The 72,089-nt window shown below is 42.1% G+C and overlaps 2 protein-coding genes across 10 annotated transcripts in view; both read left to right on the forward strand.

Annotated features, from left to right (window-relative positions):
* The first annotated feature begins 4,483 nt into the window (after positions 1-4,483).
* On the forward strand, positions 4,484-50,914 carry LOC110525633 (fibroblast growth factor receptor 1-A). Of its 9 annotated transcripts, none has more exons than XM_036979742.1 (18): positions 4,484-4,581; positions 21,025-21,205; positions 35,834-36,082; positions 36,215-36,304; positions 36,955-37,127; positions 39,005-39,128; positions 40,180-40,370; positions 42,735-42,885; positions 45,609-45,805; positions 46,225-46,370; positions 46,501-46,622; positions 47,212-47,322; positions 48,223-48,449; positions 48,525-48,647; positions 48,771-48,841; positions 48,950-49,087; positions 49,608-49,713; positions 49,937-50,914. In XM_036979742.1, the coding sequence occupies exons 2-18, from the start codon at positions 21,052-21,054 to the stop codon at positions 50,111-50,113; spliced, it is 2,550 nt and encodes an 849-aa protein (XP_036835637.1). In that variant the 5' UTR covers positions 4,484-4,581; positions 21,025-21,051; the 3' UTR covers positions 50,114-50,914. The 9 variants fall into 9 exon arrangements, with proteins under 9 accessions (XP_036835637.1, XP_036835635.1, XP_036835641.1 ...); XM_036979740.1 differs by lacking the exon at positions 4,484-4,581 and adding an exon at positions 4,588-5,278; XM_036979746.1 differs by lacking the exon at positions 4,484-4,581 and adding an exon at positions 4,588-5,278 and having other exon boundaries at positions 48,223-48,413.
* Positions 50,915-64,488: 13,574 nt separating this feature from the next.
* LOC110525634 (leucine-rich repeat LGI family member 3) overlaps positions 64,489-72,089 on the forward strand; it is an 11,413-nt gene continuing 3,812 nt past the window's right edge. Inside the window, exons 1-3 of the mRNA XM_021605937.2 lie at positions 64,489-65,005; positions 66,450-66,521; positions 68,976-69,047. Of these exons, the coding sequence (XP_021461612.1) occupies positions 64,797-65,005; positions 66,450-66,521; positions 68,976-69,047 (353 nt within the window). The 5' untranslated portion in view covers positions 64,489-64,796. The remainder of the gene's footprint in view (positions 65,006-66,449; positions 66,522-68,975; positions 69,048-72,089) is intronic.

Raw genomic sequence — 72,089 nt, forward strand, 5'->3', positions numbered from 1 at the left:
GTTGCTCCTTGCATTTCATACTAATACAAGCATAACCATACTGTGTAAAACATACAAAATAAACTGTGTTTTTGTGTATTAATATAAAGATGCTAAAGTATTAATGATATATTTACTATTACTATAGAATAATACATCTGGCCTTTCCCTTCCAACTCTGCTGTTAATTTTACTCCCTGTGTGGGAGACAACCAAACTGGGATGCATGTGTCAATGCAAATGAGATTAGGAGAACTTCATTTATTAGGCATGTGATGCAAATCAAATGAGGCAGCGCAGGGGTGACATGGCATCAAAGACAAAGACCATTTGAAGTCCCTATATATAAAAGATGTGATTGATCGGAGTCAGAGAGCAGTGGCTTTTATGCTTTGTAGTGAGTAAGTTACCAGATGCGCTCACACTGCTGCTATTTAAAATAGTGTTGATGTCCTCATATGGTTCTCTATCCAGTTACTGTAAAGTGGTTTTAGATGTGACACACAGTTTTAGCTTGCTATTGCCATCAAACATGGGTTTGAAATGTATGTGAGTGGAATGTCTCAGGTAGAGAAATAAGAAAAAGCATATAGTTAGTCTTCACCACAAAATCTTAGGTCTGTTATGTAGTATCATGTAGTATCATTATTACTGTTGCATTGATACATCTTTAGGGCGTTTATTTACATTCTTCAAACTGGCATCAGTGTTTTCTACTGAGCCTGCATTCTTTTTTATTTTTTCCTATCTTCTAGTTTATTTTCTTACTTTATATATATATATATATATATATATATATATATATATATATATATATATATATATATATATATATATATATATATATATATATATATATATATACAGTGCCTTGCGAAAGTATTCGGCCCCCTTGAACTTTGCGACCTTTTGCCACATTTCAGGCTTCAAACATAAAGATATAAAACTGTATTTTTTTGTGAAGAATCAACAACAAGTGGGACACAATCATGAAGTGGAACGACATTTATTGGATATTTCAAACTTTTTTAACAAATCAAAAACTGAAAAATTGGGCGTGCAAAATTATTCAGCCCCTTTACTTTCAGTGCAGCAAACTCTCTCCAGAAGTTCAGTGAGGATCTCTGAATGATCCAATGTTGACCTAAATGACTAATGATGATAAATACAATCCACCTGTGTGTAATCAAGTCTCCGTATAAATGCACCTGCACTGTGATAGTCTCAGAGGTCCGTTAAAAGCGCAGAGAGCATCATGAAGAACAAGGAACACACCAGGCAGGTCCGAGATACTGTTGTGAAGAAGTTTAAAGCCGGATTTGGATACAAAAAGATTTCCCAGGCTTTAAACATCCCAAGGAGCACTGTGCAAGTGATAATATTGAAATGGAAGAGGTATCAGACCACTGCAAATCTACCAAGACCTGGCCGTACCTCTAAACTTTCAGCTCATACAAGGAGAAGACTGATCAGAGATGCAGCCAAGAGGCCCATGATCACTCTGGATGAACTGCAGAGATCTACAGCTGAGGTGGGAGACTCTGTCCATAGGACAACAATCAGTCGTATATTGCACAAATCTGGCCTTTATGGAAGAGTGGCAAGAAGAAAGCCATTTCTTAAAGATATCCATAAAAAGTGTTGTTTAAAGTTTGCCACAAGCCACCTGGGAGACACACCAAACATGTGGAAGAAGGTGCTCTGGTCAGATGAAACCAAAATTGAACTTTTTGGCAACAATGCAAAACGTTATGTTTGGCGTAAAAGCAACACCCTGAACACACCATCCCCACTGTCAAACATGGTGGTGGCAGCATCATGGTTTGGGCCTGCTTTTCTTCAGCAGGGACAGGGAAGATTGTTAAAATTGATGGGAAGATGGATGGAGCCAAATACAGGACCATTCTGGAAGAAAACCTGATGGAGTCTGCAAAAGACCTGAGACTGGGACGGAGATTTGTCTTCCAACAAGACAATGATCCAAAACATAAAGCAAAATCTACAATGGAATGGTTCAAAAATAAACATATCCAGGTGTTAGAATGGCCAAGTCAAAGTCCAGACCTGAATCCAATCGAGAATCTGTGGAAAGAACTGAAAACTGCTGTTCACAAATGCTCTCCATCCAACCTCACTGAGCTCGAGCTGTTTTGCAAGGAGGAATGGGAAAAAATGTCAGTCTCTCGATGTGCAAAACTGATAGAGACATACCCCAAGCGACTTACAGCTGTAATCGCAGCAAAAGGTGGCGCTACAAAGTATTTACTTAAGGGGGCTGAATAATTTTGCACGCCCAATTTTTCAGTTTTTGATTTGTTAAAAAAGTTTGAAAAATCCAATAAATGTCGTTCCACTTCATGATTGTGTCCCACTTGTTGTTGATTCTTCACAAAAAAAATACAGCTTTATATCTTTATGTTTGAAGCCTGAAATGTGGCAAAAGGTCGCAAAGTTCAAGGGGGCCGAATACTTTCGCAAGGCACTGTATATCTTTCAATTCAAATTTAATTTCAATTTCAATTCAATTCAAGGGCTTTATTGGCATGGAAAACATATGTTAACATTGCCAAAGAAAGTAAAGTAGATAATAAACAAAAGTGAAATAAACAATAAAAATTAACAGCAAACATTACACTCACAAAAGTTCCAAAATAATAAAGATATTTTAAATGTCATATTATGTGCAAATAGTTAAAGTACAAAAAATAAAATAAATAAACATAAATATGGGTTGTATTTACAATGGTGTTTGTTCCCTTTTCTTGTGGCAACAGGTCACAAATCTTGCTGATCTGATGGCACACTGTGGTATTTCACCCAATAGATATGGGCGTTTATCAAAATTGGGTTTGTTTTCGAATTCTTTGCAGATCTGTGTAATCTGAGGGAAATATGTGTCTCTAATATGGTCATACATTTGAAGTGCAGCTCAGTTTCCACCTCATTTTGTGGGCAGTGTGCACATAGCCTCACTCACTCACTCACTCACTCACACTCTCTCTCTCTCTCACTCTCTCTCTCACTCACACAACTGGCTGTGATTGGGAGTCCCATATGGCGCACAATTGGCACAGAATCGTCCGGGTTAGGGTTTACCGTCATTATAAATAAGAATTTGTTCTTAACTGACTTGCCTAGTTAAATAAAGGTTACATAAAATAATTACTAGGAAAATTGTGTTTCCATAGCTAGGGCTGACAGTGAGGACTTGTGAAGAGAAGAATCAAAAAAGTTGCTTTGTGAAAAGGTGTTAACCGTCGAAGGTCTATACCCATGTTCACAGTTTGCTTATTGTTATGAAAATTATACATGAAAAGCCCCAGCGGCCTTGCCTTTGCCCCAAGTCGTTGCAGGTCCACTGAGGCCATGGCCCGGTGTTCTAGGAGCCGGGCCGTGGAGGTGGAAACACAAAAGTCTTAAGCTTTTTGTTAAAACACTGGGGTAAATCCTCAGTGAAAATGCACCATGAGTATTCTCCTCATTAGTCTCTGTTGGTCTGGTTCACACCTCATTGCCACCTCCATGCATTGCTATAGTTGGTCAATGGGGGCCCCCTTTAGTAGGTCAATGGGGGCCTTTCAGATCTGCATTATTGCTCTCAAAAATAATAAGACTGGGTAATGGTCAACTAGGTAGATACATTCTTTCTGGCGTTTTCTGTAACAAGATTCAGTAACTACTACCTGTTATAAACAGCCATACTTGTGGCCCAGCCTGAAATTAGGTATTTGTCTTTCAGTAGCAGAATCTGTAGCATCTCTATCCATCCTGGACTCAGGGGTAGACGTAACATAGTAAATGTAAATCTGGAACACTCCAATTAGTATGACATGTTACGTTTCGTATGGTATGTATTCATTTGTGGATTTCCATCGTCCATTTCGTATAATATGTTATGAATTACAATTCATATGATATGTTACAAATGGCAATTCGTACAATATGTTATGAATTGCAATTTGTTAGCTAGGTGGCTCAGTGGGTAAAGCTAATGTCAGCTATATGGCTAACGTTAACTAGGCTAGGGGTTAAGGTTTGGATTTAGGTTAAAGGGTTAAAATTAGGGGAAGGGTTAGCTAGCATGCTAAGGAGTTGCAAAGTAGCTAAAAAGTAGTAAGTAGTTGTAAAGTTGCTAATTAGCTAAAATTCTAACGTTGTCCGTGATGAGATTCAAACACGCAACCTTCGGGTTGCTAGACGTTCGCGTTATACGCCTACCCATCCAATATTATACTAATTTGAGTGTCCTGGATTTACATTTATTATGTCAGGTCTAATTGCCACCATATTGTGTTCTATACAGTTAAGCCTTAATGCCCAGCAGCTATTGTGATAAATAGAATGGTGTGGTTGTGTGTGTGTGTGTGTATGTGTGCGTCTTTTATAATAAGTCTGTTCCGGGATCAATGCTGAGCATTCAAAGGAACATTAGCATACATGCAGTAATACAAATTAGGATAATTTCCTGTTAAAAAAAATAAAATAGAAATGTGTTGAGTGTGTGAGGGCAAAGAGCGCGCGTTTAGAACTACAATCCCACAATGCAAAGAGCGCGCTGAAAAACGTGGGTACAGAGGTGTTGTGGATGGCAGGGGAAGCCAGGTTTGTTCTAACCCGAGTGATGCGAATAGGCATTTGCTGCGATGGTCGGGGGGAAGGTTTCCACGAATCTGGAATCTCGTTGTCTGTATGCAGTAATTTGGCCGGGGGTGGTCGAGGGCAGCCTGAGTTGAGGGAAGTTAGATAGACATGAACGCACAATTAAAACAATTTAATATCGAGTCTTTCAGCCAGTAAAACCTCAGCAAAGGAACTTTTGGAGTCGGTTTGACTTTTTCTTCGTGAGCTAATGGATTTATGAAAACGACGAACGGATCTTCTATCGCTTCTAAAATCTCTTAGAATTGAAGTGGGAATATTGCACACCTTTTCGTGCCGAAAGGTACAACTAGACTTAATCACATTTTATAGTAGCTAATGTAGTCATATCCTACATGTTTTCTTTCTACGTTTTTACCTTGTACATTTGAAGGTCTGGGATTGGGGCAGACTTCTCCCTTGAAGCTTTCTTTTGATGCTTTGCGCATTGTTTTCTTTTCTTTTGGGCAAGTTGGGTAAACGTGGGAAAAGTATAATATATTGTAAAAGTTTCCTCGTTTAATACCGCGTATTTACGGGTTAAAATAAACTACGTTGGATATTTAAGCTTTTGTAAAAGAAAAAATTAACATCAAATCTCGGAGTACAACATTTTTCTACGCTGGCAGTTTCGTCGCCTCTCGAGGGTTTTGTCAAAAAGGTAGGTTTTTTTTAAATGTGTAAATTGGAATAATTTGTATTTACATGTTCGGCACAGCGCGTGCTGTTAGAATTATTTTTAGTGAGGGAGACCTATCTAGCTAGCATTATTTAGATCAGTATCAGGTATCCATCCACATTGTGACAGATGACTCTCAGAACATTTTTGTTTGTTTAACTTCTTTTTTTTAAATAGCCTGTAACACTAGTCCCCTCCTATATGGAGTCTGGACATATGTTTCTGGTTTGGAAACAAACCATGCACCAATGATGTGACTGAGTTTTTCATTTGACACATTTTAGAAAATTGCCTGTGTATTCGGTTGAGAATTTTACGTTTGGTGATGGTTTTGTAATTTTAATTTGTCATGTGCTTAATTAGTTTGGGAGAGCATTTGGAGTAGTGGGGGGGCAATAACCATCTGGAAGCTCAGTCACCTCTTCAAACACTTGGAACATTGGGAGAGAAGATTAAAGTTGAGTATTTATTTGTTGTAATTTATTTTGTTGCTTTTCTGGTTGATCTCTTCAATTAGCCCTAACATAGGCCTACATTAGGATTTAAGTTCCCCTTCCTCAGTATGACATGAAAAATGTTACACCTTTGGTTAGAGGGTTTTATCAGTTTGCATTTTCAATGAAGAAATATTATGGCGTGGTGTCTATGCAGTGTATTTTTCTATTTTTGTAATGTTTATTTTGAAAATGTGTTTCATTCCCTTTTTGTTAAGATATATTGCCTTTACCTCCGTCACCTGTGTTCCTGGCTAATTAAAATATTCAAGTCAGTGCTTGTTTTGACATAACACGTTTGCACAAGATTTTGCTTGAGTCTGTCTTCAAAATAGCCCATAATTTGAAATTAACTTCCGAAGAAAACAAAAAGTGTTCTTTGCATGATTTATTTACCTCAGATTGGAATTAAGTGCCCTTCTGCTTTAAAATATCTATACTTTTTAGGGTTTAGTATCACCCCCCCCCCCCCCCTCTCTATAGCCTATAGTAAGTACTCTTATCTTTAATCACCAACATTTCCAGTGGTAGTCAGTAGGGCCTACCCATCCTAACATTCCCAAACTTTTCAAGACGGAGGGATCCTGATTTATACCAGCCAAATCCCTATGCCTTCTCCTTCAGATTCAGTCTTTTTAGATCGTTTTTTAGGAAAGATGCTTTAGTACTCGAGAGTTATGTGAAACAAACAAGCAAACAGGCTCCTACATTGACTTCCAAGAATGCACATGTCGAATGTTCACAAGTGTTTACAACGTGAAACAAATAAGATCAAGAGCATATTGATTGGAAGATGCTTTTTTGCTGTGAAATAATACTACTTAGAAGTATCAGTTACAGGGATTTTATTTCAGGCTGTCTGTTTCCCCAAGTAGTAAGCATACTTACTGGGAGAATAGTACATACTGTACAATGCAAACAGGTAACTGTTCTGCTTGCAGATTCATTCTTGCTTGTGGCTCTTTGTGAAAACAACTGAGATCTATCTATGTGGTGTGAGGAAAGTAGATTGCCTCATCACTTTTTATAGTGCACACCTCTGAAACTACACTGAGCAGAAATATAAATGCTTAATGTGGAGTGTTGGTCCCATGTTTCATGAACTGAAATAAAAGATCCCAGAAATATTCCATACTCACAAAAATATTATTTCTCTCATTTTGTGCACAGATTAGTTTAGCCCTGTTATTGAGCTTTTTATTTTATTTTGCTATGATAATCCATCCACCTGACAGGTGTGGCATAGCAAACGGCATGATCATTACATGGGTGCACCTCGTGATGGGGACAATAAAGGCCACTAAAATATGCAGTTTTGTCACATACAATAACGCCAGAGATGTATCAAGATTTGAAGGAGTGTGCGATTGGTTACTGCAGGAATGTCCACCAGAGCTGTTGCCAGAGAATTGAATGTTAACTTCTCTACCATAAGCCGCCTCCAACGTCAATTTAGAGAATTTGGCAGTAGGTCCAAACGGCCTCACAACCGCAAACCACATGTATGGCGTTGTGTGGGTGATCATTTTGCTGATGTCAATGCTGTGAACAGAATACCCCATGGTGTTATGGTATGGGCAGACATAAGCTACGAACAACCAACACAATTGCATTTTATCAACGGCAATTTGAATGCACAGAGATACCGTGACAAGATCCTGAGGCCCATTGTTGTACCATTAATCTGCCACCATCACCTCGTGTCTCAGCATGATAATGCACGGCCCCATGTCGCAAGATTCTGTACACAATTCCTGGAAGCTAAACCTGTCCCAGTTCTTGCATGGCCTGCAAACTCACCAGACATGCCACCAATTGACCGTGTTTGGGATGCTTTGGATCAACGTGTACGACAGCGTGTTCCAGTTCCCGCTAATATCCAGCAACTTTGCACAGCCATTGAAGAGGGGTGGGACAACATTCCACAGACCAAAATCAACAGCCTGTTCAACTCTATGCAAAGGAGATGTCGCACTGCATGAGGCAAATGGTAGTCACACCAGATACTGACTGTTTTTCTGATCCTTGCCCATACTTTATTTTTTTAAAGGTTATGTGACCAACAGATATGTGTTTCTGTATTCCCAGTCATGTGAAATCCATAAATTATGGCCTAATTTATTTATTTAAATTGACTGATTACTTTATATGAACTGTAACTCAGTAAAATATTTTAAATTGTTGCGTTTTAGTTTTGTTCAGTATAAATTAAATCATGTGTCCACCCCAAAAGCCTGCTTTGCCAATTCAGTGTTGCTAATGCTGACTTTGTATGGAAGCAGGTTTAGAATGGATAGTGTCAATGAGCCTACAAAGTTACTATCAAGTTGGTTTTAAATGAGAGGGAGAAGATGGATGGTTGAGCTAAGCGGCATTCCCTTAGGGAGTTCACCAGGAAAAAAAAGTTGTTCTGTTGAGCTGTAGGAAAGGAAGTGAGGAATTGTCCTGCCCTGTAATTTACTAGGCTTCTGGGTTGGCACAGAGTTATTGTAGCTTACTGTTTCACTGGAAAGTTGTTTCAGTGATTTAATAATAGTTTGTGGTGAAATGTGGCATTGAATAACTTAGCCTACATTGGAGAATCTTACCTGTAATTTATATGAAAAATAGACTGAAGTTATACATCTTTTGAAATGGAGATCACCTTGTTACAATACTTGATGCACATGCATAGTAACTAAACATATTTAGAAACTTGGAATAATTCAGTCCTTTTTTATTTTTATTCATTTTTACTTTACCAGGGAAGACACATTGAGACGTAGGTCTCTTTTTCAAATGTGCCCTGCACAATACAATACATACACACATATGCAGGGCACATTTTGAAAAATAGGCCTACGTCTCAATGTGTCTTCCCTGGTAAAGTAAAAATGAATGAGTGAGTAGGTGTGTCCAAACTTTTGACTGGTACTAGACATGCATGCATAGATACATGCATACAGTTGAAGTCGGAAGTTTACATACACCTTAGCCAAATACATTTAAACTCAGTTTTTCACAATTCCTGAAATTTAATCCTAGTAAAAATTCCCTGTCTTAGGTCAGTTAGGATCACCAATTTATTTTAAGAATGTGAAATGTCAGAATAATAGTAGAGTGATTTATTTAAGCTTTTATTTCTTTCATCACATTCCCAGTGGGTCAGAAGTTTACATACTCAATTAGTATTTGGTAACATTGTCTGTTTTTATTTATTTTATTTATCCTTTATTCTACCAGTTAAGTTGACTGAGAACACGTTCTCATTTGCAGCAACGACCTGGGGGAATAGTTACAGGGGAGAGGAGGGGGATGAATGAGCCAATTGTAAACTGGGGATTATTAGGTGACCGTGATGGTTTGAGGGCCAGATTGGGAATTTAGCCAGGACACCGGGGTTAACACCCCTACTCTTACGATAAGTGCCATGGGATCTTTAATGACCTCAGCGAGTCAGGACACCCGTTTAACGTCCCATCTGAAAGAGGGCACCCAACACAGGGCAGTGTCCCCAATCACTGCCATGGGGCATTGGGTCATTTTTTTTAGACCAGAGGAAAGAGTGCCTCCTACTGGCCCTCCAACACCACTTCCAGCAGCATCTGGTCTCCCATCCAGGGACTGACCAGGACCAACCCTTCTTAGCTTCAGAAGCAAGCCAGCAGTGGTATGCAGGGTGGTATGCTGCTGGCAAACCTTTCTGTAACCTTTCTGGCGCAGGTGTTCCGCTAGCGATCCACCTCAACATCCTGTGAAATTGCAGAGCGTGAAATTCAAATGATAGAAATATTTAACATTCATGAAAATACAAGTGTCATACGTCAAAATAAACTTCTTGTTAATCCATCCGCTGTGTCATATTTCAAAAAGGCTTTACGGTGAAAGCACACCATGCGATTATCTGAGGACAGCGCCCCTCATACAAAAGCATGGGAAAAAAATTCAACCAAGGCAGGTGCGCCATGAAAGTCAGAAATAGTGATATAATAAATGTCTTACCTTTGAAGCTCTTCTTCTGTTGACACTCCAAAAGGTCCCAGCTACATCACAAAAGGTCCTTTTGTTCAATGAAGTACATTATATCCCCAAAAACTCAGTTTAGGTGGTGCGCTTCATTCAATACTCCACCGGTTTCCCTCCTTCAAAATGCATACAAAATGAATCCCAAACTTTACCAATAAACTTGTTTATAATCAAACCTCCGGTACCCTAATAGGTAAATAAACGATAAAATTTAAGACGGAGAATCGTTATTGTCTTTACCGGAGATAAAAAACAAAGAACATGCTCTCATCCACGCACATGGAAACACTACAGCCAAAATGGCAGCCACTTAGAAACACTACAAATTCTAACAAATTTTTTTCAAAAACAAGCCTGAATCTCTTTCTAAAGACTGACATATAGTGGAAGCCCTAGGAACTGCAATCTGGGAGGTTTTCGCCTCAGAAATAACATGACAGCCATTGGAAACAGTGGTAGGCTGAACATTTTTTGGGGATGGTTTGTCCTCGGATTTTCGCCTGCCATATCTGTTCTGTTATACTCATTTTATTTTTTTTAGAAACGTTAGTGTTTTCTATCCAAATCTACCAATTATATGCATATCCTAGCTTCTGTGCCTGCGTAACAGGCAGTTTACTTTGGGCACGCTTTTCATCCAGATTTCAAAATACTGCCCCCTAGCCCGAAGAGATTAAATTGTTTAACTTGGGTCAAACATTTTGGGTAGCCTTCCACAAGTTTCCCACAATAAGTTGGGTGAATTTTGGCCCATTCCTGCTGACAGAGCGGGTGTAACTGAGTCAGGTTTGTAGGCCTTGCCCGCACACACCTTTTCAGTTCTGCCCACAAATTTTCTGATTGAGGTCAGGGCTTTGTGATGGCCAATGCCTCGACTTTGTTGTCCTTAAGCCATTTTGCCACAACTTTGGAAGTTTGCTTGGGGTCATTGTCCATTTGGAAGACCCATTTGCAACCAAGCTTTAGCTTCCTGACTAATGTCTTGAGATGTTGCTTCAATATATCCACATAATTTTCCATCCTCATGATGCCATCTATTTTGTGAAGTGCACCAGTCCCTCCTGCAGCAAAGCACCCTCACAACATGATGCTGCCACCCCTGTGCTTCATGGTTGGGATGGTGTTCTTCGGCTTGCAAGCCTCCCCCTTTTTCCTCCAAACATAACGATGGTCATTATGGCCAAACAGTTCTATTTTTGTTTCATCAGACCAGAGGACATTTCTCCAAAATGTATGATCTTTGTCCCCATGTGCAGTTGCAAACCGTAGTCTGGCTTTGTTATGGAGGTTTTGGAGCAGTGGCTTCTTCCTTGCTGAGCGGCCTTTCAGGGTATGTCAATATAGGACTCGTTTTACTCTGTATATAGATCATTTTGTACCTGTTTCCTCCAGCATCTTCACAAGGTCCTTTGCTGTTGTTCTGGGATTGATCTGCACCTAAGTACGTTCATCTCTACGAGACAGAACGCGTCTCCTTCCTGAGCGGTATGACGGCTGCGTGGTCCCATGGTGTTTATACTTGCATACTGTTGTTTGTACAGATGAACGTGTCACCTTCAGGCATTTGGAAACTGCTCCCAAGATGAATCAGACTTGTGGAGGTCCACCATTTTTTTCCCTGAGGTCTTGGCTGATTTCTTTTGATTTTCCCTGAGGTCTTGGCTGATTTCTTTTGATTTTCCCATGGTGTCAAGCAAAGAGGCACTGAGTTTGAAGGTAGGCCTTGAAATACATCCACAGGTACACTTCCAATTCAGTCAAATGATGTCAATTACCCTGTCAGAAGCCTCTAAAGCCATGACATCATTTTCTGGAATTTTCCAAGCTGTTTAAAGGCACAGTCAACTTAGTGTATGTAAACTTCTGACCCACTGGAATTGTGATACAATGAAAAATCTGTCTGTAAGCAATTGTCGGGAAAATTACTTGTCATGCACAAAGTAGATGTCCTATCCGACTTGCCAAAACTATAGTTTGTTAACAAGACATTTGTGGAGTGGTTGAAAAATGAGTTTTAATGACTCCAGCCTAAGTGTGTGTGTGTGTGTGTGTGTGTGTGTGTGTGTGAACCATCAAAAGTCTGGATGCCTACTCACTCATTCCAGGGTTTTTCTTTATTTTTACTTTTTCCTATAATAATAGTGAAGACATCAAAACTATGAAATAACACATATGGAGTCATGTCGTAACCAAAAGTGTTAAACAAATCAAAATATGTTTTATATTTGAGATTCTTCAAAGCCACCCTTTGCCTTGATGACAGCTTTGCACACTTGGCGTTCTTTCAACCAGCTTCATGAGGTAGTCACCTGGAATGCATTTCAATTAACAGGTGTGCCTTGTTAATTTGTGGAAACTGGTTATCGTGCGGACCACAACGGGAAAGGAATATTCAGAGTTACCTCTGCTGCAGAGGATAAGTTCATTAGAGTTAACTACACATCAGATTGCAGCCCAAATGAATGCTTCATAGAGTAACAGACAGCTCAACATCAACTGTTCAGAGGAGACTGCATGAATCAGGTATTCATGGTCAAATTGCTGCAAAGAAACCACTACTACAGGCCACCAATAAGAAAAATATGCTTGCTTGGGCCAAGAAACACGAGCAGTGGATATTAGGCCGGTGGAAATCTGTCCTTTGGTCTGAGTGCAAATTTGAGATTTTTGGTTCCAACCACCGTGTCTTTGTGAGACGCAGAGTAGGTGAACAGGTGATCGCCGCATGTATGGATCCCCTCGTAAAGCACGGAGGAGTGGTGTGGGCGTGCTTTGCTGGTGACACTGTCAGTGATTTATTTAGGATTCAAGGCACACTTAACCAGCATGGCTACCACAGCATTCTGAAGCGATATGCCATCCCATCCGGTTTGCCCTTTCTCCCACTATCATTTGTTTTTCAACAGGACAATGACTCAACACACCTCCAGGCTGTGTAAGGGATATTTGACCAAGAAGGAGAGTGATGGACTGCTGCATCAGATGACCTGGCCTCCACAATCACCCGACCTCACCCCAATTGAGATGGTTTGGGATGAGGTGAACTGCAGGGGGAAGGAAAAGCAGCCAACAAGTGCTCAGCATATGTGGGAATTCCTTTAAGACTGCATTCCATGTGAAGCTGGTTGAGAGAATGGCAAGTGTGTAAATCGGTCATCAAGGCAAAGGGTGCAGATTTACCTAGTTAGATGGAATTTTTAAACAAATAGGGATTAATGTATAGATCTGTGGGTCTTTTAGCGAAGTCCAGCCAACCTTTTGATGCAGTGACGTGTATCAAAACTGTCACCTGTGACGAAACGAATGGCATTAAGGTAGCTTGGGTCCAGTGGTTTGAGTAGTAGCAGTTGCACTTTGATAAATAATATCACCATAATAAAGAACAGATGAAAAGATTGACTGAATTATCTGCTTCCCTATTGCTTAGAGAAAGGCACAATCTGTTTCTGTAGAAATAGCCGACTTTAAATCTTAGCTTCTTAAAATCATAAACATATGAGCTGGTTTTTAACGTCAAATCCATATCAATCCAAGTACCTAAGTATTTATATGCTGGAACATGTTCAATTGGAGAACCATCTAATAAGTGAACATGTAGTTCATCTGAAACATTCTTACGAGAGTTTAAATAGCTATAAAATCTTTCTTGTAGTTCTAACACAGCCAGATCAACAGTCGGCAATGGCATACTTAATGGTGAAAAGCAGACTAAACACATCTGACTGCTGCCGACTTGTGAAAGCAGCTTAACTGGATGGAATGGGCAAACGGAGTAAGGCCCCTACATTGAACTCCCATGGAGACAAGCTTGGTGTGTCTGCTCCGTAGACTGGCTCTGGGAGGGGAGAAATGAGTGGGGTTGGACTACAGAATCTAACAGAGCTAAGGAATTGTATGCATGGATGGATACAGTAATTATGGGGCCATGCTTGGGCTTATACCCTGTCTCTCTACATGTTTAAATTCAACTTTATATTATAAAAAATATGCCATTTAGCAGACGCTTTTATCCAAAGCGACTTAGTGAAGGCAGATCTCGTCGCATTCTGATTGCTAAATTTCTCTGTCTCTCTCAAAACTCACAACTCTTATGTGACCTGCATTACACATTGATCCAGCAGCTCATCTCTGTCTCAAATGTGACTCCGTGTGGATTCAGTGTGATTGTAAGTTCAGTAGAGGCTATGTGACACGATAAGCAGGGACCCCACACCTATTGTTTGAGAGAAAATGTTTTTGTTTACTTGGATAAGTGTCTACTTACACTAAAAGTAATTGTATTCTAGCAGCCTTACGGACTCAATTCAAAAACACATTTAACAATGCTAGTGTCAACTGCCAGAGACCACATCTCTTGTGACTGTGTATTTATTTCCAAACCCTGTTGCACAACATCTATGAGATGAGGGTATTTTACGAGTCAAGCGGTGCTGCAGATGCATAATGCTTATGTCAATATCCGTAGTTGTCGGAGATGGTGAGAATAAATTAACTGAACGTCTTGTTTGTTTTGTGTGCTTTTCTCAAAAGGTACCTGAGGAGTCTAGTGGACCACAAGATTAACAGTGTTTATTAATGTCAATAATTCCTTTTTGGGAATAGTTTTTTCTGATTATATAATATTCAGAAAACATTCATTTAACTATTTGTGTGTTTTGTGCGGTATGTTTTTAGCATAGGCCTACAGTAAAAATGCAGGTTGCACTTGACAAACTTGGAAATGGGCGTTGCGTGATATTTCACACTGACGACATCATTGGTTCCCTCATCATGGAGAGTTGTGTAGTGATGAGCGCTCAGGGAACGTGGTTGGCCGTGTGCTGTGCGGACTTCCTTCTGTTTGGCAGCTGAAGTGGATTCTTGGAGCCTGACCAGGCACTGACTCACTGCTTACGGGTCTGTGCCGGAACACTAGGCCATTCTTGGAAAGTGAAATTGAATTTATTTTGACGACAGTACAAGGAACATGTTTAAGTGGAGAACACTCATGAAGACCATTCAGATTTGCCCATCATTATTGCCTGTTAGACAGCCAATCTGTTAACTCATATGGATGACCTGCCCTGGACGTTTCCCATAGATTTTTTTTGTTTGGATCTATAGATTTTGGATTACTCCTACATGCTTTTACATCAGTGAACTATGTAGACTATGTTCATACATGCATCCAATCTCATGTATATTGCTGATTTAATTCCAAAGATGCTAATGCTTGTTACTTTAGACAAAATGTATGTAGACCTCATTGTTTTCGAATAGGCGTGTTCTCAGAATCCAGCACCCTACAACAACTTGACAGGGATGAGAACAAATTGTGGTTGGAGATTGCGTTGGGGTTGGGGCCAATCCAACTGTTGGGTGATAGATCTGCGAGTGTAAAATTATTATTTTAAAAAAAATATATATTATTATGGCTTGGCTGCCTCTCTACATGGGTGTCACGTAACAGCCCTGAGTTTTTGGGTCCTTAACAAATGCCTCGGGGGATTATGGGTTGAGGGGCAAGTGTTAATCTCTTTGGCCAGATGCTGCAGGGTGTAGGGGTGAGCAGATATGCATGTGAGGGTCACCCACAGCAGTGTGCCCACTTACAACATACGTCCCCAGCTTCAATTGGCCATCAACAGCCATGGGGGAGCAAGTCTGTCACATGACCTCTGCCTGCCCAGTTATCTCTTGTATCCTCTCTTTATTCTTATTAATGGTTTCCTCCTTGTTGTATCTTTGTTGCCATGATGACTTTGTAGCACCCACATTGTTGCCTTTTTTTAGAACAAGCTTATTTAAAGTTACTGCTTGTAAAGAAATGTGTTTTAGCTACTCTTTGCATATAAATACTTAAACAACTTTCTTTAGAACTAGGGAATACAATTTCACTTGTTTATTCAGGTATTCCAAAACAATCTGATGCATGCTTTGTATTATCTTAACACACAGGGACTATCTGCACATGCAAAAAATGCAAACACCAACCTTAATTCAAAAACCTACTTTTTTATCAAACAACAATGGAAAATCTCTTGTACTTGTTACACTGAACAAAAATATAAACGCAACATGTAAAGTGTTTGTCCCATGTTTCGGGGGCTGAAGTGAAAGATCCCAGAAGATGTTCATATACACAAAGCTTATTTCTCTCAAATTTTGTGCACAAATTTGTTTACATTCCAATAAGTGAGTGTTTCTCATTTGCCAAGATAATCCATCCACCTGACAGGTGGGGCATATCAAGAAGCTGATTTAAACAGCATGATAATTGCTAGTGATGCACCGAGATTAAATTTTTGTCTGATTCTGATATTTTCCTCGCTCAACAAAACTATACCGATATTTAAAATGTTAGTGACCTTGTTAAAAATTATAGTACAGTTAAATAGTTAGACCGCTGCGTCCATGTGTGTGCGTTAAGACGCTGCATTTCAATGCAAGAGGTGTCACTACAGTCCCTGGTTCGAATCCAGGCTGTATCACACCCTATGGGACTCCCATGATTGGGAGTCCCATAGGGCGGCGCACAATTGGCCCAGCGTCGACCGGGGTAGGCCGTCATTGTAAATAAGAATTTGTTCTTAACTGACTTGCCTAGTTAAATAAAGGTTACACACACCACACTGACAAAAGTTATTTTGTTGGCATTTACGTATGTCCCCATTACCAGAAATGGTATGCTGGTAAAGTTGTCTCGCGCACCTGCAGTGCTGGTCATAAAAAAATGCTAGCTAGCTCATGGACGCAAACAATGTTCTTCCCCCAAACATAGCAAAACGACATCTGTTTCAGTAGCTATAGTTAGCTAGCTAACTTTATAGCTAGGTGTCATCTAAAATAACCCTTTGATTTAATGGTGGTCGGCCTCATCTATGTGAAGCTAGCCACAATAGTAGACTTTGCAGTTAGCCTTAAAAATAAAAGTGTCATTGACAGTGATGCAAATGAATACAAATACTAGAATTATGCCATAATTGAATAGATCATGCTAAACGAGGTTGGAATGTTATATAAAATGAGGACAATTTTGTTAGTTTGACAATCTGAAATCACACTGGATGTATTATTCTTTAGAATTGCATTGATGGCATACTTATTTCACTGTACAGCGTTACCTATGGATTGTGGATCAATGACATGGGGTATCGGTCTACTCAGTGACACCCAGAGAACATTAGTGTCGTAGCTCTTATTGCGGGACTCTGAAACAACTGTGAACTGAGCCACATTTATTGTCAATCAATGTGTATTGAACACTTTTCCCAAGGGAAAACAATACTGCGTGGATGTTTTGGAGTCTAACTCTGAGGAGGACGTTGGGAAAAAATATCTTGGGTTACCCCATTTTAATTGATCCCCAATCGTGAAAGCTGTACAGTGCAATATGAATGTCAATACACACAATAGGCTGACTGGGGAGGTGATTTCACACAGTCACAATCCTGCGATAAGAGCTACAACGCTAATATTTGCATAAACTCTTCAGTTGTGTTCTGTGGGTGTCACCGAGTAGACCAGTGGTTACCAACCTTTTCTGAGTCAAGAACTTTTGCAGTCAAAAAGCAAGCTGAGATCTACTGCTCAGATTTTTTTTTTTTTTTTACATTAACCTCACACAAACAGTTTTGTAGATATGAGGTTTGGGCAGTAGGCCTAATACATTATCACCGCATATTAGATATATGATTGGCCTGCCAATATTGTTAATCAGACCATATTATTATATTTCAAAACTCGAGCTTTGATAACAAATTAGATCAGTTGGTTTAGCACTTGTGAGGCACTGTGGAGCATGAATTTAAATAATATCCGTTTTAATTATACTGGACTGATAGTACCTGCATCTGATGGTCAACGAGGTCAAATCACGACATCAGTGATCTTCAGGTCGAAAAGTCGGAGCGCTAGAAAGATGCCCAAGTTTCCGAGTTGGATGACCGTTAAACAATTTTTTTCCCTACCGCCTCTCACGGTCCCTGCTCTCTCCTTCCTTTCCTCCGATGAGACTGACCAGAGAGAGGTGACACCGTCTTCCACCTGATGGCGCAACTCAAGTCGCACCGCATCTGCATCATGCACAAATTCATGTTGTTCCTATGACCAGAGAAAGTTAAATATTCCTTAATATTAAAATTGACACAAGCTAATAATAATTAAACGTAGGGCTTTCGATACTTGGCTACTCATTCATTGCAGCTGCAGCCCGAGCGGAAGTACAGAGAAGCGTGTTTTGTAATAGTGTTGAATATAAACAGTGACAGTGCTGATTATAAACTTAAACATGAACTCACTCATATAAACAACAGCTCTTTGCTGTATTCGTTGAGTCTTTCTATGGTCATGGTTTTAAAAGTTATTAAATCTTACGTAGACTAGTAGCCTATTAAACTTGGCTTTGGCCAGGATCATGTAAGCTCTGTAGCCACAGTGATTTGAGCTATCCGATTGGGCAGCGCAGTAGTTGCACTCGATTTAGTCACAGATTTGCCAGTCTGCCGGGTAGGCGGAGTTTCTCTCATGGGAACACTTTGCTTACCTGGTGCACAGAACTTTTGAATCAAGTGCACCTACCGGCAACCGCCCAACATTTTTTTTAAAAGGAATGCAAGCCTTTATCGTTCATTGGCTTTTCTACAGAAATATTTGGTGATTGACTAGGAATGCCTTGAAGATCGACCAGTCGATCTTGATCAACTGGTTGGCGATCACTGGAGTAGACTGATACCCCATTTCATTGCTTCACATTCCAACCTTGTTTAACATTATCTAGTCTAAATATGGCATGATTCCACCAATTTGTAACCTTCTACATCACTTTCAAAGAGGTACTTTTATGTTGAAGGAAAACCGCAAATTCCACTCTTGTGCCTAATCCTTATTGTGGCTAGCTTCGGTCCGGTCGAGCCTCTCTGGCCAGATGAAGCTAGCTGGCTGCTTACAAAGTTAGTTTTGGTCAACAGGGTTAAGTAGCTGGCTAGCTATTTATTTTCATGAACTGAAGTTCAATTTCAATAGGCGAACAAGTGGCTACCTAGCGAATACTTACTCACAAGGATTCCTAAATCGTTGCTAAGAATAATGAAAATGACTGCAGTTTCTACTGGTCATTGTTTTCAGGCTGGTTGTATTAGTGCTAGCTTGGCACAAAGCTAAAGCTAGCTACCCCAGAAGTTGCGGTCGAACAAATAATTATTTATTACCAACGCGGTATTGTAAACATCGTTCGTGGCCGATTGTCTGCTGACTTTTTCGTACAGCTTTGACAGTACTACTGATAGTAGTGGTGGCACTTGGCTTGCACGTGCAAATTCAGAACACACATTATATAATAGAACTGTGTTATTTGACGTGTCAAATTTAAAAGCTTATTTAACGCGTTTCTTTTTTTTTGACACGCAAAGACCCAAAAGGCGTTCCATAGTATGCAGTGATGATATCACTGTGACTCTGGTAGGGCAACATCTGAAAAATAGCGCACTTGATAGTGTGTACCGGTGCTCGACCAATCGTGAAAGCCAACATCACCCCCGACAGAGAACGGTTGATTGTCAAGGGCAAGGAATTCCATTATCTTGGCGTTAATGGATTTCGCCTTTGAGTTGCCTCTCTGAAATGTTCTTAATCTTTCAAATGACTGCTCGACTTGTGGACGACTCGATGCACACAGCAGACATTGTGGGCTAGGTTAGGAATGCTGTGTTGCACGTGTAGGGCAAAATTTTACTTGGTCATTACGTCACGTTTTAAATAGGTATGCACGTCAGCTTTGACATCTGGTTTGCACTAGACATCAGGCTGATACAATGTTGGAATTTTTAGCTGTTATTGTCTGATTCCGATATGTTCATCAATATTTTGTGCATCCCTAATCATTACACAGGTGCCCCTTGTGCTGTGAACAATAAAAGGCCACTCTAAAATGTGCAGTTTTGTCACAACCCAATGCCAAATGTGTCTCAAGTTTGGAGGAGGAGTGCAATTGGCATCCTGACAACAGGGATGTCCAACAGAGCTGTTGCCAGAGAATGTAATGTTAATTTCTCTGCCATAAGCCGCCTCCGTTTTAGAGCATTTGGTAGTACGTTCAACTGGCGTCACAACCGCAGACCAAGTGTATGTTGTTGTATGGGTGAGCGGTTAGCTAATGTCAACGTTGTGAACGGAGTGCCCCATGGTGGCATTGGGGTTATGATATAGGCAGGCATAAGCTACAGACAACGAACACAATTGTGTTTTATCTATGGCAATTTGAATGCACAGAAATACGTGACGATCCTGAGGCCCATTGTGAGACCTTAAAATAAAATGGCCATCTGTGATCAACAGATGCATATCTGTATTCCCAGTCATGTGAAATCCATAGATTAGAGCCTAATTCATTTCAATTGACTGATTTCCTTATATGAACCGAAACTCAGAAAAATATTAGAAATTGTTGCATGTTGTGTATTTATATTTTCGTTCAGTATAATTCTCTGGTGCAGCGTTAGTCTTTCAAGGTGTTTGTTTTACATGAACAACACGTTAATTTTGCATTAAATGCAATAGTCATTGTGAGAGAAACCAAGCTGTGTTTCAGTTTTTAGCAAAGCTCAACATCTACTTTTCCTCAGCATGCTAAAGGCATCTGCATACAGGTTCAGTTTGCTCCTATCAGAACTCAACTAGGTGACGTGAACGTCTGTTTTTGCATACTCCCTTAAAATACCTTTGCTTGAAAAATTAGAAAAAATTGGCAATATTACGGTTTGTCCCTCTTGAGATGCTGTACTCAACATACAGTAACTATTCATCAATAGTCAGAATCAATCTAAGGTAAATCAAGAAATCTGTCATTAATTTTGATGTTTTTGCCGAGGAGGTCTTAGTCACGCAATTTGACATCTAAGACGTTTTGGTGCAGTATTTCTCAAGTGAAATAATTTGCATGAAAACTAGTTGTCAAGCACTTAATTTAAGAATTCCTACTGTTGCCCAATCACCAATGAAGGGGTGTAGACTACAGCTACCGAACTTTGGCTTGCATTAAGAAAAATGTTGTTCAAACAGCTGGGAAAATAACCACCAAAACAAAAGTGTCACCATTTCATCTTCATATGTTTCGACTGGGAAGCATGCGGTAAGCCCAGCTCTCAGTTTAGGTCTCATGGGTTTTCATGCAAGGCTCTCAAATCATAATTTTGCATTTTGTGTTTCACATGTCACGTGAGCACAGTTTCACCTTGTTGTTTGTTCCTCCAGTTTGGCACAGTGAATGGCTCAGTGCTGATGCCCCAGAGGTCCGGATGGAGTTCCAGTCACAGAGTAATCAACAGCTGTAGTGCACCCCACAGGATGTTGGCGGTGCAGAGTATGCTGGTGGTTCTGGCCTTTCTTGCCCACATTTTACCCTCCCAGGCCCGGCCTTCCATCCCAGATGAAGGTAAGACTCCCCTCCCTGGTCCTTTAAAAAAATATGTATATTTGATTTTAAATATGTCACCAGTCCATCACCTAAATTGTATGTCTACTTGTCACATTTCTCCTGATCAAGTTTTTGTGGTCAAAATGAACCACAATATATTTGACTGGCTCTTATCCCAGACCCAGACAGAAATGGGTCGTATGTTGTCCTTTTTTATTATTAATGTACTTCAGTAGATAGATTTAGAGAAGATGTAGTTACCAACATAAACAATGGTCTAAATTTGTCATTTTATTTTACATGCACTCCATCTTACCTGTAATGCTTTTATTCCTCTGGTCTCTATAGTTGTACTATAATCTAGAGACTTTTCCAGTGTTTTAAGTTTCTTTGTAGTCTCAGTGCAGCCCCCACCCAATTCCCTGCAGATCTCACAGTTCAAGGAAGCCTAACTGGATCTAGTTTGACATGGCTCTCGGTTTCTACTATGTTATATTGTTTTAGCACTGAAATAGCTATGTTTATAGGTTGCCTACAAAAGGCAACCCAATAGTTGCACAAGCTCGGCTGAAAAAAAGGAAAAGGGTCACTGAAACAGAATCCTGAAAAATTTGTATTTTGGATCAATTCCAATAGTGTAATGGCTGCCTGGATTTGTGGGTGTATAGTTCTGGATGCTTACACTCAGCAGTCGGAAGTAGAGTGCTGCAAAAGGAATATAATAAAGCCCAGCATTATAATTAAAGTAATTATGAACGAGGGTATCTTGGGCTGTAAGCCTTCTAAATAAACTAGGCAAGGCTGTGTTTATCCCAATACAGAGGGAGGGGAGGGAGTAAATGCCTCCCATATGTAGCCTCAGGCCCAGGCAGCTTCACTACCTAGCTAGCAGTCCCTGCTCCTCTCCTTCTCTTTTGTAATGAAAATGTTTGTTGTTTTTTGCCAGATGGAATAGAGTAAACTACCAGGAAACTATAAATTAGCTGTTAAAAAGAAAAAACATGAATCCACTTGGAGCCCTTCCTAAACCATAGAGAGTGACCGTGTATATTCTTACAGCTAGAATGAGAAAGACTGGGGGATATATTGCTGGTTGAGTGGGGAGCTTGATGCATTCTCTCCACCCACTTTTCAATCACCAAATGGCCAGGTATTATTTAGGGCCCCCTCTGCTTTTCTTCCAGCCCCCCTCTCCACACTACTTGGGAGTGCATCACTTTCCTCATGCTTCCCCGCTGGGTGACTGATTGCTTCAGCTGTTCACAAACAATCACTTGCTAATTATTTGGTCACATTCTTTTTGTCATGGGTGGAAAACAAAATGGCTTATTGCGTGGAAATTGTCATGTTTTTATGCATGTCACTTAGTTCCTTTAAAAATTTTTTTTTTGCTTATTCTTGAGTATTTGTTTGTGGCTTGTTTCTCTTTGAGGAGGATTGGGTTGAAAAGGCCCTCCTCAAAAGGAGAAGTCTCTAAAGAGTCATCGAATGGTGGGGCCGCATGGGAAAACTGTTAACAAGTGGATTCCTTGAACTGTGAGATCTGCTTCCTGTACTGAGGCCTGTGGCGCTGTCAGTCAAAGCAGAAAAGACACTGACACTTCAGTAGAGGACTCAAAACCCAGAGCTGCCATGGCCACTCTAATTCAGACTCTCTTCAGACATAGAGGGGTTTAGAGGCACAATACAGAGAGAGGGGGTTAGATGGAAATGTTGGTCATTTGCTAAAAGTTTTTCAAAGGTTATCCCTTCTATGTAAACTTTTGGGTTTGTTAATAGACCCTGTGTTCTATCACTTCATGCAATTCCTGCCTGTTGTCACGATCAACCCTTCACTCACTCGGTCGGTCGTATCAGTGGGGGGAGACTGGCCACCAAGAGTGGTCTTTCTGCTTACGCCATCTCCCTGCTTTCACTGAGATCTCTGTGCTGCACCTAACCATCACTCCGGCGAGAGCAGGAAATCCCAACAGTCATTCACGCGGCATATTGCTTCCTATCTGGAAGCCAGCGCAGGTTCTATAGACTGGAGCCAATGTGTTCCGTTTTTGGAGGCAGTCCTGTGCTTAGACTCGAGCACTTTTTTTTTTTTTTTTTTTCAAACCCTGTGTTGCATGCTTACTTCTCGGACAAAATCCCTTTCATGATTTTGTGTAATTAAGTTGATTTTCAGGGTTGTCAATCAATTTTTCCAAATGGTTGGAAGAAAGCATGCCAGCAAGACTATTCCAGCTGGGTTGCTTTCTGAAAATATGGTCCCTAATTCATCTTAATCCAACCATGGAAGCAGAAGGATTAACTGAGCCACAACTTCCTCATGGAAAGCTTACTACTTTGGTTTGACTGACTGTCTATTCACCTGTATTTTTAGTTACACACAGATATCCCTTAATGAATGTCTACAGTCATTCCATCACTATTTACAATGTTAATTTAGGTCCCACTGTGACACAGGGTATACATTTAGATGACTCTTGATTTTGAAATACATAAACTAGTAAGTGGCCTCAATTAGACATTGACTCAATGCTTCCCACTTGATTCTCCCATTTTGGAAGAAATAAAAAATAAGGGTATGCAAAGTATGTCTGCTCCTCAATAGTGAGGCCAATGCTGCAACTTGTTGCTGTTTGTGATCCCAATTGTAATCATAAGACTAGATTGACTTTGCTCGACAACCGCGACAAGTCAATGGGATATTTAAGAGCCGTCTGCTGCTAGATTGATAGCTGGAATGTTTACATAGCCTTATCAGCTTGATAGACTTTAGGAGGGAAAAAACCTAAGCAATATAATGGCCCCACACAGAGTGTGGTGGACCTCTTTATGTTTTAGCCTGTCTCAATTAAATAGTTGTGGCCCATCCCTAAATGCTGCTGCTTCTTCCCGTTCCCCCTTCCCTTTGGTTTGAGGAGAAAGTTGATCTTACCCTCTGGCCCCTTTTTACTGCGGGGATTAAGGACATGTCAGACATGTGATCCAGGAAATACCTTTACTAGGCTCAACTGGGGTCACCATGGCAACTGGCACTAGATCCTGCTGCTGCAGGCCCACACTTGCTCTCTCTCCTTCTCTCTTGTGTACACGCTCTTGCTCTCTCTCATACTCCCTCTCCCCCTTATTGTTTAGAGCCTTTGTTGAGATGGAGAGAGCGCTTACCCTCAGGACAGCATTAGCAATTCTGATCACGGTAAGGTATACAGTATGGGTGTGGTCCCTGGTTGGAGGAAGAGCCTAGTATATGCTACATTGTACAGTGCATTCGGAAAGTATTCAGACCCCTTTTTCCACATTTTGTTACGTTACAGCCTTATTTTAAAATGTATTTAAATAACATTTTTCCCTCATCAATCTATACAAAATACCCCATGACAAAGTGAAAACAGGTTTTTAGGAATGTTTGTACATTTATTACAAATAAAAACAGATACCTTATTTACATAAGTATTCAGACCCTTTGCTATTATACCTCAGCTACATCTTGTTTCCATTGATCATCCTTGTTTCTACAATGTGATTGGAGTACACCTGTGATACATTCAATTGATTGGACATGATTTGGAAAGGCACACCTGTCTATATAAGGTCCCACAGTTGACAGTGCATTTCAGAGCAAAAACCAAGCCATTAGGTTGAAGGAATTGTCCGTAGACCTCCGAGAAAGGATTGTATCTAGGCACAGATCTTGGGAGGGGTAACAAAATATTTCGTCAGCATTGAAGATCCCCAAGAACACAGTGGCCTCCATCATTCTTAAATGGAAGACGTTTAGATCCACCACCTGGCCGAACTGAGCAATCGGGGGAGAAGGGTCTTGATCAGGAAATGACCAAGAACCTGATGGTCACTCTGACAGAGCTCCAGAGTTCCTCTGTGGAGATGGGAGAACCTTCCAGAAGGACAACAATCTCTGCAGCACTCCACCAATCAGGCCTTTGTGGTAGTGGCCAGACGGAACCACTCCTCAGTAAAAGGCACATGACAGCCCGCTTGCAGTTTGCCAAAAGGCACATAAAGGACTCAGACCATGAGAAACAAGATTCTCTGGTCTGATGAAAGCAAGATCTTTGGCCTGAATGCCAAGCATCTGGAGGAAACCTAGCACCATCCCTACGGTGAAGCAGTGGCAGCATGCTGTGGGGATGTTTTTAAGTGGCAGGGACTGGGAGACTAGTCAGGATCGAGGGAAAGATGAACTGTACAGAGATCCTTGATGAAAACCTGCTTCAGAGTGCTCAGGACCTCTGACTGAGGGCGAAGGTTCACCTTCCAACAGGACAATGACCCTAAGCACACAGCCAAGGCCATGCAGGAGTGGCTTCGGGACAAGTCTCAATGTCCTTGAGTGGGCCAGCCAGAGCCTGGACTTGAACTCGATTGAACATCTCTGGAGAGACTTAAAAATAGTTATGCTGCAACGCTCCCCTTCCAACCAGACAGGGCTTGAGAGGATGTGCAGAGAAGAATGGGAGAAACTCCCCAAATACCGGATTGCCAAGCTTGTAGCGTCATACCCAAGAAGACTCAAGGCTGTAATAGCTTTCAAAGGTGCTTCAAAGTACTGAGTTCCTCTGTTCTGGACCTGGGGACTGGGAAGATACCAATTGCTTGAACAAACAGTTCAGTACCTTTTAACCCATCAACACCTTGCACAAAGACCATGCAGTCAATCTCTCAACTTTGAGCAATGAGATATTGACATCCATACCACTGACATTTTGCTCTCCGTGTATATCTACAGTGCCTTCAGAAAGTATTCATACCCCTTGACTTATTCCACATTTTGTTGTTACAGCCTGAATTCAAAATGGATTAGTAATTGTTTTCCCCTCACCCATCTACACACAATACCCCATATTACTGAAGTGAAAACATGTTTTTAGAAATGTTTGCTTATTTATTGAAAGTGAAATACTGAAATATCTCATTTACACCCGAGTCAATAGATGTTAGAATAATCGTTTGGCAGCTTTTACAGCGGTGAGTCTTTCTGGGTATGTTTCTAAAAGCTTTGCTCACCTGACTTGTACAATATTTGCCCATTTATTCCTTTCTAAATTCTTCAAGCTCTGTCAAATTGGTTGTTGATCACTGCTGGACAACCATTTTCAGGTCTTGCCATAGATTTAAGTTAACTGCACCTCGGCCACTCAGGAATATTCCCTATCTATTTGGTAAGCAACTCCAGTGTAGATTTGGCCTTGTGTTTTAGATTATTGTCCTGCTGAAAGGTGAATTCATCTCTGTGTCTGTTGGAAATCAGACAACCAGGTTTTCCTCAAAGGTTCTGCCTGTACTTAGCTCCATTCTGTTTCTTTTTTATCCTGAAACTCCCCAGTCCTTAACAATTACAAGCATACCCATAACATGATTCAGCCACCATTACGCTTGAAAATATGGATAGTGGTACTTAGTAATGTGTTCTATTAGATTTGCCCCAAATATAACATTTCGTATTCAGGACAATAAGTTTATTGCTTTGCCACATTTTTTGCAGTATTACTTGAGTGCCTTGTTGCATACAGGATGCATGCTTAGATAATGTCTGTTCTGTATAGGCTTCCTTCTTTTCAATTAGGTTAGTATTGTGGATTAACTTCAATGTTTATCCATTCTCAGTCTTCTCCTATCACAGCCATTACATTCTTTAACTGTTTTAAAAGTCACCATTGGCCTTATTGTGAAATTTCTGAGGAGTTTCCTTCCTCTCCGGCAACTGAGTTAGGGAGGACGCCTGTATCTTGGTAGTTTTTTTTTTCTTTTTTTTTTTCTTACCAATAGGTTCTTTGGGAGGCATTGGAAAACCTTGGTCTTGTGGCTAAATCTTTGTTTGAAATTCACTGCTCAACTGAGGGACCTTACAATTATCTGTATGTGTGGGGTACAGAGCTGAGGTAGTCATTGAAAAATCATGTTACACATTACTGCACCCAGTATGTGTTCAACTTGTGTGACTTGTTAAGCACATTTTCACTGCTAAACTTATTTAGGCTTGCCATAACTAGGGCCCTATGAAATCTGTGTTATTTTTTCCTTTTTTATTTTTCTGAATTCTGTTTTATGATTTACGGACATTTTAACAGAAAGCGTGTCTAAAAATGTGAATGAATAAAACTAATTTGTAATGATGCTACACAACATTGCACAATTTTTTTATCAAGGCAAGTGCGTCAATAGAGTTCTAAGTGTTTCATTATAAATGGAGTAAGTAATGCAAGTCTAGTCAACATTGCAGCAAGCAATAGGCAAAACCTAGAGCTATACTTATGTAAAAAAAATGTTGGATTCATTGGTTTTTCTAAAATAAAGTGCTTCATATACAGTGGGGCAAAAAAAGTTTAGTCAAATCAAATCAAATTTTATTTGTCACATACACATGGTTAGCAGATGTTAATGCGAGTGTAGCGAAATGCTTGTGCTTCTAGTTCCGACAATGCAGTAATAACCAACAAGTAATCTAACTAACAATTCCAAAACTACTGTCTTGTACACAGTGTAAGGGGATAAAGAATATGTACATAAGGATATATAAATGAGTGATGGTACAGAGCAGCATAGGCAAGATACAGTAGATGGTATCGAGTACAGTATATACATATGAGATGAGTATGTAAACAAAGTGGCATAGTTAGAGTGGCTAGTGATACATGTATTACATAAGGATACAGTCGATGATATAGAGTACAGTATATACGTATGCATATGAGATGAATAATGTAGGGTAAGTAACATTATATAAGGTAGCATTGTTTAAAGTGGCTAGTGATATATTTACATAATTTCCCATCAATTCCCATTATTAAAGTGGCTGGAGTTGAGTCAGTGTCAGTGTGTTGGCAGCCGCCAATTGTGCATGTTCTCCCACTTAAAAAGATGAGAGGCCTGCAATTTTCATCATAGGTACACTTCAACTATGACAGACAAAATTAGAAAAAAAATCCAGAAAATCACATTGTAGGATTTTTAATGAATTTATTTGCAAATTATGGTGGAAAATAAGTATTTGGTCACCTACAAACAAGCAAGATTTCTGGCTCTCACAGACCTGTAACTTCTTCTTTAAGAGGCTCCTCTGTCCTCCACTCGTTACCTGTATTAATGGCACCTGTTTGAACTTGTTATCAATATAAAAGACACCTGTCCACAACCTCAAACAGTCACACTCCAAACTCCACTATGGCCAAGACCAAAGAGCTGTCAAAGGACACCTGAAACAAAATTGTAGACCTGCACCAGGCTGGGAAGACTGAATCTGCAATAGGTAAGCAGCTTGGTTTGAAGAAATCAACTGTGGGAGCAATTATTAGGAAATGGAAGACATACAAGACCACTGATAATCTCCCTCGATCTGGGACTCCACGCAAGATCTCACCCCATGGGGTCAAAATGATCACAAGAACGGTGAGCAAAAATCCCAGAACCACACGGGGGGGGGGGGGGGCTAGTGAATGACCTGCAGAGAGCTGGGACCAAAGTAACAAAGCCTACCATCAGTAACACACTACGCCGCCAGGGACTCAAATCCTGCAGTGCCAGACGTGTCCCCGTGCTTAAGCCAGTACATGTCCAGGCCCGTCTGAAGTTTGCTAGAGAGCATTTGGATGATCCAGAAGAAGATTGGGAGAATGTCATATGGTCAGATGAAACCAAAATATAACTTTTTGGTAAACTCAACTTGCTGTGTTTGGAGGACAAAGAATGCTGAGTTGCATCCAAAGAACAGCATAGCTACTGTGAAGCATGGGGGTGGAAACATCGTGCTTTGGGGCTGTTTTTCTGCAAAGGGACCAGGACGACTGATCCGTGTAAACGAAAGAATGAATGGGGCCATGTATCGTGAGATTTTGAGTGAAAACCTCCTTCCATCAGCAAGGGCATTGAAGATGAAACGTGGCTGGGTCTTTCAGCATGACAATGATCCCAAACACACCGCCCGGGCAACGGTGGCTTTGTAAGAAGCATTTCAAGGTCCTGGAGTGGCCTAGCCAGTCTCCAGATCTCAACCCCATAGAAAATCTTTGGAGGGAGTTGAAAGTCCGTGTTGCCCAGCAACAGCCCCAAAACATCACTGCTCTAGATGAGATCTGCATGGAGGAATGGGCCAAAATACCCGCAACAGTGTGTGAAAAACTTGTGAAGACTTACAGAAAACGTTTGAACTCTGTCATTGCCAACAAAGGGTATATAACAAAGTATTTAGATAAACTTTTGTTATTGACCAAATACTTATTTTCCACCATAATTTGCAAATAAATGTTCTCATTTTGTCAGTCATAGTTGAAGTGTACCTATGATGAAAATTACAGGCCTCATCTTTTTAAGTGGGTGAACTTGCACAATTGGTGGCTGACTAAATACTTTGTTGCCCAACTAAGTGTTTTGTTATAAATGGAAAAAATAGTCATGAATCTAGGCAATAATGCAACAATAGGCTACCTACGGAGCTATCTAATGAGCTCCTATGTCCGTCCATCTATCACAGACATCTCCATTGAATCACATGATTGTCAGCCTCTTTGTGTTGAACTCGGTGAGTGCCTCTCGCTTGTCTGTGAGTAGAGTCTTGTATTTGCTGAAACTCCTCTCACAGTCGACTGAGCTGACTGGGAAGTAGATGTAGGGCACTGCCACTTCTGCAACTCTTGGGAATCTCACACTCAGGCCCCTCCAGTAATCGGCAAGCTCCAGAGCAGGTGAGGGCTCACTGGACACACAGTGCTGATTAGGCAATCCATTATTCACTGTGCTTTGTTGATGGGCTTGCCATGGGTTTCAGTTGTGTGTAGGCTTCAATCTGCTTTTCTATGGCTGGGGCCTGCCTAGGATTGAACACCCTAGCCAACCTGTAGACCTCTCTGGCTGGATGTGTGTACCAGTGCTTTGAGAACTCTGAAGGCCAAGTGGAATGCATCATGGAGATGGTCAAGCACCTCCCTCCTCTCTCCAATCCCTGTCTTTCTCAATAGCGCATCTGTCTTGGCACCATACCCACATGTTTTTGCCGTTCCATTCACTAGGTAAGAGCCCAGATCCTCCATGACATTGTATGCAGACACTGCTGTGGGACGGTGGGTTCCTTCCAGGATTGACAGAGCTGTCATCAGTTTGAAGCAGCCCTCCGAGATAAAGGTTAGCTTGACAGTGAGGGCCTGCACCTTCTCTGATTCCAGCTGGCTGATGATGTTTGTGACTGCCTATGATGACTTTTCTGCCGACAAAAACTCTGTACAGATGAACATGCTCATCATGGTACTTCCCTGCCTCAAAACAGCTATTCCATCTGGAGCTCACTGCTTCAGGAGGAGCCTTGTCCTGCACAAACTCCTTCATAATGAGGAAGCTCACCCATCTTTTCTTTCTGGCAGGCTTCTTGAAGGAGACAGATCTCATCCATGTCACAAGTGATGCAACTTCAGAGAAGTATTTGTTGTGCTGCCAGGTCTCACCCACCAGATTGATGACATGGCAGAGACCGGTTACATGGACACTGTTGGGTGTTTCAGAACCTCCTTGTACGCTTTCAGGCAGTAGGAGGCATTATCTGTGACCACTGCCCAGGCATCATTCAGGTTCAGATCTTCTGTAGAATGGCAGTCATATGTTGGTCGAACACACTGGGGCACGTGAGTTTTACTGAGACTGCTTTCATTTTCGGCAACGCTCCTCCCTGTTTGCAATACTTCACTAGAAGCGGCCGTAGCTTTCTTAGCTTGTCAGACTCGGCGCACACAGCCACAAAGTCTTGAATAAATTATCGTCTTGAATCTGCTGATGCGCTTGCACTAGAAATGGTTGTTTGAAGAGGCATGCTCTGGCTAAAACGGTGCTTTTCCTTGTTCTTAACATGGGCTTTACACTTCAAGTGGTCATCACACGTATTGTTACGGGTCCAATCATTAGTATGTTGACAGAATTTGCAAAACAGCTTATCGCCTGACTCATAATAGTCTGTTGGGTATTGCTCTGCACTGAATTTAGGGGTTAGGGTCAAATTGTTTAGTTTGTTTGACGACTTGGTCGTCTTAGACGGCCTCTTTGACATGTTTATCAAAGTGACAACCAAGTTGTGAGGTGAAAACTGAATTATTTATCGAGGCCTACTCGTCTGTAATTTTACAAATATAAAATAATTTAGGTTACTGCAATAATTAGGGCTACTTTTGATTTAAAAAGTACCAGGTGGCTTGTCCTTATTTATAGACAAAAAAAAATAACCTCTTCCACACCAATCTAGCTACCCTACAGTGCTTGTCCCTCATTATTTGGTCCCGTTATGCATGAATATGAAGGCTCAGCGTTTGTTTGCATGTCATGCATAAGGTTGCTTATCTTGTCAACAAAAAAAGTAATTAAAGTGGTTGGCAGTATCAAATGGTTTTGTTATGAACAAGCCATCTGTCTCAATGAAGGATGGAGCTTAGTTTTTTTTATGCCTTGAATTTCATTTAAGCTACTCCAGAGCTTTTTACTATCATTCTTTATATAATTTATCTTTGTTCCATACAGTTTTTCAATTAATCTATCCATGGGGATTTGGCTGTTTTAACAGTCACTTTCTTGATGGGCGCATGCCTATCAGTAACTGGAAGAAGCCGTTTCATAAATACTTCACGTGTGGCATTCGGTTGTTCCTCATTACACATATCAGACCAACAAATATTTTTCACATCTTTGACATAGGAATCATTTGAAAAACCTCTGATCGCTTATACACAATTTCAGGTCCAGTCTTCGGAACTTATTTTTTCTGAATATAGCTATTATGATTTACTTCATTCGATAGGTGTGGATACTGCTTTAGAGCAGATTTCTGCTGCATTAGTTAAGATGTGGTCAATCCACGTGGATGATTTAGTTCCTGTTTTGTTTGTAAATACCATGGTAGGTTGACTGAGCCTAACAGGAATACTCTAAACATGTACTGAGTGTACAATAGATTAAGAACACCTTCCTAATATTGAGTTACAGCCCCCTTTTGCCTGCCGAACAGCCTCACTTCGTTGGGGCATGGACTCTACAAGGTGTCAAAAGCGTTCCACAGGGATGCTGGCCCATATTGACTCATGCTTCCCACAGTTGGCTGGATTTCCTTTGTGGTGGACCATTCATGACAAGGCTTAAAAATCCTTCTTTAATCTGTTTCCTCCCCTTCACCTACAGTGATTGAAGTGGATTTAACAAGTGACATCAATAGGGGGATCATGGCTTTCACCTGGTCAGTCTGTCATGGAAAGAGTAAAAAAAAATATATGTTTTGTACACTCTGTGTATATAGCAACACCACCTGCAGTTGCATTTCAATATTTCCTGTATATAATTTTTTTTAAATTTTACCTTTATTTGACTAGGCAAGTCAGTTAAGAACAAATTTTTATTTACAATGACCACATAGGAACAGTGGGTTAACTGCCTTGTTCAGGGGCAGCAAAACAGATTGTTACCTTGTCAGCTTGGGGATTCGATCCAGCAACCTTTCAGTTACTGGCCCAACACTCTAACCACCAGGCTACTTGACATGGGCAGTCAATCCGGAACATTTCAAGAACTTTGAACGTTTCTTCAAGTGCAGTTAAGAGCAGCTGCACCATCAAGTGCCTAGTATGGCAACTACTCTGCCTTCGACCACAAGGCACTACAGAGGGTAGTGTGTACGACCCAGTACATCACTGGGGCCATGCTTCCTGCCATCCAGGACCTCTATACCAGGCAGTGTCAGAAAGGCCCTAAAGATTGTCCGACTCCAGCCACCCTAGTCATAGTCTGTTCTTTCTGCTACCGCACGGCAAGCGGTCTAGGTCCAAAATACATCTTAATAGCTTCTACCCCCAAGCCATAAGACACCTGAAAAGCTAATCAAATGGCTACTTTTTTTACACTGCTGCTACTCTGTTTATTATCTATGCATAGTCACTTTAACTCTACCTACATACTGCCTCAACTAACCGGTGCCCCTGCACATTGACTCTGTACGGGTACCCCCTGTATATAGCCTCACTATTGTTATTTTACTGCTGCTCTTCATTTGTTACTGTTTAAAATAAATATATATATTTTTCACTTTACACTTTTTTTTTCTCAACTGCATTGTTAGTTAAGGGGTTGTAAGTAAGCATTTCACTGTAAGATCTGCACCTGTTATATTTGGCGCATGTGACAAATAACATTTTATTTGAAAAACCATGAAGTGCTATGATGAAACTGGCTCTCATGAGGACCGCCACAGGAAAGGAAGACCCAGAGTTACCTGTGCTGCAGGGGATAGGTTCATTAGAGTTAACTGCACCTCCCCAATGGCAGCCCAAAGAAATGCTTCAGAGTATTGGTTCCAACTGCCTTGTCTAGGTGAATGGATGATCTCCGCATTTGTGTTTCCCAACATGAAGCATGGAGGAGGAGATGTAGTGGTATTGGGGGGGGGGGTGCTTATAAAATCCCCTATAGGAGTAATTTTATGGAGGAAAACCGAATGTAACCTTTTCCATGTTACCGCTAGGTTTTATGGGTATTATGACTCATACTGGGGTACTCTGAGACGAGAGCATGATCATTTTTTTTGCTCAGTCATTGCAAGAAAGTGCTGAACTATTTAAGAAGAAGATGGGAGAACAAGCTATAGGATGAAAAATACCTGAGTTTTGGCGCAGGTACATTTACACTAGAAATTTAGCATACGCTCGTATCCAGAGCGACATGCATTAATCTAAAGATAGTTAGGTGGGACAACCACATCACAGGCATAGAAAGTACATTTTTCCTCAAGGTAGCAATCAGTAGAGCCCGAGCTGGGGGCTTGATGGCACAAGCTTGGAGCCCAGCCAACAGTGAGTTGCAATAGTCCAGACGGGAGAAAACAAGTGCCTGGATTAGGACCTGTGTGAAGTTGGGTCGTACTCTACGGATGTTGTCAAGCATGAACCTGCAGGAGCGGGTCACTGCTTTGATGTTTACAGAGAAGGACAGGGTGTTGTCCAGGGTCACGCCAAGGTTCTTTGCACTCTGGGAGGGCGACACTGTGGAGTTGTCTACCATGACAGAGAGGTCTTTGAGTGGGCAGGCCTTCCCCGGGAGCAGTTCAGTCTTGTTGAGCTTGACGTGGTGCCCTGGGGGACACCAGTAGTGAGAGTATGTGGTGCAGACACATCCTCTCCATGTCATCTGGTAGGAGTGGCCTGCCAGGTAGGATGCAATCCAAGGGCATGCAGAGCCTGAGACGTCCAGTCCTGAGAGGGTGGAGAGGAGGATTTGATGGTTCAAGGTGTCAAAGGCACCGGATAGATCTAGGAGGATGAGAACAGAGGAGAGTGAGTCAGCTTTGGCAGTGAGGAGAGCTTCCGTGACACAGCAGTCTCAGTTGATTGACACCGTCTTGAAGCCTGACTGGTTAGGTACAGACGACTAGCTCTAACACTAGGTGTACATAGCAAATCAAGATCAAGTATCTGAATAATATTGCAATATGTAACTATAAAAAATAAAAAACATTTCTCCCATCACTGCAAAGGATGCAGAAAATGTATTGTGACAGGTGTTTGTGCCAGACAATACCACTTGGAGATGGCTTTTTCACTTTATAGCCAGTCCTCAGTCTATAGCTAAGGTTTAGACCACATTGTCCTCTAATGCTTTTCCAGCGTCTGGAACAGACAAATGTCCCCATAGACTCCCAGACAAGTTTAGCTTGATGGACAATGTGATGGACAAAATGTCAACATAATTGGTTTACTCCCACCCCCTGGTCGTCTATGTAGTCGTAGAAAACGGGGGACTCAGATGTCTAGCTCGCCCCCTCCCCATTCCTTTAATCTAATTCCACCTTCCTCTCCCAAAGAGCTCCTTGCCAGCCTGATGATTGGCCCTTGACTAATTTGGGGTGCAATTTGAATTTAATGGAGAGCATAGTCAGGGATTGGGTGGAGAAGGTAAGAGGCTGCAGCTCGATTTTCAGCTTTGCAAACGCGCACAAGGGTTTAGATTCAATAAACCGTGCGTGAATGTGGATGATGGTACTTTCAGGGACATCGAGGAATGAGCTGCTCCCTTGTCTTTTTGTGATTCCTTTTATCATATAGCTGGGCACAAGATTTTTGTCACAAGACCTATGCCTTTTTATCAGTCAATTTGATTAGAACATAGATTGTTGCATCACAGTATGAGAGCTTTTTGTACATTTACCAAATGTCAGATATGAGCTATATGCACTATTTCTAGATTTTTGTACTTTTTTTTTCCATAAGACATTTTCTTAAGACTGGTCATGTTGTAGATATTATATAATCTGTCTCCTGCTGTATACAGTTGCATACATTTTGATATGCATCTCCCAGTATCATATGAACCATTTTTTCTGTAGTTTTCCTATCAGCCCAGTGACCAAAGGGATACTTCAGGAATTTGGCAATGAGGTCCTTTGTCTAATTCCCCAGAGTCAGATGAAATCGTGGATACCATTTTTATGCCTTTGTGTCCAGTATGAAGGAAGTTAGAGGTAGTTTCGCTAGCCACTGCTAACTAACATAAGCATAATTAATGGAAGTCTATGGGTATCTGCTAGCAGTGTGTTAGTTGGAGCGCGCCTGCTTTTTTTAATGTAATACTATTGTACAGGAAGGTACTAAGCCCTCACTTTGCCCTGTTTTTTTCCCCTAGTCATCCCTGCACCACCTGTGAAAATCCAAGCGGAGCTTTACACCCTGTACCCTGGTGACCGACTGGAGCTGAAATGTAGCACTGAGTCAGTCAACTGGACCAAGGACGACACATTGGTGGTGGATGGGGAGCACACACGTTTACGAGACGGCCAACTGGAAATCGAGGGGGTGGAGCCGGCTGACTCGGGCCTGTACACCTGCGTCGCCTTTGGCAACCACAGCTCCTACTTCTCTGTCAATGTCACAGGTAAGGTTAAATATACAAAGCTACAACTGAGCGCTCAAATCACTGGTCCCATAGAGAGAAACAATTAAAGGTATATCAATGCAGGGAAGCCCAAGTCCTATAACATATTTGTCCTCTTTTCCTATTCACCAGTTGATATCCTGGCATCCTCTGAAGATGAAGAAGAGGAGGATGAGTCTTCCTCAGAGGAGGCAAAGCTGTCTAGCAGTCAAAAGCTTTTGCGTAAGTGTCTCATCCTCCTAGTCCTACTACCTGTCGCCATTGCTGTTTCCTTGAAATGGTAGAACAGAGCTTGGACCAGATTCTGCTCCTGTTAATGTCTTAGGGCTTTGTTATGTTAAACTTAACTCATTTAGTTATTTACAGTCTCAGCTACAGTTCATGTGTGATTCACCTATTAGGCATGTTTGCTGTTCATCTAAGAGTGATTTGTTCACAGTCGTGATTGAGGAACAATAGCAGCCCACAGTGGTGGTTACACTTGAGTAAGACATGTCACGCTAGTGACTCAGCCCGGCCCATTCCAGACGTCCCCTGATTTAATGTTTGAGTCTACGGTGCATTATAAAGCCAGTCAGTCGTGGTCAGCTGGCATCTGGTGATTGCCTTGGGCCCACGGGGAAGTAAGCAGCTAGCGTGGCGGGCACCCCTTATGATGATGACCTTGGGGCCCCAGGAGACTAGTCAATCCTATATTGGTGTTTAGTATAGTTTTTTGGTTGTTGTTTTTTTTAACAGGAAATGGTCCTGACTTTTTGTGGTTTTATGAAATACTCCTTAGCCTGATGGAAACTACTTGCACACATAATTTATGTCAATTTTTGTCAGAAGAGGTGTTTAACTTTTCTGTCTTTCTCTCCCTTGTTCTTCAGCAATGGCTCCTCAGTGGGCTCAGCCAGAGAAGATGGAAAAAAAGTTGCATGCTGTCCCAGCCAGTAAGACTGTCAAGTTCCGCTGCCAGGCCAGTGGGAACCCTACACCAACACTCAAGTGGTTCAAGAACGGCAAGGAGTTCAAGAGGGATCAGCGCATCGGGGGCTTCAAGGTAACCACCCCCCCTCCCTGAATTCACCCCTTGGTACTAGACTGCCCAAAGACCATACTGTACATTGATCCTAATTGAATATCCCCAAACTCCTTGACCATGAGTGCAGGTGTGATGGTGATATCATCACTTTTAGATCACCAACCCCCACCCCACAGCATTAGAGGCCTGTTAGATAGGTGTGAAACTAGCTCCTGCTTTCCTCTAACTGGGGAACAATGCAAGGTGAAATCCAATGCCACAAAGGGATGATTGTGCCACAAAAGCATTCCTCGAGGATAGCAATTTTAGCCCTCCTTAAGAGGCAGGATACACCTGGCTGTCCTCATTTTAATGCATCTGGGTAACTGCTGTTTACTGCATTTGTTTTCCGTCAAGATATATCTGCGTATAGCAAAACCAACTTCTCAAAAAGGAAACTCAATGTCATTTGTTTTTCATAGAGGAGACAGGATAAATCCATTAAACAGCCAATTAAGTTTATTTTTTTATTTGATGCCTGTTGACAAACTACATGTCTGATTCAATTGACATTAGGCAGTTTGCCTTCCATCTCTGTGTTGGGGAGCAGAATAGGACAGCTCGCTGTCAGAGGAAGTGAGACCGTGTAAACAGTTCACAGTAATGGGCGTGGTGGTGATGAGTCCGTTTACTTATCTTTTCCCTGATGCAGATAGCATCTGTATACTGTGTGCTTGGCTTTTAAAGTTGACCATATCTGCACTGCAGCGTGGACGATTGTGTGTTGGCTTGCGACAGCCTCACGTGGTGTAAGATGTGCTGGGATGTTGTAGGGGGCCAGGGTCCTGTTCATCTGCTCCTCCCATCAAGGTGTTGTCTTGTCCTCGGCAGGCCCCCCCAGCTGGGACACATTAAGGAGTTTCCTATCAGCTCCCTGCCTTCTCTCCCCCGCCCAGCTTTACCATCTGGCTGCTGTTTTTTCAGTCAAGGTCTAGATGGGAGGCTGGGGATGTCTATGAACGGGGCTCGCCAAGCACCCCGCGCTTTGGTTTTATGACCACGGCTGCATTGTTCATATAGTCTTAATGTATGGAGACGGCAGGAGGAAATAATGCAGACCACATGTATTAACCCAAGCACAACACATCTGGCCAGAAGCGGCTGTAGAACCCCAGTACATTTTAGCTAAATGAGAGAAAGCGTAATGCAGGGTCTGCATGTTTGATGTTGCCATTGTCTGAGATTTTGTTCGAGTTTAATCACACACTACCGGTCTTGGCAGATTTATGGAAGAACAATTATAACTTGGAATATAGAGAACAGGATTTAGCCTTAGATGTACATGGGCTGTAACCTGACTGTAGTCAACCATAGTTTTTCCCGGAACAGGTTGTGACATACAAGTCATGTAACCACCAAAAAACAGTTTCCCCGCCTCAATATGTTTCCAATAGTGCATTAATGTACTATTCCTCAAGCAATGGACCACAATAGTTTTATACAGCATGGGAAATAGTATCCTGATAGTTCCTCCTCCTTCCCATGGGGAAAAAAATATATATTTTGATCTGGATTTCATTAGACATCATTGAACTCGTTAGTTATTTGTACAAAATGGGGAAATATTAACTAGCAGAATTAAATGTGCTCTTGAGAGGTTATGTAAATCCCAATGTCAGAGAAAATAATCATTCAAGAAATTAACTTATGAATCAGGCTGGCTTTACAACCTTTTTTAAATAATCTAAACAAGTCTCTCGCGTTTTATAGTATTGATAGGATGTCTTGTGAAAGTATGGGGCTTTGGGGATTTATTTAAGTCTTAGTGCTTTGGTTGGACCATCTGTCATCTTCAAGTGCCTTCCATACTTCCTTCTCTGACAAAATATTTAACCTTCCTCTTCTCCAATTTGTAGGTTCGAGAACACATGTGGACCATAATCATGGAGTCTGTAGTGCCATCCGACAAGGGAAACTACACATGTGTAGTAGAAAACCAACATGGAAGCATTAACCACACTTACCAGCTGGATGTTGTTGGTGAGTCTCTTCTCGGGGCCGGTGTATAGGTGAAATTTCTTGTTAAGCATCTCGAAGCCTAACCCATTCCCCTGGTTTAATCATCGATTGGATATCCATGTAGCCTAAGTGTGTTGTTGGTTCAATATAGCTAATGGTTTACAATACTAGGCCCTAGTAATTGAAGTAATGGTGTCCCTTTTTCCAAGGAGAGTCACATGGTCTTTCAAATTAGTCTCTTTTCTTTTTTTCTTTTCTTTTTTTAAATGAACCTTGTTTGCGTTGTGGCTCTGTCGATGGAGCTGTGTAAAAGGGTGAAATTAATATTCCCCCCTGGACCTGCCCTGTGACTTACTCACGCTCCATTGGTTCTATAAATCAAAGCTCCACCACAGACATTGGTGTCTCCTGGGATATTTGCGGCTGGGCCCGGGGTTGGCGTGACTTCACTCCCCAACCTTGATCAGCTGTGAGATCATTTTGGAGACTGAGTGTAATTCTACAAAATGTGTGCAAAGCACCACACTGATCTCTGTATCAGGAAAGCAACCGAAGCCTGACAAGTTGTTTCCCTGCCAGATGCTGGGCTCATTAGTACGGTTGGGGGAGTTATCAGTCATCAAAAGGGCGCCCAGAGAACATTTCTTTCAGGGCAGCGGCTTCAAACTTGTCTGCAAGCTTGTGTTTCCAGTCATTTGGGCCAAATGGCAACAATTATACAGGCGACAGAGTAGTAGGGGAACAGTTATATCCCTGGCTGTAAAGCTTACCATATTTAAGTAGTGAAATGACATTAGATCAGGGTAACCTTGTAACCTGGCCTAGATCAGGCACTCCTGACAGAGCTGTCCTCTTCCTGTTGCCTGTTACTCTCCTAGTTCAGCCATGCCTCAATCCCTATTCATTACTGGAATGAACTAGAAACGTCATCAAATCACCAAGCTGTTTTTTCCTCAATGATAATCCATTGTTGTTTTTACCAAGGTATTTCTGTTGCAATAACCACTAGGATTTTCAACAAGTATGTTGTTGACATGTCTTCTTATGTGGTTGACGTGTGTCTGTGTCACAGAGCGTTCCCCCCACAGACCCATCCTGCAGGCGGGACTACCAGCCAATAACACTGCGGTGGTGGGCAGTGATGTGGAGTTTGAGTGTAAGGTGTTCAGCGACCCCCAGCCTCACATCCAGTGGCTGAAGCACATCGAGGTCAATGGAAGCCGCGTGGGCCCTGATGGCTTACCCTACGTCCGTGTCCTCAAGGTAGGGGTTCGCAGTGCACGGACTGAGTCCACCAGACTGTACACACCACATGGCTGCAAGTATTATTTTCAGTCTGGAACAAAAGGTGATAAAATGTAGGTTATGGGTGCGTTCGTAAATTCACTCTGGCTAGCTACTCCAGATTTCAAAGCACACTTGTCTGACTGTGCCAGAGCGCAGAATAACTGATGAAATTACGAACACGGAACACCAGTTGAATATGACCGGTGTCAGTAAACGTAGGCAAAATTATTTTATTAAATTGTTGCCAGCAGCACAGTTAGTCACCAACGGCTATAGATAACATGACAACATCCTAATCAGCTCTGCTAGGGCGCTTTGAACACTTCAAGATCAAAATGCTCAGAATTTAGGAACAGATAATCCGCCAACATTCTGTATTTCTGAATGCCCAGAGCGCACTCCAGGGTGAATTTACAAGTAAGAGATGGCAACCCATGTAATACTTGGAGAATACAGCCAAACCGTATTAGATTGAAATTAAATCTAGTTTATCATTTTCATTGTATCAGTTTCATTGTGTCTTCTATATTCTATCAATTCACAGTTGTCTGACAAAGGCTGGAAAATACACTGCTCAAAAAAATAAAGGGAACACTAAAATAACACATCCTAGATCTGAATGAATGAAATATTCTTATTAAATACTTTTTTCTTTACATAGTTGAATGTGCTGACAACAAAATCAAACAAAAATTATCAATGGAAATCAAATTTATCAACCCATGGAGGTCTGGATTTGGAGTCACACTCAAAATTAAAGTGGAAAACCACACTACAGGCTGATCCAACTTTGATGTAATGTCCTTAAAACAAGTCAAAATGAGGCTCAGTAGTGAGTGTGGCCTCCACGTGCCTGTATAACCTCCCTACAACGCCTGGGCATGCTCCTGATGAGGTGGCGGATGGTCTCCTGAGGGATCTCCTCCCAGATCTGGACTAAAGCATCCGCCGACTCCTGGACAGTCTGTGGTGCAACGTGGCGTTGGTGGATGGAGCGAGACATGGTGTCCCAGATGTGCTCAATTGGATTCAGGTCTGGGGAACGGGCGGGCCAGTCCATAGCGTCAATGCCTTCCTCTTGCAGGAACTGCTGACACACTCCAGCCACATGAGGTCTAGCATTGTCTTGCATTAGGAGGAACCCAGGGCCAACCGCACCAGCATATGGTCTCACAAGGGGTCTGAGGATCTCATCTCGGTACCTAATGGCAGTCAGGCTACCTCTGGCGAGCACATGGAGGCCCCCCAAAGAAATGTCACCCCACACCATGACTGACCCACCGCCAAACCGGTCATGCTGGAGGATGTTGCAGGCAGCAGAACGTTCTCCACGGCATCTCCAGACTCTGTCACGTCTGTCACATGTGCTCAGTGTGAACCTGCTTTCATCTGTGAAGAGCACAGGGCGCCAGGGGCGACTCTGCCAATCTTGGTGTTCTCTGGCAAATGCCAAACGTCCTGCACGGTGTTGGGCTGTAAGCACAACCCCCACCTGTGGACGCCGGGGCCTCATACCACCCTCATGGAGTCTGTTTCTGACCGTTTGAGCAGACACATGCACATTTGTAGCCTGCTGGAGGTCATTTTGCAGGGCTCTGGCAGTGCTCCTTCTTGCACAAAGGCGGAGGTAGCGGTCCTGCTGCTGGGTTGTTGCCCTCCTACGGCCTCCTCCACGTCTCCTGATGTACTGGACGGTCTCCTGGTAGCGCCTCCATGCTCTGGACACTACGCTGACACACAGCAAACCTTTTTGCCACAGCTCGCATTGATGTGCCATCCTGGATGAGCTGCACTACCTGAGCCACTTGTGTGGGTTGTAGACTCCTTCTCATGCTACCACTAGAGTGAAAGCACCGCCAGCATTCAAAAGTGACCAAACATCAGCCAGGAGGCATAGGAACTGAGAAGTGGTCTGTGGTCACCACCTGCAGAACCACTCCTTTATTGGGGGTGTCTTGCTAATTGCCTATAATTTCCACCTGTTGTCTATTCCATTTGCACAACAGCATGTGAAATGTATTGTCAATCAGTGCTGCTTCCTAAGTGGACAGTTTGATTTCACAGAAGTGTGATTGACTTGGAGTTACATTGTGTTGTTTGTCTTCCCTTTATTTTTTTGAGCAGTGTAGTATCCCTCTCCTAGGATATGATCCCTCTATGTAAGAGGTAGTTTCCTGTGCCCTGTTGAGTAAAACTCTATGCTTGACAGAGGAAAGTCCACACTAACAAATGATTGTGATCTCATTCAACAGAGACAACTGCTTTTTGACCCCTCAATCTGATTGAAATGTTTGTTACAACCTGATTGACTTGTTGCACGTGACTTGTTTTTGTTTGCAGCACTCTGGGGTTAATAGCTCGGACACTCAGGTGTTGACCCTCTACAATGTCACTGAGGAGGAGAGCGGGGAGTATATATGTAAAGTGTCCAATTATATAGGCGAGGCCAATCAGTCAGCCTGGCTGACCGTCATCAGGCATGAGGCCCAAGGTAACCGCCCCATGTAGCAGCAGTAGCTCAGAGCACACAGAGAGCCTCAGCCACGGGCTGTTAGGAACACCTGGAGACGTAGGGACTTATTTAGGGACAACCTCAGCTGTTTCTTTCCTCCCTCGCTCCCTCCCTCTATCCCGCCTTGATGCTCCTGACTGTAAATGACTCTATGGAAAATTCCCAGCAGAGCGGTTGAATGTGTTTAGTCTTCGTTTATGTTGGACTGCTTTCTCTTCCCTGCCCCATGCCTCTCCTGTGCCATCCAAATAAGGGCTTCTCCTACCATCCACTGCTATTACTTTCACTCCCTCGCCCTTCAGTCATATGCTCCTATTACTGCCTTGTTTTTCCCCCCACTGCTTTTCATCTGTCTTACTCAGCCGTTCCATCTTTCGATGAGCTCCTTTTTTTTTATTGTGGATTTGTTGTATGGTGAAGTGTGTGTGGTCTTGAGTGAGTGTGCTCTGCTGAGGGGTTTTCCATGTAGCTCATCTCTTGCATGTAGAGATGAGTCTATAGGGTATGGGATGTCCGTCCCTGCTTCTCCTCAAATGGTGATGGTACAGTGAAGGGGTTCAGTGCTGCGGTGCGGTCTCTACCTAACTAGCTCCTCCACTAACTGACTGGAGGGCTGATTCTGTCAGCGCCTTCTAATGGCAGTGTGGGTTTTTACTCTTGGTAGGGGGGATGGTGTTGGACTGAGAGAGGGGGGGGGGGGTGAACACCCCAGCCACCCTCTGTCCTGTCCCCTCCACTACCAGAAGTTTTTCTCTTTTCAGAATCTTTTACTCATGCCTCCCTTTTCCCTCTGGGCCTCTTGTCGGGTCTGCTTCCATTGTTCTTTTCTAGACTGCTGGCCTTAACACCACGGACAAGGAAATGGAAATCCTCCAACTGAGGAATGTGTCTTTTGATGACGCTGGGGAGTATACCTGCTTGGCGGGCAATTCTATCGGGTTATCTCATCACTCTGCATGGTTGTCCGTTGTTAAAGGTATCAATGGTTCTCTCCTCTGATCTCTACTTCCTCTTTCCCCCCCTCTCCCCTTTGGCCTGGTCATCCGCTTTCCACATTTCTCTGAATATGGTCTCTGTAGACCCTACTTCAGTGAACAATGTAAATGTGTGTGGAAGCCAGGCCAAGTTGTGCTACTAACCTTCACCCTCACCCTGTAAGCAATATTCCAGGCCCATCCAACCTTTCTGGATGGGACAGTATGGTCCATGTTGAGAAATGTTTCCCCTCTGTCTTCTGTTTTATGGAATAACAGAATGCCAAACACCCTATCTGACCCATAGAAAGTACTGACCTGAACTGACAAAGTACTGACCTCAACTGACAACCCTTGAATAGTAAAGTTCAAGTGTTTATACCCTCAATATTGGAAAGTAGAATAAAAATGAATTACTACAATTAACATTATTTGGCCAATTTCATAAATTATTTGTCATTTTTCCACGTTGTTTCAAGTGATTAACTTTACAATGCACTTCTACTTTATTGCTTTAAGGTGAAGTTTTACATTGAAAAGGGGTTGTTTGGCAGTACTGTTGGTGTTTTACTCAAACCTATGTCTCTCCCATTCTGGTTTCAATATGGTGTTTACATTTGATTATGTGTAAGGCTAATGTTTTCTGACAAGCACTGCAAATGACATATATCCCTGATGTCATTTCCTGCTGTGAGGACAAAGCCTGCTCTTAAGGCTAGCTTTGATAATTGGCCCACTGTAGTGGACGGCTCATTCCTCAGGGTTGGAATTTGTCCAATTATCAAGCTGCTTGTCATTCAGCCTCTAGACACAAGGGCAGCTCACTTGTGTTGCTGGTGTTGGTATCATTCTGGTGTTTTTTGGAAAGCGAGGTAAAAAAGAAACGTCTAATATGATGATTTGAATCTATATTGCAAAATATTACAACACTGTTCTGAATTGGGGAGAAGTTGATTTTTGATTAAACAAATGTTATATTTTGTGTCTAGTCTACATCAATACCTAGGTGGTTTGCTCCTTATCATGAGTCAATGTCAAATTTTGTAATTACAAGGAAATCATAATGAAAATGGTTTGTACCAACAACCACCACACAAGCCATTTAAAACTGGGTTTTTATGCAGAACCACCATTTTATGTGCCCTAAGGAAGTCAGAATGGGACATTTTACTTTAGAGAAATAATTTAACTAAACTTACTATTGAACTTGTTTAAAATGTGTGTCGGTGTTCAATGGCATGTTTTTTTTTTGTTTTTTTGCCTGTGATATATGTTCTCCTTAAAAACAGAGCCTTTGCACACAAATAAATACATTAAAGTTAGTATATTTTAATGTACATCCGGTTTAATGCTCATCAGTTTGCAAAAGGCTCTGTGTAATATATTTGGGTTTGTCCCAACTCAAGAGAACTTGGCTGTTGAGGATATAGCTGCGGGTCACACTGGAAAAGAATGTGGAGTGAAACCCTATGCCTGAAAGAAGTGATCATGGTGCCACAATAGGAGTTTGTGCTCTGCGCTTTGTGCCAGTGGTGTCAAGGGCTCTGTTTTTCTGTACATGTCAGCTGAGTGGTCTTAGTGAACGTATCAGGGTGATTGTGTGTGTTACATGCCTGTGTGTGGTGAAAGTGTGATTGGTATTTGAGAATGCATGGACCTCTGTAGTTGCAATTTGACCCAGTGTGGCTGACCTCCTGCCACCTATCCTATCGCGTTGCCCTCATCCAGCAGTCCCCCCTTCTCCACCACCCAACCAAACCTACCTGGAAGTGCTGATCTACTGTGTGGGCTTCTTCCTCATTGCTGTCATGGTGGCCGTGGCCATCATCTTAAAGATGCGCAACTCGTCCAAGAAGAGTGACTTCAGCAGTCAGCTGGCTGTCCACAAGCTGGCTAAAAGCATCCCCCTGCGCAGACAGGTAACAGAAAGTAGATAGGGGGTTTGAAATCTTTATACCTTTTCTTGCTCTTTGTAGTATTCTCATCCCATTTAGTGTAATCTTTATGGCATCTTCAAATTTGTTTAACTTAATATTTTCAAATGGAAGTGTTCATTATATTGTGAAAATAAAAAAACATTAATTCCTTGAGCTTCTGGTTCCCCAAAGAGCCCATGGGCGGACTCAGGTTGGTGTGAGTAGAGGGCAGGTGTTCGTTCCATCCTGCTCTCTGCTTCCACTGGAATCAATTAGTTGTGACATTGTGTCTACAGACTAATTTCAGTAACATTTTGGGGGTTTAACAAATTGTACATTTACTTTCTGTCCACACTGGACATCTTTCTGTCTGTTGTTCCTTTCCTGGCTCCACTATGAGAGAGTAACAGCAGGCTTCTGTATTCCAGGTGTCAGTGGACTCTAGCTCCTCCCTCCACTCCGGGGTGATGTTGGTGCGGCCCTCCCGCCTCTCATCCAGCGGCTCTCCTATGCTGTCTGGGGTGTCTGAGTACGAGTTGCCCCAGGATCCACGCTGGGAGCTGCCCAGAGACCGGTACCCAGATGACTGGAACACACCTATCAAATACAGACATCACATAACACACCTTTGAATGGGAAAATTGCCTGTCTGTCACAATCCTCTCAAATTTGTTTGTTTCTTCCTCACCCTTTGACCCACTCAGACTGGTGCTGGGGAAACCCTTGGGAGAAGGCTGCTTTGGCCAGGTGGTGATGGGAGAGGCTGTAGGGATGGACAAAGAGAAGCCAAACAGGATCACCAAAGTGGCCGTGAAGATGCTCAAATGTAAGTCGTTTTTTTCCCCCTCATAAACCATATCGAACCTGTGATTTGGGCACATGGCTGGGTCTCCTATATTTAAAAGGAGCATAGAAGGTAGCAGAAAGCCACAACCATAATTACAAGATGGGAGGAGAGTTTTACTCAGAGCTGTGATGCACAGACATAAGAGGCATCTGCTACGGGCTCCTGGCCGCTGTAAATGGGAGACCAGAGTAAAAATGTATGAGAACCCCCTGACTTGGGATATAAAACTGTGATGAGTGGGGGTGGGAATGTAGGAAAATAATTTATGTGCTGCCTTTATCTCCAGACTGACCCCCCCCCCCCCCCCCCCCCCTCCCTCCCCACTACCTGAATGTCCCTCTGGAAGTAGCGTAGCCTTTTGCGTATAGGTGGTGCCTTTGAAACATTTTTAAATAGTTTTGTAAATGTACTTTGAAATCATTTTGTGTAGCATAATGTACTTCGTTTTTTACAAACTTGGATTGATTTACTGTACATGGGAATTCTTTATTATTTGCAAATCATAGAGGTTTCAGGATTGAGTGAATTTTATGAGTAAAACCAAATGGAATTTCTTTCCTCCCCTCAGCTGATGCTACAGAGAAAGACCTGTCAGATCTGATCTCCGAGATGGAGATGATGAAGATCATTGGGAAGCACAAGAACATCATTAACCTGCTGGGAGCCTGTACCCAGGATGGTAGGTCTCACACTGGCACAGAACCCCCCCCCCCCCCCTTCTTCCCTTCAAATCGTTCATTCAGAAATGCTGAAAACATGTTTAATTTTGAGAAAAATGTGGTGTTTTGAGACCCTTGCATTGTTCAGTTGTTTAACAGCATGTTCAGATCAGCATGCAGAAATGTGTCCAATGTTATGAGTAAGGGATTCTGACACCTAACTTCCGAGCTTTCAGTTTGAGATGACCACAGCTGCTGCCAGGGTTGCCATATCTTTCAAATCTTCACTGACAAGCCCTGGCACCATGCACTGTGTTCTGACCCTGCTGTGAACATTGCAGAGCTTTCTGTCCTCGACACAAGGCTGGTTTTTGTTCCACCTCGTCCCTTGAGAAGTTCTAGTAGAAGTTACTGTAGGAATCTGGTAGCATTGCACAGATTATTCCCACCGGCTTGGTTTGAAATACAAACTCACATTTTTTGGCAAACTGTTTTCAAGTCAATGCATTTACTATAGATAGTGGTGTAGATTTTGTTTAAACACTTGAGTACACGTGTTAACAGACATATAGATTATTTTTCTTGTTCTTTATTTACATTTTGTAGAGTCTTAATTCCGTGATTTTAATGTTTTTTTTTCCCCTGACCACAAAATGGCTGTCCAGAATACACCATTAGTCTTCTCTCTCTGTCTCTGTGTGTGTGACATGTTAGGAGAAAGATACAGCTGTTGGTTATAATTCAGAGCTTAACTCTCACTATGACCCTTCCACCCCTCAATGAAATCCTTCCTCATCCTTGAAATGCCATTTTGCTCCTATCAGTCTGTCTTGTGTCAGATGTCACAAAGTTATTCTAAATGCCACATCCTCTAGTGGTGTTGAATAGTGAGTGACGCTTGTCTCCCCCTCCCTCCCCAGGTCCTCTCTATGTTATTGTGGAGTATGCCTCCAAGGGAAACCTCCGGGAGTACCTGAGAGCTCGGCGTCCACCAGGCATGGAGTACTGCTACAACCCTGACCAGGTGCCCATAGAGAACATGTCTATCAAAGACCTGGTGTCCTGTGCCTACCAGGTGGCCCGCGGCATGGAGTACCTGTCCTCTAAGAAGGTAACATCAGGATCCGACTCTACGTACATCAGCACAGTTGAGTATAGTACAGTAAAGATGCAGTGTATGTGCTCGGCCAGCTAGACCTAGTTCTTATGTGTCTGTGTACAGTGTATCCACAGAGACCTGGCTGCCCGCAACGTACTGGTGACTGAGGACAATGTGATGAAGATCGCAGACTTTGGCCTGGCCAGAGATATCCACCATATTGATTACTATAAGAAGACCACCAATGTGAGTGTGCTACTAATTACATTACCTACCTCAGCCATGCCAATTCATGTGAGAATTGCTTCCCCTTACCTTATTCCATCTCCTTTGTAAATAAGCCAATTTACACTAGCATTTAACCCACAGGGTCGTTTGCCAGTCAAGTGGATGGCCCCAGAAGCTCTATTTGACCGGATATACACGCACCAAAGTGATGTGTGAGTATGGAATAGATGCACCTTTACTATTTGTTGGAATGTGCAGAAGTTGGTCAGATTCATGTAACCTGTGTGTTGACTGACGGGTTTGTTCATCTGACTCTGCAGATGGTCTTTTGGGGTGCTGCTGTGGGAGATCTTCACACTGGGGGGCTCGCCGTACCCGGGGGTTCCTGTGGAGGAATTGTTCAAGCTGCTGAAGGAGGGCCACCGCATGGACAAGCCCTCCACCTGCACCCATGAACTGTAAGCCTCCTTCCTCAGTGTTTTATCATTGGAATGGATACTATGGGATTATCCCAGAGCTCAGGGACGCCGCAGCAAAGATATTGTCCCAGAGCTCAGGGATGCAGCATTAAAGATACTGTCCCAGAGCTCAGGGACTCAGCCGTAAAGATACTGTCCCAGAGCTCAGGGACGCCGCAGTAAAGATACTGTCCCAGAGCTCAGGGACGCAGCTGTAAAGATACTGTCCCAGAGCTCAGGGAAGCCGCAGTAAAGATACTGTCCCAGATCTCAGGGACGCCGCAGTAAAGATACTGTCCCAGAGCTCAGGGACGCAGCTGTAAAGATACTGTCCCAGAGCTCAGGGAAGCCGCAGTAAAGATACTGTCCCAGAGCTCAGGGACGCCGCAGTAAAGAGACTGTCTCAGAGCTCAGGGACGCCGCAGTAAAGATATTGACACGAGCCAGCAGCAGAATTATCTACCTGTCCCGCTCTCCTTCTTTCCCGCTCTATTTTCTACATTTCTCCCCCCTCCCAAAGATACATGATGATGAGGGACTGCTGGCATGCTGTTCCCTCTCACCGGCCCACGTTCAAACAGCTGGTGGAAGACCTGGACCGCACCCTGGCCATGACGTCCAACCAGGTGAGTCCCCACATTTGAGCACACCTCAGCAGTTCACACAGTCAACAGAGCTGATACACTCATGTTACTGTCAGGAGTAAATGCAAAATGTTAATGTTTTTACTTCCCATTTAAGCCACTTGTCTGTATGTGGGTGTAAAAGTAATGATATCCAAAGCCAGATATGACTGTTCTGGCCAGTGTCTAATCTTCTCTCATAAATGCCATCTGTGTGTGTTTGCAGGAGTACTTGGAGCTGTCTGTGCCTCTGGACCAGTATTCCCCCAGCTACCCTGACACACGCAGCTCCACCTGCTCCTCGGGCGAGGACTCGGTCTTCTCCCACGATGCTGGTGCTGAGGAGCCCTGCCTGCCAAAGTTCCCTCCCCACTCCAACGGGGTGGCCATCAAGAAACGCTGATACCTCACTCCCCTCAAATACCAAATATTCCTTTTCCTGTGTTCTCCTCTGCACAACTGGCCTGGTATGGATATTTCCCACCCTCCCAGAGACTAGGTAACACACCAGTGGAGATTGTGACGGGCTTACTTCAGAAATGTTTAAACCGACCGGTAGGGCATCAAGAACTCAAGGCAGTTTGCTTGCTCGTGGTTGAGGTGGAAATGTTTTCAGGGCACTTTGTATTGCTGGGATTTTCTTTCTGTTTGTGTCAAACAGTGCAGGAGAAAGAAACACTCACTAATTTCTCTACTCTGAGCATTCCGCTGAACAAGGGAAACAGACGGGATTGAATTGAAAGGATTATGAAATGGATGGATCAGAGTTAGAATTATGTCTGTTGAATTTGTTAATCAATAATAAATGACCAATTCCAGAGAATATATTACCAAGGGACATTCATATATTGTATACACTATATATACAAAAGTATGTGGGCATGCTTTCAAATGAGTGGATTCGGCCATTTCATCCACATCTGTTGCTGTCCGGTGTATAAAATCGAGCACACAGCCATGCAATCTTCATAGACAAACATCAGCAGTAGAATGGCCTTACTGAAGAGCTCAGTGACTTTCAACGTGGCACCGTCATAGGATGCCACCTTTCCAATAAGTCAGTTTATCACATTTCTGACCTGCTAGAGGTGCCCCGGTCAACTGTAAGTGCTGTTATTGTAAAGTGGAAATGTCTAGGAGCAACAACGGCTCAGCCGTGAAGTGGTAGAACACACAAGCTCACAGAATGGGAGTACTGAAGCATGTAAAAATCCTCGGTCCTTGGTTGCAACACTCACTATCAAGTTCCAAACTGCCTCTGGAAGCAACGTCAGCACAATAACTGTTTGTCGGGAGCTTCGTGAAATGGGTTTCCATGGCCGAGCAGCTGCACTCAAGCCTAAGCTCAACATGCGCAATGCCAAGCATCTGCTGGAGTGGTGTAAAGCTCGCCCCCATTGGACTCTGGAGCAGTGGAAATGCGTTCTCTGGAGTGATGAATCACGATTCACATCTGGCAGTCCGGCGAACTAATCTGGGTTTGGCGGATACCAGAAGAACGCCATCTGCCCCAATGCATAGTGCCAACTGTAAAGCTTGGTGGAGGAGGAATAATGGTCTGAGCTGTTTTTCATGGTTCGGGCTTGGCCCCTTAGTTCCAGTGAAGGGAAATATTAACGCTACAGCATACAAACATTCTACACGATTCTGTGCTTCCAACTTTGTGGCAACAGTTTGGGGAAGGCTCTTTCCTGTTTCAGCATGACAATGCCCCTGTGCACAAAGCGATGTCCATACAGGAATGGTTTGTCGAGATCGGTGTGGAAGAACTTGACTGGCCTGCACAGAACCCTGACCTCAACCCCATCGAACACCTTTGGAATGAATTGGAATGTCGACTGCGAGCCAGGCCTAATCGCCCAACATCAGTGCCTGACTTTACTGATGCTCTTGTGGCTGAATGGACGCAAGTCTCCGCAGCAATGTTCCAACATCTAGTGCAATGTCTTCCAAGAAGAGTGGACGCTGTTATAGCAGCAAAGGGGGGAACAACTGCATATTCATGCCCTTGATTTTGAGATGAGATGTTTGACGAGCAGCTGTCCACATACTTTTGGTTATGTGGTGTACGTTGGGTCAGTGGTCAGTTATTCTTTCAAACTAGTATGTCCTTGTAAATACAGTTAGGCATTAATAAGAATATATATATATTTACACTGTTCTTGTTTTTATTACCATATTTGTTTTGTTTTTGTACAAGGATGCTAATGTTTGATCCATTTCAGTATAATCCATAGGGGAGTTTGCTACATGAAATTACTTTTAAATTGTATTGAATATTACGTGGCCAGTTTTTGCTGTCTCAATTTTTTGTCAGCTTTGCTTTTTTTCCTTTAATCAATCAGCCGCTGAACCATTAGTGGAAACATTCTACGTATATTTTTCTTTTCAAGTACAAATGTTTTTCATGACAACCTGCAATACAGCGTTATTCTTAGCTCCACGTCCGCAGTTGATGTCGATTAGAGAAACCAGCAATGTTCTCTCACTGAAATCCATGCTGTAGTAGTTTGTGCCTGTGTGAGGGTGTCAGTCTTTTATGTACCTCTTCTCATTGATGATCGGTCCTTTATTTGAAGTATGATCACAGCTGTACATTTTTCTAGTTTACCATGCTTAAAATAAAAACAGAATGATATGCTTCAGAAAACACCATGCACTTTCATTGTGCATGCCTGCCATGTAATGAACTGATCCCCTCCATGCTTCTACCAGGCGACCCATTTGTTTTCAGAGCTCGTGTCATTGTAAAAGTTACATCAAATAAAATGCCATTGGAAAAACTCTTAATTTAAAGCTCAGTTTGAAAGAACTTAATAAACGGGTCTGTAAATATCTTGATTTTGTTGTTTGTGATATAAATCGTGTTTACAGAGCGAGAGTGATAGTCACTTCAATCTCCTCCCCATTTAGCTCAGGTTACTGGGGGTGATTAAATATGATAATGTGCTGCTGACACCAGAAGACATGTCCACTAGTGCAGAGAGCCATGGGCAGCTGTAAACATGTCATTTATTGCAGTGTGAATGGCTTGGTTTGGCTGGCTCTCCAGCTCCATCCATCAGCCTCCACCGACCCTGATATCTGCCTCTGGCTTCCTGCCATGGACTGATGCATCACCTGGATTGCTGTTTCCACGCAACAGGCTTAAACCAGTCACACAGAGGGACAATTCCTGTTCCCTGTTAAGAGTTAGCTTTTACTGCTGGGGTCAATGGATCTAGCCTTAAGTACCTACTGTATATCATTGCTAAAGGGGAAAGGATGCAAGAACGAGTTGGGGTTTTGATTCTGTGTGAGCTATTTCATCCTTCAGGCCAGTGTACTTGAACTGAAATATGAATGGTAACTAAGGACTAGTACTGGAGAGGGGATTAAGTGAAAGTTTCAAATGGCCCTATTATCAGAAAAGGCTTTTCCAGGGACATTGCCTCTCATCGGTCCTTAACCAGGAAATGAGAAGCCACCTCTGTTCCCTTCCTGGATTCTGAGGCCAATGATGTCACTTGAATGTTGATTTGTTTTGGGTGGAATTGTATTAATCCCTGGGAACGTGTACCAATAAAAGGACTGCCGTGTGCTGTGGCTGTGACCATCAAGGGCTTCATATGGAAATAAAATGGACCCCTGGAACCTTGGTTTATAGCCGGCTAATGGTGCATCTCTAAGAAGGCAGATGCAAATAAGTGGATGGTATTATCACTTCTGACAGATGATCCAGGAAGAGTTGGGTGGGGAAAAGTTAATTAGTTAGTGTTCAGTACAGCAACAGTGATATGATCAGGGCTCTACTAATAGTTTCATACTGGCTTGGGGTGCATCTGATTTATGAGCACCGTGTTAAAATAAGACTACTGTTTAATATCTGTTTATTTTGGTATACAGGCTACGCTGGATGATGTCTTCAAGCATCGTTTATTGTTCATTGTTGTTATTTGGATGTGCTTTTGACCCTGCTGAAAAAGCCAGCATCAGACCAGCCAAAAATGTCAAACTGGTCGGAACAGCAGGGTTGGGGAATAACAGATGAATCTCTTACTTGTAACTGATTATAAAAAAACGAACTGTAATCTGATATATCACAAGCAATAATATTGTGAAAAGATTAGATACTTTTGAAAAACTAGATTACTTCTAGGATTACTTTTAAATTCAGATAGGAAAGCAATCTGACACCTTTTCAGTTTTCTGAATATCTTTCAAATCCGTGTGGTAAAAAGGTCATAAATGTAAGTTTGTTCCGCCTGAGCGAGTCTGACCACAAGTCAGAGACGTCTAGCACACAATGCGTTTGATGGATTGTGGGAAAAGAGCAGGAATAGGCTTTTGTTGGCTACATGAAGAGCTATACCAAATGCAGCGTTTGGAATAAATTTTTCACATGCAAATAGCACTTCAGTAGTGCTCAAAGCATGCCATTCCATGAGAGTAGCATTTATTTTTCAACTCCAAGCAATGAGACCAATAAGTCCTCCATGACAACAAAATCATCAACAGCAGAGTAGGTTAAAGGCTAATACAGTGGGGCAAAAAAAGTATTTAGTCAGCCACCAATTGTGCAAGTTCTCCCACTTAAAAAGATGAGAGGCCTGTCATTTTCATCATAGGTACACTTCAACTATGACAGACAAAATGAGAAAAAAAATCCAGAAAATCACATTGTAGGATTTTTATTGAATTTATTTGCAAATTATGGTGGAAAATAAGTATTTGGTCAATAACAAAAGTTTTTCTCAATACTATGTTATATACCCTTTGTTGGCAATGACAGAGGTCAAACGTTTTCTGTAAGTCTTCACAAGGTTTTCACACACTGTTGCTGGTATTTTGGCCCATTCCTCCATGCAGATCTCCTCTAGAGCAGTGATGTTTTGGGGCTGTTGCTGGGCAACACAGACTTTCAGCTCCCTCCAAAGATTTTCTATGGGGTTGAGATCTGGAGACTGGCTAGGCCACTCCAGGACCTTGAAATGCTTCTTACAAAGCCACTCCTTCTTTGCCCGGGCAGTGTGTTTGGGATCATTGTCATGCTGAAAGACCCAGCCAAGTTTTATCTTCAATGCCCTTGCTGATGGAAGGAGGCTTTCACTCAAAATCTCACGATACATGGCCCCATTCATTCTTTCCTTTACACGGATCAGTTGTCCTGGTCCCTTTGCAGAAGAACAGCCCCAAAGCATGATGTTTTTCCACCCCCATGCTTCACAGTAGGTATGGTGTTCTTTGGATGCAACTCAGCATTCTTTGTCCTCCAAACACGACGAGTTGAGTTTTTACCAAAAAGTTATATTTTGGTTTCATCTGACCATATGACATTCTCCCAATCTTCTTCTGGATCATCCAAACTTCAGACGGGCCTGGACATGTACTGGCTTAAGCAGGGGGACACGTCTGGCACTGCAGGATTTGAGTCCCTGGCGGCGTAGTGTGTTACTGATGGTAGGCTTTGTTACTTTGGTCCCAGCTCTCTGCAGGTCATTCACTAGGCCCCCCCCCCCCCCCCGTGTGGTTCTGGGATTTTTTTTCACCGTTCTTGTGATCATTTTGACCCCACGGGGTGAGATCTTGCGTGGAGCCCCAGATCGAGGGAGATGATCAGTGGTCTTGTATGTCTTCCATTTCCTAATAATTGCTCCCACAGTTGATTTCTTCAAACCAAGCTGCTTACCTATTGCAGATTCAGTCTTCCCAGCCTTGTGCAGGTCTACAATTTTGTTTCTGGTGTCCTTTGACAGCTCTTTGGTCTTGGCCATAGTGGAGTTTGGAGTGTGACTGTTTGAGGTTGTGGACAGGTGTCTTTTATACTGATAACAAGTTCAAACAGGTGCCATTAATACAGGTAACGAGTGGAGGACAGAGGAGCCTCTTAAGAAGTTACAGGTCTGTGAGAGCCAGAAATCTTGCTTGTTTGTAGGTGACCAAATACTTATTTTCCACCATAATTTGCAAATAAATTCATAAAAAATCCTACAATGTGATTTTCTGGATTTTTTTTCTCATTTTATCTGTCATTAGTTGAAGTGTATCTATGATGAAAATTACAAGCCTCTATCATCTTTAAGTGGGAGAACTTCCACAATTGGTGGCTGACTAAATACTTTTTTTGCCCCACTGCAAGTCCTTAGTTTATGGGTTACGCTAATCTATATTTACATATTTCCAAGTCATATTCTTGAAGATCAAGGGGTATTCAATTATTTGTAATGACTGGAAATCTGACAGACTTTGGTTTTTAATGTAAAGATAATACGATTAGGTTTCATCTGTAGGAGAAGGTAATGGGTTAAAAGAAGCCTTCAAAACCTACATATAAACTGAAATGCAACATCCATTTATGGCCAGCTATGTAAACTCAAACATTCATTTATCTTGCAATAGATGTAATTTTCATGTGTCTTCTTCTAATGCCTCTTAAAGGGCAACTCCACCACTTTTCAACCTCATTTTAAAAACTGATTTTCAAACACTATGAGATTCACGGTGACGTGGGGAGCAAGAAGACACCCTCCCTCTTGCTAGGAACTCATTACCAGTATTGAAAATCACAGATTTTCTTACTTTTAATCCTAACCTGTGATGTCACAGAGAAGCATGTTTTAGGACCTTTCTTCTTATATTTTCACATGTAGACACTGGTATTGTGCTGGAGATAATGAATATGATGTTGAGAAGTGGCGGAATTGCTCTTTAAGGGGAAAGTAATCTAAAAGTAACAAAGTAATACGATTACATTTCTGAGTTTGGGTAATCCAAAAGTTGTATTAATTATTAAAATTTTGTACAGGTAACTAGTAACTGTACTGGATTACATTAAGAAAGTAACCTACTCAACCCTGCTGAACAGCATGGTCTAGCTGATTATTCTGGCCGAACATCATGGTCTAGCTGGTCGTGCTGGTGACTAGCTTATGCTGGTCAAGCTGATCTGACCAGCACGGTCTAGCTGGCAAAACCACGCCCATCATTATCATATTTCCCAGAATGCTCTATTCTAGTTACGTTTTTTGAATTGTTTCAACACCTGTCTGTTTGCGTGTTGATTGATTAATTAATCTTATGCTACACAAAGATAAATAACAAATCTTGTTACTAATCCAATCTGTTAGTTAGACTTATTGCACTCCGTTACTGAAATGATTGCTCCAGTGTAGGTAGTCTCTTTTATTTGTCTTTCTAACCCTGCCAGTCATTCTGAATGCAGATTGTGGGTGAATAAAAGTTTCAACTGTTGGATATCCCCACTTTCTGGATTCCAATAGGAATTAAACATAAATTTGCACGCCTGCATAATGTCACTTGCAGGCCTGGTAATAATGGCCCTGGAGAAGAAGGCAGACGTTTATGTGTCTCCAATCGATTTTGTTTTTTAGTTTGTTTATTTGTGTTTTTTGTCAAATAAAAAAATACTTATTTTGTAAGTAATGTTGCCACTACCGTCTCTAATGACTTCTGCTCTTTAATTCTTATTCTTATCTGTATTTTTTTTAAACTGCATTGTTAGTTAGGGGCTCGTAAGTAAGCATTTACTGGTGACCAGTTTATGTTGGTATGCTGTTAACCAGCATACCAGCATATGCTGGTCACCAGTGTCCAAAACACAGCGAAGGCTGGTCACCAGCAAAACCAGCAGTAGTCACCAGCATATGCAGTTGCAGTTTTTTTCACAGTGGAGTCTTTGAGACTGAGAAAACAAGCAAGAGTGTGAGAAATAACAGTCAATAATGAGTCTTCATTTAAAGCCTGGGAAATATTTGTTTAAATAACTGCTTTAGCCTCAAGAAAATATCTGATTTAAAATGCGTAATGATTCCACACAGTGCTGGTTTAGTCATTGGTGTTTTAACACTGACCATGACTGTGGGGACTCAGATTAATTGATTTATTTTCTTGTTCATTTAAGTTGTCTTGATTTATTGAAGTTTGGGCTCCTTGTCTCTGTGTTTTTTCAAGCTACAGAAACCCTCCATTATTGTCCACAATTTGTGGCCTGTCAGGACTGACAGATGACCTGCTCTTCACCTTGCAGATTCCCCACGGAGGTGACGCATTGTCAATCAGCCAACATTACTCAGCTTCAATTGAGAGTGGGGCTTGGGAAGGTGGCAGGGAAACTTGTTATTAAAGCCTCCACCAGAGAGGGGAGTGGTGACATCAGCCTGTTGTTGTGCGCCTCTGGCTGTTTCATTGCAATTGAGACAATTATTTATGGGAATAAGGGAGGAGAAAAGTGGAGGGGGTTGTCATTGCACATGAGGGGTAGAAGGGAACAAAAGGGAGTGGGACAATGCAGGGGCTCATGAATATCAATTCGGCCAGCTTCCATCTGCTATGTGTTGTGGAGGAGACTGAGGCCTGTCTCCTGTCTTAAAGGCAGAGTGTCTACACATGCAGGGCCCACAGATTGAGGGGGGCACTGCCTAGAGCGAGGGGGGCACTGCTCATGGTGAAGTGGGCAGTGTCCAGAGCAAGGGGGGCACTGGCACTTTCCAGAGTGTGGGGGCACTGTGCTGTCAGAGCTGTTAGAGCTCTTCAACAGCCACTAAGACCATGTCACCTATAATGAGCTGTAACCAACACAGACAAATCAAAATAACCATTTTGAAGCACAAACAAGGGAGAAAAATGTGGGCTGTGAATTACTCAGTAATGTTTTGAATCCTAAAATAACGTCAGAAATTATATATTTTACTTTGTCTGGTGGGATGTTTCTCCATCCTCTTTATTGAGGGTTAGGAGTTGATGATCGTCTGGGTTTTTATCCGCCTGTGGCCATTGTGGTTTTTGGGTGTAGTTCAGTTCTTGCAACATATAATGTACCACTGCAAACTATGTCATTTTTATGATGTAAATGTTTTCAAAACAAAAGGATAAAGAAAGAAGCAGTCTCATCAGTATAGTTTAGAATCTCTAACAGCATACAGAGGTCAATATGACAGCTGTTGGCAGGGAGTATACATGCTCTTTGGCTGTTGATTCTGGGGTCTCTGTTGACGACTGGGCCCATGTCTGTGGGATGGCTGTGTCTCTGACAGGCCGCCAGTGCCCTGGGACAGAACTGACAATAGGGTTTAGCGTAGAGCAAGGCCTGTCCAGGAAAGGCCTTGTTCTACATTAACCCCAACAGTCAGTTAGGTTGTCCCTCACTGGCCGTCACAGTATTGTCTCTCACTTCCTGCCCTGCTCCTCCCTCCATGCTCATCATGGAAGTGGTCTTGTGCTCAAAGTGAAAGAATAAACCCTGGCATTCACACGTCACAGAGAGACAGAGTACGGGACAACTAACGCATGACATTCCATCACCTATTAATAGCCACTCTGAAAATGTTAAATGTTTTCAAGTCTATCTTTTGTAAAAACATTTGGTGACTAATTCATTCCATAAATGAGGGATTATGACTGTGAAAGAGGTTGGACTGGAGGGGACACTGTGGCAAGAAGCTACTTGACTCAAGCATTTATGGAGTCTGGTAGTATGGGTGTGGTTGGGGAAGAGGAGATGGAGGACAGTGGTTTTGTGTAGGTGGGTGTAAAGCTACCAGCAGATGGCTGTGTCAGGTTGACAAGGCGTGTTGGCCTCTTCACAAAAGTGATGCCTGCAGGCATGGCCCCTCTTCTTTCTCACCGGATCAACTTTCTTCTGCGTTGGAATGAGTCAGACACCTCCTCCAGGCTAAGACATATAATCTGGGCTTGTCAGGCCCTTTATCAAATAGGATCAACTGGTGTGCCAAGCCTTTCTCCTCTGTCCCCATGGGCAGGAGGATACCTGCACATGCATTCCTTCAACACATCCAACTCCCAAGAGGCATATCACCTATCTTTTATGATGGCTCAGCTCAAGGAGGGAGATGGTTGCTCTGGATAGTACTGCATGATATCAAGCTATGATGCAAACATGATGTTTGGTTGTTGGAGGATTTCTGAGCTCCTCTGGTAATTCAGTTTCAAAATATCAACATCAAAATGCTGCTCAACAGAAATGCCCTAACTCACTATCTTGGAAAGGGGGTGGAAATTGAGATCTGGATGGACACGAGATTGATTAAAGTTGTTTACTTAGAGCTTCAGTGGTATATGACAATAGTAATCTGTTTTCCCAGTAAAAGATGAAGACACCATGTACAAAACCCCTCCCACTCCCCGCCTACCTGGGGCGGAAGCTCATTAAAAACGATCATGTCAATCTGAAAAAGCTTAAATACTTCATCCTTTTTAAACCAATCAGCACGGACCACTAGAGATGAGTTATTGACTCCGTATTGCATGAATGTGGTGTGTGGTGGCAAAGGTATATACTTTGTATCGTTATGTAGATTTATATTGTTTGATTGTTGTACATATAAGTGCACCTGTATTTGCTAATTGTGTAAAGCTGTAGTGTTTGGAGTATTTCAGGTTGGGTGTTTGCCCTTTATTTACTATGTGCTTCTGTTTTCCATTAATGCCAGGTTTCTGTTCATCCTAGTGTAACCATCTACATCCTCCTCTACATCACCATCTTTTATCATCTGTTACACTGTCTGAATCCTACAAAAACTGAAGATGCAAATCTAGTCAATAAAAGGTCAAAAGGTTGGCAGACATGCCCATTGTGGTACCTCCCATCCGTCCTACCCAGTTTCTTTGAGCTATTTGACACACCAGTTATTGATGGTGTGACAGATTGGTGTGGATAGTGTCACATGTCTCCTGGACGATACTCTAGCCTACCCCAGGGCACATTTCTCAACTTGGTTATATTTCCCGGCTGGCTGCAGCGAGCCCTTTGCATGTTCCCTCTGCTAGTCAGAGTGAGTGACGAGATTGGGAAGGGAATGAATCACAGCAGGGTCGTTGTTCTCAGAACTAATCAGATCACTTGGCCTGCCCTGAGCCATATATCTTTGTAAGCTCTTTAATTGAATTGAGTCGGGATGAGAGTGCCTGACTGAAATGCCTTCCTATGTGTAACTGAGCCCCAGCAAGACAACATACAGTATTAGACTTCTGTTTGAAAAAGGGTTTTGTTATGGTTTTTTATTTGATAGGATTTCTGTCACAAAACAAAGGGTCATATCCCCTTTCTGCAGAGCATGAGCATTACAACCTACCTGCTGCACCCCTAAAATGTAATCTGCTCTGCAGCAAGCAGGTTTTATCCTCAGTTTTCACCTGTATTGCCTAATATGAAATAATATGAAGCTTATTTTTTATTTTATTTTTACATTTGAATTGGCTGATAAATACAGTCATCAAAAGTGACAGAATTGTCAGACGCGACCTCTTACAAACACTTACCTTATTGGATTTCTTGGTCACCTGGTTTAGTGGTTGGATGCATTTGCGCCTGACTCATTGGGGACGCTGTGGCTCCTTCAGGACTTTCTCTTTCGGCTTTATTAGCATGTTACAATAAGGTAAGGACTCATTTTATTGATGGGAGACGTAAACTCCCTGGCTGTTAGTTTGTGGCTGGCTGGCACCACTGCCTTTTTATATCCACTTTGGGAAACATTTCCAACCAGACTAGTTTCATTTGGGCCTACAGAAGGCTTACTGTACTGGAATTACTATGTTGCTGGTATTACTTTGAGAAGTTTCTCCGTAGCATAGCTAGTGACACCTGTGTGCATACGTCTAAGTGGAGTCTGAACATGGCTGAGTGAGACCACCTGTGCAAATGCATTACCTGGGACAGCTGGATTTTCCGAGAGCACAACAGTAACTGAGGTGAAACAGGAAGCATCTTACTTCAGATGTAGCCAGAGGGAGGCTGTGAAAGCCAGACATATGGCAGCAAGGACAGAGAGCCTTCTTCAGGCTGCTTGGCCCTGGCTTCGGATGTGGGTTAGAATATGAATTTTAAAAAGTCAATGTTAAACACTGAGTCATGCCAGTGACGCACAGTAGCAGTTATCCAAACATGTCTGATCCCCACAGGTAACAGGCCAGGGCAATGAGGTCACTGAAAAGGCTTCAACAGAGAGTTGAATAGCTTTAACTCAGAATACACGTGCCACACAGGAGGGGGAATGGTGGGGGGAGGAGCACAGTCTGGTAGAGAAGAAAAGAGGGCTCTGTAGCTCTGAACTCTAAACTTGCCAGACTTTACACCGTAAACTGCTTCTATTCCAAGGTCTTTAGATTTCTATCTCAATTGCAGGAAAGCCGAAATGTTGAAGTCCAAAAGCACAACTGTTTATGCTATAACTGTTGGAGACGTGCTGACTGGACAGAGAAAGCTGCTGTGCTTGTAGGAACACGTCTAATCTCAAAGTTTTCTCCTCATGTCTGCTGCTGTGCTCTACAGCAGGCAGTCTGTTTTGTCTGCACTCTCCACACTCAAACGTTGTTAGAATGTTCTCATTGTTATTTATTTTATGCTTCGCTTATACTTGGCGCTAACATAGGTCCTTTGTCCTGATCTTGTTTACATTCTGATTGTGGCCACTTTTTCAGACATGCGTCTACAGATGGTGCTAATGTTTTTTATTCACCCACTGTCTGCATTGTGACCAGATTTTCCTGTATGCAAATAATTTGTCAGATATTATTTCAAAATGTACATTTTTTAAGACACTGATGCCATACGTCCATGTTGCCACCTGTCAATGATTTTAGAAGGCAGGAAAATTATGGAAATGGTTTTACTCTCCACATCTGTCTACATATGAGATATCCATACACATCCATAAACATTGTGTACCATCACAATACATTTTTTATTGTCTACACCTGTCAAAACATGTGGGCACAATCAGAAAGTGAACAAGATCAGGACAAATGATGCATGTTAGCACCAGGTATAAACAGGGCTTTAGACAGCATAAACTGTGTTACAGCCCCTCTAGGTGTCGAAAGCGCTCCACAGGGATGCTGGCACATGTTGACTCCAATGCTTCCCACAGTTGTGTCAAGTTGGCTGGATGTCCTTTGGGTGATGGACCATTCTTGATACACACGGGAAGCTGTTGAGCGTGAAAAACCCATCAGTGTTGCAGTTCTTGACACAAACCGGTGAGCCTGGCACCTACTATCATACCTCGTTCAAAGGCACTTAAATCTTTTGTCTTGGCCATTCACCCTCTGAATGGTTCACATAAACAATCCATGTCTCAATTGTTTCAAGGCTTAAACATATTTTTTTAACCTGTCTCCTCTACACTGATTGAAGTGGATTTAACAAGTGACATCAATAAGGGATCATAGCTTTGACCTGGATTCACCTGGTCAGTCTGTCATGGAAAGAGCAGGTGTTAGTAATGTTTTTTTCCCCTCAATGTATGCTAGATGACATGAGATATAGGGCTGGGGCAGGGAGGCAGTAGTGACTGAAAAACCTGACAGAGTGCCATTTCATCAACTCTAAAGTAAATTAATCTTCCAGGTAGACTTTAAAGGGGTAAACAAATATTTTTATGAAGATGTAATTAATAACACACATACAAACAATACCATTGAATGCAAAGGTAGTAGATCAGTTGCTGTAAATGTTTGCTGTTTTTGCAACCTGGTCTCAGAGCCAAACGAAACATACCTTACGTATGATACCTACTAACGGTCTAGTTACTTTAGACAGAGATGAAAACAGGGAGGTCTGGGAGGATGGGTGCTAACCCTTCCCTTTATTCTAAATGTAGCCCAATCACTTTACATGCTACATAAATTCACCTAAACTTTGTCGTTTTGGTTACCCTAACTTTCAATGTAAATTTCCTCCATAATTTATCTTTGTTGTTGCAGCTCAACAAGCAACCTGGTCTCAGAGACAGACATATCATATTTTACAACTGCTATTCCATTCATAATGTAAACTAACGTAACTCAATATATCATAGTAAATGGGGTGTCAGATTTACGTACACAATAATATGAATTGCCCTGAGACCACGTTGATTTAGCAGCAGTTGTAGTTAGTTGACATGGCAGTGTTTCTCGTCTTTTTCCTACCAATGTAAATGTTTCCTGATATGTACTCTGAATATTGATGCCCTATAGTTAAATTGTCCCTGGAGTGGAAATGGGATAGAATGGAGCACTGTTGAACACCACATAGAATTCCTCTATTATTGCCTGTCTGAAACAGAGCAGCGTGTTGGGACCTAGGCAACATGATAATTGTAGACAGTACCCAGCAGACTCAAAGGTGGTTGCTATCTGTTCGTGAAAACAGTGTTGATGTGTGGGAAAGCTGGCTGTGCCTGGCACTGCAGCTCTGTCTCCTCTCACGGCTGCCACCAAACTATTGGCTGCTGGAGCCACACAGCTCCATTATATGGCCAACAGCTCCACTGTGTGGGTATGCAACTCTGTTTTCCATATTTTCAGATTCTAAAGGATTCAATGGAATTCTATAGTTTCTAATATGGGTTGTTTATGCTCCGGAGCATCCTCCAGATCTGCACACGTTGGCCTACGTGTAAATACAAGTAAGAGGCCAAATGTGTTGTGCCTCCATCTGAAATCTGAACAAACTGTAAATTGCTGATTCATGTGATATACAGTACATGTTTTACAATACAAATGAACTTTCATATAAAAATATAACTTGGTAAAGTATTGTTTCAAAAGTCTTATGTCTGATTTTGGTGTCTGTATGCTGTCAAGCTGTGTGTGTCCGCGGCAGAGTGTGAAGATCCCAGAGCCTCCTCACCCTTCCATTCCCTCCCAGCTACTGCCCTTGTTGATCCTCTCCCCTCCCCCTGCCTGGCTGCCTCTCTGGCCATATTTTTAAGGCTTCTGTGAGATAGTAAATAATTCAGTCAGATGTGCTGCGAACAGGTCCTAACACGGGGAATTGCAGCCTCACTCCCGCAGTCTGCGCTCTGACCGCAGCTCTAGGGAGAACACACACACATCCAGGGAAGCTGCAGAGCACACACACACACACACACACACACAGTGAATATGCCCCCTCTCTGGCTCTGCTCTCTCACTCTCTGATTCTCTCTCTTTTGAACTGCCTCTCCAAATCTTCAGTCATTTGATATCTCAGCATCAACACTACTACTGCTGCTGCTACAAGGTAACCAGAGAAAACACAACTTCTTGAGGCTCAGCAGTCTTTGTCACTAGTCCCTGTCCATCTGTCCATCAAAAGAGGAAATATGCTGGATGCCGGATCGAGAAGGGTCCCGGAATGGCTGAGGCTGTTGGCCGGCCTAAGTCTGCTTCTCTGCCTGGTGGGGGAGACAGGGGCCAAGAGGGTCCCCAAAATCCCCCGTTGTCCTGTCACCTGCTCCTGCACCAAAGACAGTGCCTTCTGTGTGGATACCAAGGCTATCCCCAAGAGCTTTCCCCCTGGGATCATCTCTCTGTGAGTACAACATTGATCACTCTGTCTGTTCCTGTATACTCTCTCTGCTTTTTGGTCTATTCCTTACATTTCATTCCAAAATGATAAAACCAGCTGTTGATAATGTACATAAAGACTTACTAGATGGAAGATCTGATGTCATGCATGGTTTTTACAGATTACTTAATAATTCATGGACTAGCCTATTGACCTTACATTAGGCTACACTTTTACAACAAGGTCATTTGGGCTTTTACAATATATTCTACTGTGTCTGGTTTCCAAAAGCTTATACTGTATAAAATCACTGATCCTTTTTTTGTAACTTCTTAAGTTATACCACGGTTATCTTTTCTAAACAACAGTGAACTGTGTCTCTGAAAATGCCATTATCAAGAGAGCAAGATGATGTTTGAGCTCCTCAAGAACGTGTGTCTGATTTTAAAGAAACTTAAGAGAAAGAAAGGAGCAGGTTCACCATGGCTTGTGTGTTTTGATGGACAGGGCTAGGTCAGCCACGACATGCTAATGAAATATGACAAATGGGCACTTTGTGTCCCTGTGCCTCAGTCTCTCCTCATCCTTGGACAGAAGTCAGGGGGAGCTAGCAGAAATTAGACTACATTGATTGGAGTAGAGCAATGGGATGTGCCTTAGCCCTCCTGGGACTTCAGATTCACAGCAAAAGACATGCATGTCCTCCAAGGGATAGTAACCTTACAAAGGTTAGATAAATAGTGCACAGTAATTGTAATGACAATAATGTAATAGATTCTGTAGCATAGGACTCAGTATGGTTACATTTTAGTTATGTGTTTACTTTGATTTTTAGTTGATATTGACTCAATGTATTATCTTTCTGTAATTGAACATAATGTTCTTGTATTTAAATAGCTTGGGGAATTGAAGAGCACAAGCACTACAAGGTGGAGGTAGCCTCATTTTTAAAGTGATGAATACAGGAACCTGTGAATAAAGAAACTGTTTGTCCTAGTTTCAAAAGATTTCGCCCTCCTTGAAATTCAAATGGTAATACAGATTGAGCCGCATGAGCTCCTGGTAAAACATGCCGTTCTGCATGTTTAGTTCTGTCAATAGATTGACTGTGCCTGGGGACTAGGGAGGACATCCCCTTGCAGTCTCTGTCCACTCATATTGATTAGGTGGGATGCAGCACCAACATCCATCAGGCCCTAACAATTCTTATTTCTCCCCTTCAAATGTACAAAAACTAAAAGTCTGTGACCAGAATTCTTTTAACCAAAAGCTATGCTCATAAACATGTTATTCTCATGAATACATCACAAAAACATATGTGGCTGACTGGCAACATATACACATTTAGCGTGGAACAACAAGCCCTTGTTTACAATGGGGGTTGGATTTTATATGATAAGCATGATGACATTGACTTAATGTTAGTTGATAGAGCCTGGATGATAAGTTGATTGTCTGTACTTCTCAGGACAATGGTGAATGCAGCCTTCACTACAATCCCAGAGGGAGCCTTCTCCCACCTGCACCTGCTGCAGTTCCTGTGAGTATTCATGCATGTCCCATCATTCTATCCTCACCCTTACTGTCTGAGGTAGAGGAATTAGAGCAGTCTCAACTTAACTTCTGTGGCTTGGGTCAATGAAAATGCTAAACATGTTCTCTCCAAAACACATCTTCTGTACAACAACAAAAATTCAGCTCGACCAATCTCGCTGGTTGTTTTGGAGGCAAATCAGGATAATAGATGTTGGAGGGCTAAACATATACAGTTCATTCAGAAAGTATTCATACCCCTTGACTTACTCTACTGTTTGTTGTGTTACAGTCTGTATTAAAAATTGAATAAATCAAGACAAATCTCACCCATCACCACACAATACCACACAATGACAAAGTCAAAACATGCTTGTAGACATTGTAGCATATTTATTGAAAATTATATAGAAATATCTCATTTACATAAGTTTTCACACCCCTGAGTCAATATTTTGTAGAAGCACCGTAGGTGTCGATTACAGCTGTGCGTCTTTTTTTGGTAAGTCTTAGAGCTTTGCACACTTGGATTGTAAAATATTTAAGTCATTATTGTTTTTAAAATGGTTCAAGATCTGTCAAGTTGCTAGAAAGCCATTTTCAAGTCTTGCCATAGATTTTCAATCCAATTTAAGTCAAAACTGTAATTAGGCCACTGGAATATTCAATGTCATCTTGGTAAGCAACTCCAGTGTAGATTTGGCCTTGTGCTTTAGGTTATTGTCCTGCTGAAAGGGGAATTCATCTCCCAGTGTCTGACGGAAAGTAGATTGACTCATGATTTTCTCTAGAATTTTGTCTGTGCTTATAGCTGTTCCATTTATTTTCATCCTATTTCCATTTAATTCAACCTTAATCCTTGGCAATGACAAGCATACCCAAAACATGATGCAGCCACCACCATGCTTGAAAATATGACGAGTGGTTCTTAGTAATGTGTTGTGTTGTGTTGGATTTATCGCAAACATAACACTTTGTATTCAAGGCAAAAAAAGTGTATTTCTTTGCAACATTTTTTGCAGTATTATTTAAGTGCCTTGTTGCAAACAGGATGCATGTTTTAGAATATTTGTATTCTGTACAGGCTTCCTTCTTTCACTCTGTGGAGTAACTACAATGTTGTTGATCTATCCTCAGTTTTCTCATATCACAACCATTAAACTGACAATTGGCCTTATGGTGAAATCCCTGAGCAGTTTCCTTCCTCTCCGGAAACTGAGTTAGGAAGGACGCCTTTATCAGTGGAGGCTGCTGAAGGGAGGATGGCATACTAATGTCTGGAATGGAATGGCATCAAACACATAGAAACCACATGTTTGTTTTTGATACCATTCCACCCATCCTGCTCCAACCATTACCAGGAGCCCGTCCTCCCCAATTAAGTGACTGTGTGTCCATCCAAAGCCAAATTAATAACTTTGCCGTGCTCAAATGGATGTTCAGTGTCTGCTTTTTTATTTTTTACACATCTACCAATCGGTACCCTTCTTTGCAAGCCATTGAAAAACCTCCCTGGTCTTTGTGGTTGAATCTGTGCTTGAAATGTACTACTCGATTGAGGGACCTTACAGAGATAATTGTATGTGTGGGGTGCAGAGATAGGGTAGTCATTAAAAAATAATGTTAACCACTTATTAAACACGGAATGAGTCCATTCAACTTACTATGCAATATGTAAAACACATTTTTACTCCTGAACCTATTTAGGCTTGCCATAGTAAAGGGGTTGAATAATTGTCTTGAGTTGATATTTCAGCTTTACATTTTCTATTAATTGTTTTTAAAAAATCAACAAAATTCCACTTTGAAATTATGGGTTATTCAGTGACACAAAATATACATTGAATCAATGTTTCATTCAGGCTGTAAAACAAAATATGGAAAAAGTTAACTTAAGAGGTGTGAATACTTTCTGAAAGGAACTGAAACTAGATAAGATGTACAAGTTGTGAAGTAACATTTGTTCAACAATACAATCACTATAAATCTCTTGAAATAAACTGTTATTGAAAACAGTGGTGACATGGCATTAGTAAAGTGGCTCTGTATCAGTGTCATCACCCATGACTGACTCCCTTCAGTTCTCTTCTATTTAAACAATGGCTTATCTGTTTACGCAGATTCAGTGGAGTGTGTGTGTTAAGATTAAGTGGTTTCAGTTTATATTAAGGCCAACCCATACTATGTATATTGAATACTTGATCACTGCCTTTAAATTGAGTAATTCTTCCTATGTCCACTCCACACAAATTCAAGTGATTTTTTTGTTACTGGAGGAGATGCTTTGTACAGTAATTGTGTCCATTTGCAATCAAGTGTAAATAAATACACATTTACAGTACCGGTATTGAGTAAGATGTCTTCTAACCTCTCCAGCAGTATTTGTCTGGACATTAAATGGAAAGTGAAACATTTAATTCCAGTGTTTTGTAAACCTCTCCCTTTCTCTACATTTCTGCAGTCTTCTGAACTCCAATACCTTCACTGTGGTGGCTGATGATGCCTTTGCAGGTCTGGCACACCTGCAGTACCTGTAAGTGTCCCACTTTGTGCCTTCATTCAGTCTCTCTCTCTCTCTCTCTCTCTCTCTCTCTCTCTCTCTCTCTCTCTCTCTCTCTCTCACTCACACACACACACACACACACACACACACACACACACACACACACACACACACACACACACACACACACACACACACACACACACACACACTTGAAGTCGGAAGTTTACATACACGTACGATGGAGTCATTCAAATTCATTTTTCAACCACTCCACTCCGCATCTACTTTGTGCATGACACAAGTAATTGTTCCAACAATTGTTTACAGACAGAATATTTCACTTATAATTCACTGTATCACAATTCTAGTGGGTTAGAAGTTTACATACATTAAGTTGACTGTGCCTTTAAATAGCTTGGAAAAATCCAGAAAATGATGTCATGGCTTTAGAAGCTTCTGATCATCATTTGAGTCAATTGGAGGTGTACAGTGGGGCAAAAAAGTATTTAGTCAGCCACCAATTGTGCAAGTTCTCCCACTTAAAAATATGAGAGAGGCCTGTAATTTTCATCATAGGTACACTTCAACTATGACAGACAAAATGAGAAAAAAAATCCAGAAAATCACATTGTAAGATTTTTAATGAATTTATTTGCAAATTATGGTGGAAAATAAGTATTTGGTCAATAACAAAAGTTTCTCTCAATACTTTGTTATATACCCTTTGTTGGCAATGACAGAGGTCAAACGTTTTCTGTAAGTCTTCACAAGGTTTTCACACACTGTTGCTGGTATTTTGGCCCATTCCTCCATGCAGATCTCCTCTAGAGCAGTGATGTTTTGGGGCTGTTGCTGGGCAACACAGACTTTCAACTCCCTCCAAAGATTTTCTATGGGGTTGAAATCTGGAGACTGGCTAGGCCACTCCAGGACCTTGAAATGCTTCTTACGAAGCCACTCCTTCGTTACCTGGGCGGTGTGTTTGGGATCATTGTCATGCTGAAAGACCCAGCCACGTTTCATCTTCAGTGCCCTTGCTGATGGAAGTAGGTATGGTGTTCTTTGGATGCAACTCAGCATTCTTTGTCCTCCAAACACAACGAGTTTAGTTTTTACCAAAAAGTTATATTTCTGGTTTCATCTGACCATATGACTTTCTCCCAATCTTCTTCTGGATCATCCAAACTTCAGACGGGCCTGGACATGTACTGGCTTAAGCAGAGGGGCACGTCTGGCACTGCAGGATTTGAGTCCCTGGCGGCGTAGTGTGTTACTGATGGTAGGCTTTGTTACTTTGGTCCCAGCTCTCTGCAGGTCATTCACTAGGTCCCCCTGTGTGGTTCTGGGATTTTTTCTCACCGTTCTTGTGATCATTTTGACCCCACGGGGTGAGATCTTGCGTGGAGCCCCAGATCGAGGGAGATGATCAGTGGTCTTGTATGTCTTCCATTTCCTAATAATTTCTCCCACAGTTGATTTCTTCAAATCAAGCTGCTTACCTATTGCAGATTCAGTCTTCCCAGCCTGGTGCAGGTCTACAATTTTGTTTCTGGTGTCCTTTGACAGCTCTTTGGTCTTGGCCATAGTGGAGTTTGGAGTGTGACTGTTTGAGGTTGTGGACAGGTGTCTTTTATATTGATAACAAGTTCAAACAGGTGCCATTAATACAGGTAACGAGTGGAGGACAGAGGAGCCTCTTAAAGGAGAAGTTACAGGTCTGTGAGAGCCAGAAATCTTGCTTGTTTGTAGGTGACCAAATACTTATTTTCCACCATAATTTGCAAATAAATTCATTAAAAATCCTACAATGTGATTTTCTGGATTTTTTTTCTCATTTTGTCTGTCATAGTTGAAGTGTACCTATGATGAAAATTACAGGCCTCTCTCATTTTTTTAAGTGGGAGAACTTGCACAATTGGTGGCTGACTAAATACTTTTTTGCCCCACTGTACCTGTGGATGTATTTCAAGACCTACCTTTAGACGCAGTGTCTCTTTGCTTGACATTATGGGAAAATAAAATAAAAATCAGCCAAGAACTCCGAAAAAAAATTGTAGACCTCCGCAAGTCTGGTTCATCCTTTTGAGCAATTTCCAAATGCCTGAAGGTACCACGGTCATCTGTACAAACAATAGTACGCAAGTATAAACACCATGGGACCACGCAGCCGTCATACCGCTCAGGAAGGAGCTTATTTTTTTGGCTAAGGTGTATGTAAACTTCCGACTTCAACTGTATATGCTCAACAAACATTATATCTGAAAGAATGAGGAAGTGGTGTTACAATGAAAGATTACTATGGTGTCCAGTCCTCAGCCAAACAAGGAAAGCTCAAGTAACATTGAATATTGTACCTCCTCCTACCAGAGACTAGTCTCCCTTCCTTTGTGGGGCCTGATAAAGCTGAGCATGCCGTTTTGTTAATTGACAGGAAGTTGCTGATGCCATCGCATTTGCTGCTTTCCATGTAAGCAATGCATTAGGCTCCATAAAGTGATTGTGTGGCTCTGGCTCTGGCTGCAGCCCAGCCCCAGGGCTCTGCAGCACCCAGCCAGCTCTACCCGAGGTGGCTCCTCATTGTGAATGCTAATGAACTCATATCTTCATATCCAGTGCTGCTCCAAATGGGAGACTGACTGCAGGCTGGCTGAGCTCACACAGTGTAGCCCTGGGATGCCTCACACATCCAGAATGAAGACAGAGAATGCACCTGTAGCTAATTGTCACTTGTGGTTATCTTTCATCATTCCATCAACTAAAATTATAGATTCATCATCCTAAAATAAGGAGATGTTGGTGATATGATGAGAAATTCTCATGTGTGCATTGTTTTGTAGAGATGAATTGTGGTTGTCATTTGTGTAGTACAGGTAGTTCACAGAGCTATGTTTGCATTAGTAACTTAAGCCAAATATTGTCCAATCGACAACTCGTTTGATAGTTGGCAACATTTGCACAGTAGCATTCTTTTAGTTTCTAAGTGGCTCAGTTCAATGTCCAAACAGGGCTCAGACTATATTTATTCCTGAACCCATGTAGAGGCACCCTACTAACTATCTGATGACAGGG

The sequence above is a fragment of the Oncorhynchus mykiss genome, chromosome 6 (genome assembly GCF_013265735.2).
Source record: "Oncorhynchus mykiss isolate Arlee chromosome 6, USDA_OmykA_1.1, whole genome shotgun sequence".
Taxonomy (NCBI): Eukaryota; Metazoa; Chordata; class Actinopteri; order Salmoniformes; family Salmonidae; genus Oncorhynchus; species Oncorhynchus mykiss.

Excerpts from the sequence above, each read along its gene's own strand:
- LOC110525633 (XM_036979742.1), top strand. The coding sequence starts at position 21,052 with ATGCCCCAGAGGTCCGGATGGAGTTCCAGTCACAGAGTAATCAACAGC. Across the intron at positions 37,128-39,004 it reads AGCGCATCGGGGGCTTCAAG|GTTCGAGAACACATGTGGAC; the intron begins GTAACCACCCCC and ends TCCAATTTGTAG. Across the intron at positions 40,371-42,734 it reads CCTACGTCCGTGTCCTCAAG|CACTCTGGGGTTAATAGCTC; the intron begins GTAGGGGTTCGC and ends TTTTGTTTGCAG.